Below are 72089 nucleotides of genomic sequence, written 5' to 3'. Positions count from 1 at the left end.
CATGGATTGCTCGGTGGATTAAGGCCATCGAGCAATTTCTTTTTAGCTACAGTCGTTGATGAAAGGCGAGTGCTTGGCTTTCCACAGCACACCAAAACGTCTATTACAACGTACGCGGCATCCCTTAAGCGCTGTAGCAGACGCTCACAGAACTGAAACTTAGATGCGACAAATCATTGGCTACCATTGTATACTCTCGATGCTAGACGCTTTGCGTGGTACCTTGATATTATCGGCACCCACTTCTTTTTAGATGCGGAAGCATCTTATACTCGCGCCTTGTAGTGCGCCGTCCGCTCGTCCGCACCGCTTCTCGAACATTCGACAGCTGACGCGCGCGCATGCGCCGTCGCGCCGTCGCCCACTCTTCCACAATCTGTGCATCCCTTCCTCCTCTACACACCGCGCGCGCTTCACTCCTCCACCATCTGTGCACCCTTCCTCCTCTACACACCGCGTTCGACATCTACAATTCTCCTGATTCTCCAGTGGACGCGCATGTGGCGTCGCGCTTCGAGAACATTCAACAGCTGACAGTGCATGCGCCGTCGTGCTGTATATATACTCAAGGTCGGCGCTCGCTCGCTCAGTTGCCGCTCGTCGGTTGGTTTGTATGGCACGTCGACGTCCAAGGTCGCGGTGAAATGAATTCCAATGAATCCACAAACACAATGATCGACGTCCCTTCGACCAGCGCCGCCCTTTCGCATAAGTGTGTACGTGTTCACTCATTTAACACCCCCTCCTACAACCACGTTAACCAATTTAGCCATCGACCCAAGTAAGTCGCAATTTAACACCCCATTTCACAACCATGTTAACCAATTTAGCCATCGACCCAAGTAAGTCGCACTTTAACACCCCGTTAACCAATTATATGCTCCGCATCCTCCTCAGTGTTCCCCCGAGGGAAGCTGCGGGCAATTTTTTTTCCCTTGTCTGTGTATCGACTATCGTGTGTCCTCCTCGCCCTCTTAAGTGCCGACTAAGTTAAATTCATAACCGCGCTATAGTAATCCCTCCAAATAAAAGAATTCTTGGCTAAGAAAATGCGTATCCAAGAGAAAGCTTTGTGAATCCGGCCCCAGATTCTTATGTAATGTGTGATGCAAGAGATCATAAGCTGAGAAAGCAATTGAGTTATATATCTTTTTGAAAAGAGATAGCAGGAAAAAAGTGGGATTGTACGCCAAGATATCTTTTGGTAGGTACACCCTTGCTCTATTGGAGCGAGCATCAGTATATATAACGATGTTAATCTCAGTATACTTGACAACGATTTCCCGTGGCATCACAGCCAAGGCTATATACGAAACCTAAGCACGCCCTTTTTTACTACGCTTCTGCATATAGTCTACGAGTGCTAAATTTGGTATACTGCGCTGCATGAATAGAAATAATAAAAAGGTGTAAATATTGCGTTCAAGGTCGTTGGCATTATTATTAGAAAGCTTGGCCCATGCAGGTTTTTCGTTTTTTACTGTTTTTGGTTTTCTGGTTTTCTGGCGCCTTTCACCTTTCTGCTGCCACAGTAAACTAGGATAGCACCGCTCGGTTGCAGCAAGTTGACGTCGAAGCTCGGGGGCGAGCATGAGTGCATGTTCGGTCGGTGATCTCTGTTTATCGAGCAGTGAGAAAGTAGCAAAGTGATGCGTCAGAAAATGTTTTGTTTCCCGCACATGCAAACACCGAGAAATTCTGTGCGAGCTATACCGCCAGCGAAAGCGAGATTTAAAGTGACACCGGCGACATCCCAGTCTTCAGCAACAGCAGGTGCTTGGAGCAAAAAGTTCGATTACAAACTGTATTTGAAAGAAATACCTTTTTTTAATTGCGTTGCATGCGTCTCCGAAATTTCGGCTGCGTAATGTTCACGCTGAAGATCGCGTACTGTAACATTTTTCCAGCCAGTGTCAACGAAGGGAGTGGTTGTTTGCGCTTTGCAAAGACGCTATTTACGAGAATAAAACTACCAGTGCTGCCATTCGCCATGGCAACAGAAGCGTTCATGTATTGCCCTGTTGCGCAAAAAGAGCGTTTTTCGCCGAGCAAAAACGGTGTTGCATACACTCAGAATAACGAACGTCAGACATCCGTTCATGGCCAATTGATGCGAAGATTTTTGCTTGCCATCGTTTCCTTCACGTCCCCTAAAAAATAGCGGGAGCATCAAAATAAAGTCTTTCCATCTGTAAAAGAAGGAAAACAACGATGCCGACCAAGTATGCACTGATGTTTATGAAATCGTTTCTTGCATTTGCGTTGTTTTTTTCAATCGGCCAGTTCCTCTTAGATCGTGCTTTTTAAATGCGAAGCATTTCTTAGCGCTTTCGGCGACTTTGCGCGTATCTATCTATCTATCTATCTATCTATCTATCTATCTATCTATCTATCTATCTATCTATCTATCTACCTATCTATCTATCTATCTATCTATCTTAATCTATCTATCTAGCTATGTATCTATCTATCTATCTATCTATCTATCTATTTATCTATCTATCTATCTATCTATCTATCTATCTATCTATCTATCTAGCCGCTTACGACGTTTAGTTTTCCTGGCCGTTTTGATAATGATATCAATACCAAACTTTGTATTACATAACACGACTGTAGTAACAACATATTTGACTTGTCATAACATGAAAATCATGGCATGAATGTCATGAATGTCATGCTCCACATTTCATTGTACTGAAAGTCTTGTGGTGGTTTCGTTCACATGGCATATTGCAACACTGGTATGGTATGACATGACTGTATTGCGAACCCAAGTGACAGACCTTAACATGAAAATCATAACATGCGAGACATGTAACAACTTGACTATATGCCAAGCTGATGATGCACTCGCAGGCGTTTCGCTGGCGTCCCGTATAACAATTTTGGTAATATGGTTCGTGAACGGATGACGAAGGTATGATACTGGTTGCAAACATGATAAACATGGCATTCGTGTCATGTAACAACATGACTACATGCTACGCTCATGATGCGCTCGCGGCCATTTTGATGCCTTCACATGTACCAAACTTGGCATTACGTGACGCGAACGAATGACATAGGTAAATGATACATACATGATAATCACGACATGCGCGTCATGTAATAACAGGGCTTCATGCCTCACTCAAGCTGCGCTCGCGGCCATTTTGCTAGCTTTACAAACGCCAAATTAGGTAATATGTGATGTCAATGAATGACGAAGGTATGTGACAGGTGCAAACATGATAATCATGAGATGCGTGTCATGTGAGAACATGACCACATGCCGCAGTCAAAGGCACCAATACATTTCGACGTGACGTGGTGCGTGTGGGGTGGAAAAAACTTTGTTTGACCAAAGTGCTCACCGGCGTTCGTTTCGTCTGGTCACGCCGGCTTTGCCATTCAAGGCAACGCGTCTGCCATATACTACCAGGCACATGCCACGCTGCGTTGCTTTGACGCATGCGCGTTTCAGCGCGTCCAGCGTCCCCCCGTCACGAAAAGAGGGAGACGCAGTGTTGTCTGGGCAATGCGTCAGCGTGAAATGCAGCGAGTGAGTGAAACAACTTTATTTGGTCCACAATAGACGCGAGTAAACTCAGCGTCACCTGGCTAGGCCCACTCGGGGACCATCAGGTTAAACCTGACGGCCCTCGCGCGGGCCCTCTGGACGGCCAGGATTTGAGAGGTCTGGTCCTGGGCCTTGATGAGTCGCTTCATTTCCTCTTGGGTGAAAGGGGGACCGGCAGAGGCGCAGCCCCACAGTACATGTTCGAAGTCCGCATAACCACCACACAGGGGGCAGTCCGGGCTTGGAAACCGTTCAGGGTACATTGTGTGCAGTGCCGCAGGGCTCGGGTAAGTGTTAGTTTGTAGCAGTCGGAGAGTAACAGCTTGGGCCCTGCATAGCGAGGAGTGTGGTAGAGGCAGCAGTCTTCTTGACAGATAGTCGTACCTAAAATATTAGCTAAGTTATAGTAGAAGCAAAGCGCGCTGTGCACTGCAGAAGACAATGAAAGTCGTTGGCCATCAGTAACCTGTTCACCGGCGGAAAACGTCTTCTTTAACTCACCGGTGACCACTCTTCTCAGATTCATCAGTACTCGCAAAAGCTCACGAATTAACTTTAGTTCTCTGTGTATTTTAAAGGGCCACTCACCAGGTTCCATAACAAATTTTAGTTAGACCGTGGAAGTTGTGTGTTCGATGATGGTCACAGTGCCACGAAATTGTTTTGAACTGTTGCATTACGAGCTGAGAAAACTTCTTTTTCCAAGCAGCGTGAAACGAGGATGAGAGGAGGCGCGCTCGAAAGCCATGCCGCTCTCCGTGTAGATACCACAACCGAAATTTCTTCCCTACCCTCTGCGGCATTCGACCAAGAGGTCACGTGCGCATGACGTGCCCGAAACACGGTGTAAGAATCAGTTACACCATGGCCCGAACAAGTCCGACCCCCGAGCCCGTGAGTACCGTTGTTTAGTAGTCGAGTGCCGGTTTCTGTGCGATGGCTTGGAAATGCGGGCTTAGACGTGGTAGAATTGATGACCATATTGAGTGCTCGAACGCGCAGGACCATTTTTTTCAGGAAAGGCGTCTGCTCGATGCTCTGACCGCGGCGACACGAGCGCATGTAAAACGCAGGCACCTTCGTCCCACATCTCGTGGCAATACATTGGGGGAAATGTAAAAGACGCGCACATTCTCTTATGGCGTCTTATTATTCATCTTAAGTTTCATTCATCTATTCAAGTGACAACTTGCAATAACTGCGTATGTCCAGGTAAAGAATTTATCGCCAAGTCAGGTGCTACTTTTGCCATTGTCAGAGCACACTCCTCCGCGTAGAGGATCAACGTCATAGCTGTGGCGAGTACGTAGGGCAATTCATAAGTGTACGTCATGCCCTCACTTTCTGGGCGCGCGCCAGCGAAACGAAGGAAGAGCAGCGTTCATCTTGAAATATGACCCTTTTTCGCGGTGCTTAGCGTTGCGAATTTCTGCAGAAGTGATCGTGAACGTGAATATATTGGGAAGCCTTATTCAGCACCGGAAAGTGTAGCAATGATTGTTGTGATGAATGCAGGAAGCATGGTGCAAATTGCTACAAAAATTGGCCTCGTATCTGCATTTAATCTGAAAATGTCGTCGAAATACGATAGTCTTGCGTGTGGAGAGAGTGTACAAAACATTTATTTGATGTTCTGCTCAAGAAAATTGGTGAATGGTATTTTGGAGGCGCTGCGTTAGAGTGCCTTGAGCGTGAAGCGGAGTTGAACGAATGCATCAAGGCACGTCACACGTGAAACATGAGCGCCATCTGGCTGTTTCTTTAAAAAACAAAGCGCGTGACTCTAAGACGGGTGTGTGCGAACGCCTCAGAGGTGATAAGGTGTTGAACGCAAGACGACGGGTAGGTGCCACCACCATCTCGTTTTAGCAAAGCGTTGGAAACACTCGCCTTTCCGTGCAAGTGTTGGATGGTCAGCGCAGAGTGAAAAGCGTTACGGTCCTTAAAATTACTTTTGTATGCGTTTTCCAGTAAAAGGCGCACGCGAAGAATATATACGTGTTGTTATGGTGTCACAGGCACGTGCAATAATTGCTTTTTAATGGACAATCGCACAAGTGTGAACGCTGAACCGTGAGCAACATAGGTGGGCGCTTCGGATGGGGTCGGCCGTTTAATATACCCAATGCTGTTAAGAGTGAACAAACAGACAAACAGATGGACAGACGGACAGGCCATGAAGTTTGCGTCGAAGGTCCCCAAGATATACTATTGCTATTGAAAGTGACGAGAGCTTATTTCGGCTACCCGTTGCAAAATATATGATGCAGTGAACAGACCAAAAATACAGTTCCGATTCTTATGTAATGTGTAAAGCGAGAGATGATGAACTGAGAAAGCAATTGAGTTAAATATCTCTTTGAAGAGAGATAGCAGGAAAAAAGTGGGATGGTACGCCAAGATATCTTCTGTCAAATACAGCCTTGCTCTATTGGAGCTGGCATCAGTATATACAACGGTGGTATTATAAGTATACTCGACAACGATTTCCCGTGGCATCACCGCCAAGGCTATATACGAAACCTAAGCACGCCCTTTTTTACTGCATATAGTCTACGCGCCCTAATTTTGGTATAGTGCATTGCATAATAAGAAATAAAAAAAAAGTGTAAATGTTGTGTTCAAGATCGTTGACATTATTATTAGGAAGCTTGGCCCGTGCAGGTTTTTGTGTTTTACTTTTTTTAGCTTTCTGGTTTTTCGGCGTGGTTTTACCTTTCTGCTGCCACAGTCAACTAGGATAGCATGGCTCGGTTGCAGCAAGTTGACGTCGAAGCTCGCGGGCGAGCATGAGTGCATGTTCGATTGGTGATCTCCGTTTATCGAGCAGGTAGCAAGTGACACAGTGATTCGTCAGAAAATGTTTTGTTTCCCGCACATGCAAACACCGATAAATTGTGTGCGAGCTATACAGTCAGCGAAAGCGAGACTTTAAAGTGACACTGGCGACATTCCAGTCTTCAGCAAAACCAGCTGCTTGGAGCAAAATTTGCGATTACAAACTGTACTTAAAAAAAATGGCCCTTTTTCTAAATGGCGTGTCATGCGTCTTCGGCATTTGGCTGCCTAAGGTTCACGCTGGAGATCGCTTACTGTAATACCGTTCCAGTCGGTGTCAACCAAGGGAGTGTTTTTTTGCGCTTTGCGAAGGCGGCTGTTTACGAGAATAAAACGACCAGTGCAGCATTCGCCATGGCAACAGATGCGTTCATGTATTGCCCTGTTGCGCAAAAAGAGCGTTTTTCGCCGAGCAAAAACGGCGTTGCATACACTCAGATTGCCGAACGTCAGACACCCGTTCATGATTGATGATTGATATGTGGGGTTTAACGTCCCAAAACCACTATGTGATTATGAGAGACGCCGTAGTGGAGGGCTCCGGAAATTTAGACCACCTGGGGTTCTTTAACGTGCACCCAAATCTGAGCACACGGGCCTACAACATTTCCGCCTCCATCGGAAATGCAGCCGCCACAGCCGGGATTTGAACCCGCGGCCTGCGGGTCAGCAGTCGAGTACCTTAGCCACTAGACCACCGCGGCGGCACCCGTTCATGGCCAATTGGTGCGAAGAATTTTGCTTGCCATCGTTTCCTTCGCGTCCCCTAAAAAATAGCGGGAGCGTCACGATAAAGTCTTTGCGTCTGTAAAAGAAGGAAAACAACGATGCCAACCAAGTATGCACTGATGTTTATGAAATCGTTTCTTGCCTTTGCGTAGTTCTTTTCAATCGGCCAGTTCATGCCAGGGCGTACTTTTTTAAACGGGAAGCATTTCTTAGCGCCTCCGGCGACTTTGCGCGTATCTATCTATCTATCTATCTATCTATCTATCTATCTATCTATCTATCTATCTATCTATCTATCTATCTATCTATCTATCTATCTATCTATCTATCTATCTATCTATCTATCTATCTATCTATCTATCTATCTAGCCGCTTACGACGTTTAGCTCTCCTGGCCGTTTCGATAATGATATCGATACCAAACTCAGTATTACATAAAATAACCGTAGTAAGAACATATTTGACTAGTCATAACATCAAAAACATGACAAGGATGTCATGTATGTCATGCTCCACATTTCATTGTACTGAAACTCTTGCGGTGGTTTCGTTCACATGGCATATTGCGAAACTGGTATGGTATGACATGACTGCATGGCGAAGCCAAGTGACAGACCTTAACATGAAAATCATAACATGCGAGACATGTAACAACTTGACTACATGGCAAGCTGATGATGCACTCGCAGGCGTTTCGCTGGCGTCCCGTATAACAATTTTGGTAATATGGTTCGTGAACGGATAGCGAAGGTATGATACTGATGCAAACATGATAAACATGGGATTTTTGTCATGTAACAACATGACTACATGCTACGCTCATGTGTCGCTCGCGGCCATTTTGATGCCTTCACATGTACCAACTTGGCATTACGTGACGCGAACGAATGACATAGGTAAATGATACATACATGATAATCACAACATGCGCGTCATGTAATAACAAGACTACATGCCACACTCGAGCTGCGCACGCGGCCCTTTTGCTAGCTTTACATATGCCAAATTAGGTATTATGTGATGTCAATGAATGACGAATGTATGTGACAGGTGCAAACATGGTAATCATGAGATGCGTGTCATGTGAGAACATGACCACATGCCACAGTCAAAGGCACCAATACATTTCGACGTGACGTGGTGCGTGTGGGGTTGTAAAAACTTTGTTTGACCAAAGTGCTCACCGGCGTCCTTTCGTCTGGTCATGCCGGCTTTGCCATTCAAGGCACCGCGTCGGCCATATAATACCAGGCACATGCCACACTGCGTTGCTTTGACGCATGCGCGTTTCAGCGCGTCCAGCGTCCCCCCGTCACGAAAAGAGGGAGACGCAGTGTTGTCTGGGCAATGCGTCAGCGTGAAATGCAGCATGTCGCATTTCGCCTCGGTTGCTGTCGGGCCGGTCGACGGACGCTGCTCGCGTCTTGCGTCAGACTGTAGTCTTCTTCCGTTTTGCTAACGTAGCGTCGCTGTGCCCAGCGTGCGCGCGCGTCGACTCTACGTTGCAGTATATTGGGTCCTTTATGACGTGCTCGCAGCCATTTTGCTAGCTTCACACATACGAAAATTGGTATTACGTGACGTCAATGAATAACAGAATATATGACTGGTGCAAACATTATAATCCCGACGCGGGTGTCATGTAAGAACATGACAACCTATCATGCTCATAGCGTGCTTGCGGCCATTCCGCTAGCTCCACGTATACTAAATTTGGTGTGACCTGACGTGAATAGATGACGTAGGTAAGCAACACATCCAATTATGATAATCATGACACGAAAGTCACGTGCGGCATAATTTACCTCCACCTGACTGATTGATTAAAACTTTATTTTTGTCCTGAGAAGACGCAGGGGAGACCCCGTGCCACCCGGCTAATGCCACGTTGGGACCGTCAAGCCGAGCTTGGCGGCCCGTTCACGGGCACTCTGGACGGCCAGGGTTTGATGCTTAAGTTCGGGACTGCGTAAAAGCGCAGCCCACCTGTCCTCGCTAAGGGCGGGGCCAATGGCTTCACATTCCCACAACACATGATTGAATGTGGCTAACAGTCCACAAGCGGGGCAATCCGCACTTGGATACCGTTCAGGGTAGAACCGCAGGGTTAGGATACGCAGGGTTAGGATGAAGAACCGCAGGATGAAGAACCGCAGGGTTAGGATACGCACTGGCTTGCAATAGTCTCAGGGTGACTGCCTGTGCCCTGCACAAGGCCGGGTGTGGGAGAGGGAATACCCTTCTTGATAGATAGAAGTGCTTTGTTATTTCGTTGAGCGTAAGTAAGGGTTCCCAGCGAGGCAGAGGGACTGTGGAGGCAGCGCGGCCAGTGAGTCCTCGAGCGGCCTCGTGTGCGCCCTCGTTCGGGTTAGAGGTAGGGCCCTCAATTGACGCCAGGTGAGCGGGAAACCAAGTGAGAGAATGGGGCGTTATACTCTTGACGCTTTGGAGAATGTGGAGGGCCTGAGGGCCTACCATCCCGGTTTCGTAGGCTTTGATAGCCGCCTTGGAGTCGCTGTATATTGACTCTCTGTGACTATCTAGCATAGCCAGCGCGATTGCAACCTGTTCGGCTATCACGGGCTTCGATGTGCGTACTGTGGCGGAGCAAGTTAGCGTGGAATTTGAGTCAACGATGGAAACAGCGAATGCCTCTTGTTGAACATATGGCGCAGCATCCACAAAGCTTGCATCAGTGGGGTTGCTACGAACGTGCTCGAGCAGAGCTCTACCCCTGGCCCTACGCCGACCGACGTTGTGCGCAGGGTGCATATTGCGGGGAATGGGTGCGATGCGCAGTTGAGACCTGAGGTTTCTGGGAATCTGCATGGAATCGGCGCACTGGTCAATAGAGTTGAGGCCCAAATCATCGAGTATCTTCTGGCCCGATTTGGTTCCGGAAAGCCTGAGCAGCTGTGAGCGCTCTTGTGCCTAGATTATCTCTTCGAGTGTATTGTGAACACCGAGCTTGAAAAGGTTTTCAGTGCGAGTGCTGACAGGCAAGCCGAGCGCGAGCTTGAAAACCTTTCTTATGAGGGAATTGAGCTTACTTCTTTCTGCAACATGTCAATTATACATGGCCGCAGAGTACGAAAGGTGGCAGAGCACAAACGCATGTATGTTGCGGATGAGATTGTCTTCCTTGATTCCGCGGTGTCTGTTGGTGATCCTCCGGATGAGGCCGAGAGCACTTTCCGTCTTGGTAGTGATCTGTCTCAGTGCAGCTCCGTTAGCGCGGTTGGACTCGATATACATCCCCAATATTCGGAGCGAATCCACTCTTGGCACTGGGGACCCGTCACTAATGAAAAGCCGTATTTCACTTTGAGACGCAGGTTTCCAGTCACGGTGGCCGCCGCCTCGGGGTCTTTTCTTGTAGAGCAGAAGTTCAGATTTCGATGGGGAGCACTTGAGACCGGTGGGACGGAGGAAACGTTCGGTCAGTCGATTGCGTGCTGCATGGCTTCCTCTACTTGACCGTCGCTCCCGCCGGTGCACCAGATGGTTATATCATCTGCGTAGATAGTATGATTGATTCCTTGAATATTCGCGAGTTCCTTGGAGAGCCTGATCATCACGATGTTGAATAGTGTTGGTGAAATAACTGAGCCCTGAGGCGTGCCGCGTGAACCGAGGTTGATCTCTCGTGAAAAGTACCCTTCGATCTTGAGCTTGGTAGTTCTCTGGTAAAGAAAGGATCTCACGAAGTCGTAGACCCTCTTCCCTAGCCCTAGGCTGGCAATAGATTGGCGAATGAATTCGTGAGAATTCATTCGCCAATCTCTTGTATCTCGTGTGCTCCGGTCGATGATCTGATGCTTTATCAGTTTCATGGCATCCTGTGTCGAGAGACCAGCTCTGAAACCAATCATATTGTGGGTGTACATGTCATTGGTCTCGAGGTGCACCTTGAGTCGGTTCTGAAGGGCGTGCTCTGCGACCTTACCGACGCAGAAGGTTAAGTAAATCGGTCTTAGATTATCTATTCCTGGTGCTTTACCAGGTTTCGGGATTAGAACTGTGTAGGCCGTCTTCCATTGTGCGGGAACCTCCCCACTGCGCCAGACCTCATTAATCTTTTTCGTAAGGAATTCGATGGAGTCATCATCAAGGTTCTTGACATCTTATTGGTTATGCCATCAGGGCCAGGGGCGGATTTGGCGTTTAGGGAAAAGAGAGCCTCCGTATCTCGGCCACAGTATAGTCCTGGTTCAACTTCGGCACGTCGGACCCCGCGTAGTCCGGAAACTGTGTGGGTGCAGAGCTATCCGCGACTCGCAGATACCTGTCTATAAGCTTGTTGGCAACCAATTCGTCCGGGGTAGAGTCAGTAGCAAGATGGATGGCTCACGCGAGGAATCACCTCTGACTGGACCTGGTGCTGCCCTGATTTTGAGAAGACCCCAGCTCTTCCCAGATCTGAGCTGACCCTCAATGCTCTCACAGAGCTCATGCCATTGTTGTTTACACAAGGTTTTGCAGTGCTCCTCGATCGCCCTGTTAACCTCGGGAACCTTCTTGCGGAGCCTCCTGTTATGCTTTTGTCCCTTCCACCTCGTGAGTAGGGCTTGCTTGGCTTCTAGTAGGTGTGCAAACCTGCTGTCCATGTTTTCAACATCGAGGTCAGTGACGACCTCCTTGGTCGCTGCCATGGCGTCATCTCTGATTCCTTTGTACCATCCTTCAAAGTCTGTCCCAGCCGTCGGTGCTCTTTCAGCTCTGACTTCGCGAAAAACGTCCCAGTTGACCACCTTGATTTTTTTCGTCCTAAAGCGGGCAATCGCGAAGGATACCTCGATGATGTAGTGGTCACTTCCGAGGTCTAGAGCCGTGTTTTCTTATTTGACCCCATCTATATTCTTCACAAAAGTCAGGTCCGGGGTGGTATTCCTACATATGAAGTTACCTCTCCTAGTGGGGAATCCTTGTCAGTTATAAGCGTCAAGTCAGCTTCTGTCACAGTCTGCCATAGCTCGCGTCCTTTTGCGGTATCATACATGTATCCCCACACACTGTGTGGGGCGTTGAAGTCTCCTACAATTACAAGGGGGTAACTACTGGCCATGCTCACAGCCTTTTTGAGGAGAAAGTTTGATCTCGCCCTGCGATAACTGGAACTGCAGTATACGTTGAGAATAAAAAGGCTATTTCTTCGAAGACCCTTCTTGGGTGAGTTCAATATAATTTCAGTCATTACGTACTCAATGCCATCGGCCACTGCACCGAGGTCACGCGATAGGTAATTGTACCTTTTACTGATAAGTGTGGCAACTCCCCTACCTCCTGAATGTGATGACGCTACTAGGTAACCTGGGATTTTGATGGGGGTGCCAGACGCAACTTCCTGAACAGCAATGATTTGGGGCTTAACATCGAGAGTTCTTAAATATTGCTGTAGAACGGGCTTTTTGTAAGTAAACCCGCCACAGTTCCATTGCCAGATTCTGAAGTTTTCGTCCACACTATCCATGTTTAGGCTGAGGGGATGGTTGAGCAGCTATAGCAGCAGAGAGGATCGCGCCCTCAGTCGGTGGCGCTAGTAAACTGCGTTGTGCTGGGACCTGCAAAGGAGTCGGACCGGGGTCTCTCCTCGCATCGGCCTCTTCTAACTTGCTTATGCGTTCACTCAGTGCTCCTAATCCCATCTTGGGGTGCGCCACGGCTTCTTGAATTTTCGCTAAGGTAGCCTGCATGTTCGCAAAGGAAACCTTGACTTTCGACAGTAAGTTTACCGCCGCTTCTTCTTGTGTGTTTTCAACCGCTCGGCGCTTAGTTCCGCTAGGCCTATGAAGTGCCTCAGACGTATCCATGGCGACCGGGGTTGGGGCGGGCTGCGCCGAAGGGGGCGAGGACGCGAGCTTTCTAATCTCCGCCATCTCCGCTGCTAGCTTGCTCATTTCTTGCTTAAGCTGCGCGTTTTCCTTCCTCAGCTGCTCGTTAGCTCGTCGCATCTCGTCAAGCTCACTCGCGTGGGGAGAACCGCGCTTCGATTCGTCACCTCTAGGAGACTCGCGTCTTCCTCGGGCTTTGTCGGCCCAGGAGAGCGTCGGCTTCTTGCTGTTAGAGGTGGTGGGTGTGCGGGAGCGGGACCTGGTCGGCCCCGACAAAACGTGCCCCGGCTTTGAGATGGAGCGAGGCTGAGAAGTGGAACTTCCCCGGGCACGCTCTGTCGACCTGGATCGCGAGCCGGAACATCCCTTGGAGGCACCACGGCGCCTGGATCCGGAGCGGCCTCCCGAGCGTCCCCTGCAACGGTGGCGTCCTCTGCGCTGAGCATCCGTTGTAGGTGACGAAGACTGGAACTCGTCCGCAGTGTCGAGGTGACGTTGCGGGGACGGTGACGCAGCACCAGCCATTCTGGCACGCTCACTGCGACGACGGCGCACAATGTACGGGAACTTGAACCTTTGAGCACAGTCTTTGCTAGCCGTGAGATGCTGGCCACCACAGAATTTGCACTTGGGAGTACACACATGTTGCTTGTCAGGGCTTGCGGCACCACAGCCTCGGCGAATCGTGTCACCAGGAGTGGGGCACACGTCAGCGCGATGACCAAGACGGCCGCACGCATAACACACGTCGATTTGCTCGCGGTAGAGTGAGCACTGCATCAGCACTGGTCCATACCTGACAAAGTTCGGTACATGATAGCCGTCGAAAGCGATGATGACCATGCCAGTTTGGGCTATTCTCTTGGCTGCTAAGGCGAGCTGATTATTTGTGTTGACAATCTTCGCATCGATTGCGTCAGGGCCATCTTGAAGTGGGACGTTGCGAATCACCCCTTTGCAATTGGAGTGTGGGGCAGTCTCATAGGCACTTAGCTCGTGCACCTTCCCTGAAATTAGTATTTGCTTCATCCGAACATATCGGTCTGCGTTTTCGCGCTTGGGAGTACTGGCAACCATAATATTTGCTGCAGATTCGGGCATAGAGTATCCTGGCACAAATCTTTCTGGCTTATGCCAGCGGCAACTAGTATTGCGACAGCCACCGTAGCTGCGCCAATTTTCGAGATATTGAGTCCAACTCTCGGCCAGATCAAAATATTGATGTCATCTTGAGGAAGGGAGGGCATCTTTTCCGCGCGTATTTCTTTGGACTTCAGCGCAGCGCCTCTCGATTTGCCGCGGCGTGCGCCCGGCTGCGGCGCGTTAGAGTCAGCAGTGCGTGTTTTGGCGCCAGTTCTTCTGGCCCCAGCGGACTGCCAACCTTTATCTTGAGTAAACTCTTCTTCTGAAATATCCTCTCCGTGCACTTCACACTTCATCGTGAGCAAATAATTCCGCGCACCGAGCCTCCGAAGGGCCGGCCGCTGGCGAGAACAAGCCCAGCAAAAGCGCTGTCTCCTGAGCCACTCGTTAGGGTTAAAGAGGGCACCGCTCCAAAGAAAAAGAAATTGTTCCTAACTTGACAAAAACTCACTCACTGTGGTCAAATATGGTATCGGTAGGATCCTGATGACGTCTCGGAACCGATGCGAGCAACAGTTCATGAACACTTGAAGAAAAAACTCTAGAAACACAAATTTAGTTGCGCGTCGACAGGAGCCGTACGAACGCAGCCTCCCATTCCGCGTCCCGCCGCCATTTTCTTCCACGTCCCGCCGCCATTTTCACCTCCACCTTATTACGTTGTGCTGATTTTTAAGTGGCAGATCGACGTTTCTCATTCGTGTTTGAAAATTTTCGATTCCCACTGTTCGTGGGATGTGACAATTTTGTTCTGATGTAAATGACAATTTTGTTCTGAGACGGACTCAGTGAACCTTCATAATCTTCTCCATAATGTTAACGTTTTATTGAATTTTCCCCAATTAATGTAACACTAGTTCTATGGTGGTCGTGCGAAAACGTACATCCTAAAAGCGCTTGCGAAACCGAAATCTCATAAAAAGAAACTGCTTGGCGTAGTAACACATTTGCACCTTTTGCGCTGACGTAGCTTTGGCTCTGCCACCACAGAAAGGTGTTGCCAAGTATAAAATATTGTTGCTATAGCAATTATATCGACACTCTCAGCTGATTTTTGCCACCGGCGAGAACGTCGATATATATATATATACAAAAGACAAAAGTGATGCTGGGCCCGGGTAAGATTACACGTATAGGGAAGAACACGCACGTACGAAGTGATTTTATTGACGTTTCGGCCGTGGGTCCGGCCTTCAGCAGAGTGAGAGGGAGACGCAGATTGTGATGAAGGCCGGACCCACGGCCGAAACGTCAATAAAATCACTTCGTACGTGCGTCTTCTTCCCTATACTGATATATATATATATATATATATATATATATATGTATGTATATATATATAAGGTAAAGAAGTGTATACATAAGGGCTCGTTCTTCCGCGTTTTGACACAACATTAATGAGATCTAACACACAGTAATGCCAAGGAATGTACAGGGTAAGTTATTAGAACCAATGTAATGTAAATAAAAAGAAAGAAAAGTGGGTGAACAAATAACCAGCCTTGAGCAGGAATCGAACCTACGACCTTCGAATTACGCGTTCGATGCTCTAACCACTGGGCTATCATAGCGGCCTTCCTTCCATCCAGTTTTTTGGTTTCTATGTATATTTAGAAGTAGGAGTGTCAGTCAGCGCCATTTATAAGCCAAAAGACAAGTGTGAAACAGCCTTTTATGTGCATGTATGGCGTCAAGTAGCACGTGAACTTATAACGAGCGGGCAGCTAATTAAGTGTCCCTCGTATGCAACCTAAAGGCACCAAGTCTGCCAGTACGAGACCCTCTTCAATAATTAATAATGGAAACAAGTGTATACTTAAGGGCTCGTTTTTTCGTGTATAGACACAATTATAATGAGACCTACCAGACAATAATGCCAAGTAAAATATAAGGGGAACTATTAGGCCAATTGTATTTTAAGTGCGAAGAAAGAAGATTGGGTGAAAAGATAACTAGCGGGATTATATGCGAAGGTGATGTAAGGCAATATTTCATATCCGAATTCATGCTCGATATATATATACATTGAAAGCATGTCAGTCAGAGTTCTGTTGAGGGTTCCATTAGGCCATTTGTTTATTGATGGTACGATGTAATTTTTTCTATGATCGGTGTGTGTCCATTTGAGACATTGCGTTTGGTCTGCAGTAAAGGCTTTTTCATGCTCTCTAATAACAAATAATAAGAAATATATATGAAAAAACTCAATAAATATGTCAAAAAATTCAGCATATTCAACGTACCTCGTAATCAAAGTTGTGCCGAAGCATGTGGAAGGAAGGATACCGTCTTGCATTTTTTTACTAAGCGACACTCATGAATGACTCAAAGTATACGAACAAATGTTACACGCATAGACACATGTTGAAGACTTGCAGATGTTTATATAACCAGTTGGCGCTTGCGCAACGATGCCAACTAGAACATACGTATTAGCAACACGAGAAACTGATAGAAAGCGCTGATGCTCGCGAGGATGCTAGCCCTCGACACTGCTACATAAGTCAACTTCAGCTCATGGCAACTAACCACAATGGACGTAAACCCGACATGACGGCTATAATAAAGGAGTACGTAAGTGGTGTCAATAAAATTACGTGGGCAGCACTGCAACCACCATTGATGTTTCACGAATATTATAGCGTCTTTTTAAAAAGTAGTTGCGAGACCTGGCGTAGCTCTATGGTAAAAGCATCATTGCTCGCAGATTGCTTGGGTTCGATTCCAGCTGGGACCCTGACATTTATTCTTGGCATTCGACGGTACCCCTCTCGGGTACTTCCTAACGCTCGCACGTTAAATTTGCCCATGTGTGATCTCATCCCTTCTCGGTAGATACTAAGTGTCAATCACCTTTGGCACATACCCGCACACCAGCGGCACATATGCACTTGTGGGTATGTGCGACTGTTTCACGGGAAGTGTTTGACGACGTACGTGACAGGAGTGTGATATTATTTATGTCATAGCCAGCGCATCGTCTTCGTCCAACCATATTACCCTCCCATAAGAATTTTTGTTTTCGCCAAGGTAAAAGGGTGACCACTAGAGTGTCAAAACCTAAGCGGATAGATAGATAGATAGATAGATAGTTAGATAGATAGATAAATAGATAGATAGATAGATAGATAGACAAATAGATAGATAGATAGATAGATATATAGATAGATAGATAGATAGATAGATAGATATATAGATAGATAGATAGATAGATAGATAGATAGATAGATAGATAGATAGATAGATAGATAGATAGATAGATAGATAGATAGATAGATAGATAGATAGATAGATAGATAGATAGATAGATAGATAGACGCTAAAGGTGTCTAAACAACGCAAAGAAATGCTTCGGCACTGAAAATACGGCAAATCCCACGCACCTGAAAATTGAGGAGGTTACTGTGTTCCAGTTTTTTTTTATTGAGCGATCCGTCATGAAACCACACTAAATATATCTAAAATATTTCACGCACACACATAAGTTGGCGAGTTGCGGATGTTGATATAATTAGCTCTTTGTACATGCACAACATTGCCAACTGGAACCTGCGTATTAGCAGCGCCAGTAGCTGATATGAAGCGCTGGTACTCGCGTAGATGCCCTGTGCACTCCTACATAAGTAGACTTCAGCGCATGGCGCCTAAGTACATTTAATGTTAGCCGACGTGACGGCTGTATCAAAGGAGTAAATAAGTAATGTTCATAAAATTGGGTAGGCAGCACTGTGGCCACTATTGGCGTTTCACGAAGATTAGCGTCAATTTGAAAAGTAGTTCCGAGAACATACGTCGCTCTATGATTGAATGCTTCCTTGCCACGCAGAATGCTTTAGTTCGATTTAAGATGAAACCCTGACATTTATTCAATGTTTTCGTCGGGTATACGATACCGATGTCGCGTATTGCTTAACGCTCACGCGTTGAAATTGCCCTTCTGTGTTCTCGTGGTTCTTTGTTAGATACTAAGTGTCAATGACATGTAGTACGTACCCGCATCCTAGCTGTACATACCCGCTCGTGGTATGTGAAACTGTCAGGCAGTAAGCGTTTGACGACGTATGTGACGGGGTTGTGACATTATTCATGTCTTGACCAGCCCGTCACATTCTTCAAGTAATCATACACTCCCACACTAATTTCCGTTCACGCTAAGTTAAGAGGGTGACAACGAGAGCACCCAAACTTAAGCGGCTAGAGATAGATAGATAGATAGATTGATAGATATATCGATCGATCGATAGATAGATAGATAGATAGATAGTTGGATAGACAGATAGATAGATAGATGGATAGATAGAAAGATAGATAGTTAGATGGATAGATAGATAGATAGATAGATAGATAGATAGATAGATAGATAGATAGATAGATAGATAGATAGATTCAATTGAAGTCGCCGGAATTCGCTAAGAAATGCTTCGCATTTCAAAGCACAAAAGCAATGCCTAAGCCTCTGCCGTGGTGGTTAGTGGCGTCAATTTTCACTGTAGAGCGTAAAAAAATGTTTACTGGGTCCTGAATTAACTCTATATGACTAACTCATGCACAACTCAGGCAAACAGACTTATTTTTAATCAATGAACTTAAGTGAATCTTCCTGTGCTGACATTGGTAAATTATTTATCATTATTAAAAGTGTTAGCTTTATTCATTTATGTTAAGATTACTTTTATCGCCCTTCTATCTCGACCATTTCATATTGTGCCGTCATCGTTGACGCATCCGTCTCGAAAAACGTTTTTTTTTTTCAGAACCGTTCGATTCTTGTAGATAGGTAACCAGGATGAGGTGACGGGTGACGTGCTGCAATATGATTGTAATTTGTTTCTGCGCGTTGTCTCCGAAAGTGACTTAAGCAGTAGACATACTCTGAACTTTAAATGTAGTTAGGCTCATGCGCATACGGTGTAGAGTTGTATCTTTTTTATAATAATGATTTTTACAAAGTTTTTTTCTCTTATAATATAGGTCATGGTATCCATCATCAAGTAATCTATTATTCACTTGGTGACACGACTTACATACCATAGTTCTTCCAAGCTGTAATTGATTAGGACTGATATGCCTGGCAGAGTAAGTAAATGACAAAACAGCCGAAATTATCACCACATGATAATTCAGACGCTGTGCAGGTGAATTTGCGAATGCTGAATAAAATGCAGAATAAATCGCTATGAAACAACTGGTGGCGAATGCCAATTACTGATTACTTATATTTTGATAGCATTACGTCTGGCACAACTTTATACGTCAGTGGGAGCATAAATACCGGCATAAATATCGACAGCACAGATAAATACTCTCGTAAATGCACAATGGTGCTTGTTGCAGGTATATCACAGACTAACCAATGAACTCTCGTCACTGTGAGAGCCTAAGCAACTGAATTGCCGATTGCGCCTATCGCGAACGCATTGCAGCGCGTAATTCGAAATAACAAGTTCCGAAGTGCCATCTGTGCGTTTCGCCGTCCAGTGTGGTGCGACTTCAGTTCATTTTAGCAACCGGCCGTGAATACGAACTAGGCTTCATTGAAACACTCGCACACTCCCATTTCATTTTGAATAAACGTTTTTTTGTTGTATACCACGTTGTACATGGAAGCAACAAAAAGAGAAGTGTAAGTTCAAAGGCTCGTTGTTTTTGTTAGACAATATACTACAAAGAACCGAAATGAAATAATACCAAGGGCAGTATATAGCATCTTATTAGAAGTAACTGTAGTGCAAATGGGATAAGGTGAAGCGGACGAAACATAACTTGCAACTGGCTGGAACCTGCTGCATTCAAATAACGGGCCCAATGCTCTACCAGAGAGCTGCGGTGGTGGTTGTACCCCGACCCCCTTTACAGGGTATATGCATGCATCTAAACCTGGATGGATGGATATGGCTGTACCCTTCAGATCGGGCGGTGGCTACCGCCACCTAGCCGTAATACCTAATGAACAAAAACTATATTTATTTTTTTTCTTAAAAAGTGAGTTTGAGGATTCGTACTTTGCAGTGAAGAGTTTAATTTTCACTCGTGCCTTGACTTTAGCCACCAATCAGATAACCTCCTTCTAGTTAAGTCTACCCGCTTAAAGTTTATTTTGCCCTCCCGGTCCCTAAACCCCAGTGCTTTGAAAAACTCTGGGCCATCATCCTGAACTATAGGGTAAAGCCCTTTACAGAATATTATCAAGTGTTCGGCAGTTTCTTCTTCCTGTTCACACGCACTGCATACTGTGTCTACCCCTTCGTATTTGGCCTGATATGTCTTAGTTCGCAGTACTCCCGTCCTGGCCTCAAACAGTAGAGAACTACCCCGAGTATTATCATAGATCCTTTCCTTGGCAATTTCCTGCTTAAAAGTTCGATAGATCTCTAGTGCGGACTTCTTAATCATGCCCATTCTCCACATGTCAGTCTCCGTTTCCTTCAGTTTCTTCTTAAGCGATAGTTCTTTTTGGTTTGGCCACCTGCTGTTTTCTAAGTATTTACCAGTCAACTCCCTGGTTCGCTTTTTCCATTTTGTATCGACATTCTTCATGTTCAAGTAGCTGAAAACCTTCCTAGCACAACGCTCTCCCCCCATTTCTCTCAATCGCTTCTCAAATTTTATCTTGCTGCTAGCTTCCCTGCCCTCAAATGATGTCCATCCCATATCACCTTGTACTCCCTGATTTGGTGTATTCCCTTGAGCTCCTAAAGCAAGCCTACCTATTCCACGTTGCTTAACTTCTCATCTTGCTTGAACTTCTTATCTCATGCACAAGACCGCATTGCCGAACGTCAGCCCAGGAACCATGACCCCTTTCCATATTCCTCTCACAACATCATACCTATTGTAATTTTACAGTGCCCCATTTTTCATGACTGCTGCATTCCTGTTACCTTTAGTCGTCACGTATATTTCGTGTTCCCTCAGATACTCGGTCCCATTGCTTATCCATACGCCCAGATATTTGTATTTATCTGTTATTTCTAGCGTGACCTCCTGTATTGTAAGCTCACTACCTTCGTTGTCATTGAAAGTCATGACTGCTGATTTTTCCTTACTGAATCTAAAATCTAACCTATCTTCCTCATTACCGCAGATGCCCATCAATCTCTGCAAATCTTCCTTGTTGTTGGCCATTAGCACTATATCATCTGCGTACATTAATGCTGGTAGTGCCTGATCAATATGTTTTCCTTGTTTGACAAAAGATAGGTTGAAGCCCAGTCCACTTCCCTCTAATTTTGCCTCTAATCCTTGTAGGTACATCATGAATAATAAGGGTGACAGGGGGCACCCCTGCCTAAGCCCCCGTTTTACCTCTGCAGGCTTGAATACCTGTTTTCCCCACTTTATAACTGCCTTGTTACCTTTATAGATACCTTTAAAAGATTAGTGACTACATGTTCCACGCCTAGTGTGTCCAGTATTCCCCACAATTCTTCCTGAACCACGCTATTGTACGCTCCCTTGATATCCCAAAAATGCTAGCCACAGGGGCCTGTGTTCCTTTTCTGCTATTTCGATGCACTGCGTCAGTGAGAACAGATTGTCTTCCAACCTCCTGTGTTCCCGAAGCCCATTTTGCAGTTCCCCCAGCACGCCCTCATCCTCTATCCACGCCTGCAGTCTTTCCTTTATAATCTGCATCGCCAGCCTGTAGACCACTGATGTCACTGTTATAGGATGGTAGTTGTTTATGTCAGCTTTGTCCCCCTTTCCTTTATAGATCATGATCATCCTGCCAAGTTTCCATCCATCGGGAACTTCACCATCGATTATTATTGTGCTCACTGCCTCTCTCAAAGCCTGCTTAGACTTCGGACCTAATGTCTTTATCAGCCTAATTGGAATGCCATCTGGGCCTGTTGATGTATTACTAGGAACCCTTTTCTCAGCCCTTTCCCACTCTTGTTGTGAAAATGGAGCCATTGCGCCACTTGATTCGTCCTTGTATATTGTGGTGCATAAAGTACTTCTTTTTTGAAATTTTTCTGTCACCCTTGAAGCGCCTGCCAGCGGCACCTATTGCCGTTAAGGCGAGTGTGAAACACTTCTTTTTTTCTTTTTTTGCTCATTTTCCCGCACGTAATACGTGACCTCTTTGCGCGATCAATGCTGATGAATAAAATCTCTCCACTAATTCACTAGCACTTAGTACAAAGAATGAACCTAAAAGTGGAATGGTGCAGTTTATTGGTATCAATAACAGGTTGGTTATACAGCGCAGTATCGTAGATAATGCAGCTCATGGCGTTAGGAAGATGTTCTGGAGCTGCGCGCTTCAAACTTTGTTTCTGAGGAGGTTTCGTGCAGCGCAATCCAAGGGTAACGAATGAACAGGTGAGTAATGTATAAGAATATTTAATTGAGCGGAAAACTCTGCGAGTATTCTGAAAATGTTTTTACGAAGTTGCGTCCTCATATGCTGAACAGTAGCGTTTAACAACGGTGACACACGTCTTCCTTTGCGACTCCACCGCCTCGCTGTACGAGTCTGCGTTATACGTTGCGGCGTTTGCTTTGTTATATAAAGACGCCTAATCAATATATAGGCATGCATCTATTCCCAGCAATGGTATATCTGGCCAAGTTAAAGATATTGGTTGCTAATTATGGTGTCAAAAGCAGGGATGACACATATGGTAGTTAAAAGGCGAACATTGTTTTGGCGTATATTAGGCTAGCTAAAAGGCCGCGAGTGCAACATGAGCGCATAGCCTGTAATTATGACGTACATGACATATATGTCATAAGTTCTATGTTAGGGCCTGTCACTTATGTTCACAATGCAGTCATGTCATACCATGCCAGTTTTGCAATATTTCATCTGAACGTTAACCACCGCCAAAGCGGCAAGACAATGAATTTAAAATAATTACGATAATGATATACTTGTGATGCTTTTATGTTATGACTACTCACTTATATTTCCGTTAAAATCATGTTACGCCACGCTAATTGTGGTATTGGTACCAGTATTGAAACGGCTAGAAGCGCCAAAAGTCGTTGGCGGCTAGATAGGTAGATACATAAATGAATAGATAGATATACAGATAGATAGATAGATAGATAGAAAGATATATATATATATATATATATATATATATATATATATATATATATATATATATATATATCTTTCTATCTATCTATCTATCTATCTGTATCTCTATCTATTCATTTATGTATCTACCTATCTAGCCGCCAACGACTTTTGGCGCTAGAAGCGCCAAAAGTCGTTATATATATATATATATATAGTTCAATGTCATCCAAGTTCGCGAAGAAATGCTTCGCGTTCAATACTTATCTGACATTTTGAGATTGCTATTTTCTGTGGAACCTTGCCTAGACACTGCTCGCGTTTGGTGACCTGGGATTCCTCACGTTGAAGGGCATCGTTTGACACCAGACTCATCACAGTGAGCGTACTTTTTTTACTGGATATTGAACTCCAAGCATATTGAACATCGCCAAGCAATTCAGAGGATGCGCTGCACGCAAACGCCGCTGTGGCACGAGGACGGGATGCGAAACGTGCTGGACGCAAGCGTCTCATAGGTGCACGAGCACTCTGCTCGCGCCACACAGAGACGCAGCGTCTGAGGTAAAGAGCTAACGCTCTCATGGAAACGCAGACGTCTAACCCATGTCAAGAAAACCCGAGTACGATGCTAGTGGACAACACGGAGGGTAACTCAAGAACGGCATCACAATGGACGTTTGATGAAAATAGTGGCAAACGACAGGCAAAGCCCACTATATGTGGCTTCAAGCTGGCCGTAAAGGCAGGTCAGCCAAAGAAGAAAAGTCAGCCGAAGAACGAGCTACTCAACCTGTGAAGCCAGACGCCGAATCTCAACCGCAACGTCAACTCAGCACTTGGATGCGGCCATTCCTTACTGATGACTTCAAAATTGTGTTCCACCCGCAACCAGGACTAAATCTTTCAAAACGAACACTCATCGAGGTTACACATGCCGTCGGAAGATCCAGTGGCTTGGTCCAGCAGGATTTCTATGACCATATGCCAGTGCAGGCGAAGAAAGTAGAGATTGTCATCATCGCAAGCACAGCAAGTACTGAACGAGCTTCCAAACTGCAAAGTATAAATGCTATACAGCTTGGTGGAGTAATATATCAAGTGAATTCGCACATTTGATACCCTGATGATGTGTGCCGCGGAGTGATCTACGGCCTTGAACCAGGAACAAGCCCCACGGAGATTGTTGCAGGACTTCGCGAAGACCCAAGATACCACGTCCTTGGCGCATGCATGCTGAGATTTTCCACAGCGGCAGTTATCACTTTCGACGGGCAGCACGTTCTTTTTTACGTAATCTACCTCAGTGGAGACTACCGATGCAAGCCATACCGGAAGTCATCCAATATTGTCGAACCTGTGGCGGCGTAGGTTATCGACAAGTCATCTGCCATCAGCTGAAAGCGAACTTCTGCTACAACTGCGGCCACGACAAGGACACAGAACCACATGACTGCCAACCGATGTGCAAGATCTGCGGAGAAGACCATGAGACTGCTGGAATGCATGCAAGAGGAGACTCCGCAGACCCCCCTCCTTATCAAGTGAGACGCCAGCAGCTCGATAACGCCTGCGCCCGTGAGAATCATTGGAGTGCTTGCACCAATGATTTACCCAAATCAGGTTTCACACCAGAAATTTCACGGGCCCCTTCTTTTCGCCCAACAATGTTGAGATTAAGGGCATTCCGCTGAAGGTGAACCAGTTGCTAAAATCAAACAAATTGGTGTAGTCATACAGGAGGAAGTGACGGAAGCTGACATTGATGTTTGTCACCATGTGCCTACTGCTCGGCACGACAAATCAAACATAATAGTCCGGTTCATCCGTAGAACAAAAAGAAATGCTTACCTCAGCAATGCGAAGAAATCAAAGTTAGATTCCAATCCCCTTCCAGAGTTTACGTGAATGAACATTTAACCCGTTATGGCAAGCAACTTCTCGGTGCCACAGTAAAGAAAGAACTGCGATGGAAATTCGTGTGGATTGCAGGAGGCAAAGTGTTTCTAAGGAAAGATGAAAACTCACCAGTGTTGAGGATCGCATGCATTGGCGACACTCGAAAGATGAACGAAGGAACGTAGTACGCGGTCTTCCGGGTGTACTTGTTGAGTGCCGCATATGTAATGGACAGTCCTGAAGCATGTAGCTATTACAATGTTGCCACTTTTAACGAAACTTTCTCATGTGATTCTAAACCGTTTGAAATCCTACACCTAAACACGCGTAGTATTAGAAATAAAGAGCAACATCTTAGTGACTCGTATGCCTCGATCACCCACAGCTTCGAAATTCTGATGTACATGGAAACCTAGCTCACAGAAACTCAAAAACCGCCACATTTCAACGGTTACTCATATATTGGTTTCGTGCGGTCAAGCGGTAGAGGTGGTGGCATAGCAATATATGTTAAAACGTCATTAAGGCATGCAAATATTTCTGAGTGTTCAGTAATAAATAGCAGCGTTGAATGTATGTCGGTTCGTTTACAGAATTTAATAGTTGTAGTAATATATCGACTACCAATGGGCAACAAAATAGACTTTTTCGAGTATTTAGAGCGTATGCTTTCTTTTCTATGTCAATTTTTGATGCCTTTTGTAATAATGGGGGACGTCAACATATATATATTATCGAGTAACACAGCAGCTAAAAAGCTTATTGAAATCATACACTTCTTTGCACGCACCAATCTTATCACGGAAGCCACAAGATTAACAGAAAAAAGTGCAAATTCACTCGACATATGTGTAACAAACATTAAATCACGAGAACGTTTTTCTGGACTGCTAACGGCTGACGTAAGCGACCATTTACCAACTTTTTGTTTACTGCCAAATATGCAAGCCAAACCCGAAACCACAGTGGAAGCCTTATCTCGCAGCATTAGTGCTGCAGGCTTTGAAGAGTTTCGCTCACATATTCAATCAGTCGATTGGACATGCGTGTATGACAAAAGAAATCCAAATGCAGCATACGAGGCAATTTTCGAAAAACTTAAACTATGTTATAATCAAGCATTTCCAATGACCATGAAAAAACCAAAACCCAAACGTGCATGGAAGCCGTGGATTGATGAAGAGCTATTGAAAATGATTAAAACAAATAATAAAATGTACCACACATTTGTTCGGTCACGGATTTTGGAGGCGTTGTCAGAGTTTCAAAAATACCGAAAAAGGTTGAACATCGGCTAAAAGCGTGCGAGGGAAACATTTTATGAAAAGTTATTTACGAAAATAAAAAATGACTCTCGGAAGGTGTAGGACGAGGTTAAGAATCTAATGTCAGAGAAAAAAGAGCCACCCCGCTATGTTTTCATACTAATGCAGGTACCTTATCTGATAGTGACGCAGCGAATAAGATGAATGATTACTTTGTCACCAGTGCAGAGTATAAAAACAATAGCAATATAGCTCCCTGTGTTACATTAAAAGAGTGTGGGCGTATAAACTCCATGTGACTATCCCCGGTGACATCAGAGGAAGTAACACAATTGATAAACTAGATTAAAAATAACGTAGCCACTGGCTTTGATGAGATCAAGGCAAGTCCGTTAAAATACGTAGCTGATATTATAGCTGCATTTATTGTTTATATAATAATTAGAATGTTCAAAATTGGTCCTTTACCAGACAGCCTAAAAATAGCGAGAGTGTGCTTAGTCCTTCAAGGGTGGTTATAAACGGCTATTCACAAACTACAGGCCAATATCCGTTCTTCCTGTTTTATCTAAGGTATTTGAGAATGCAATAAACGTACGCTTGTACAAATTTTTTGACAAGTACAATGTGATCAGCGAGGCTCAGTATGGTTTCCAAAAAAATAAATCTTGTGAAGCAGCTTTGCTTAAAATTAAACATGAACACATCACAAACATCGAACATAGATTGTACTCACCAGGTTTGTTCATAGACTTTAGAAAGGTGTTTTATTCGGTATGTCATAAAGTACTAACGGCTAAACTTAGCAAGTATGGTGTACGTGGTGTGGTTCTTGAGGTAATGAAAAACTATATATCAAACCGCCATCAATATGTTTGCATAAACAAAAGTGCGTCCACTTACTTAAACATAACAAGAGGAGTAGCACAAGGGTCAACCTGTGTGATATCCTATGTTCTCCCAAGTTAATAATGTATGCAAATGACACTAACTTATTCTTTAGCGGCACATCCAATCTACAGCTTGAACACCAGGTTAATAACTACCTACGAAAGTTTTGCGCGTATCTTAGTTTGAATAAACTGGAACTAAATGTTAGTTAAACGAAATACATTGTCTTTGCCCCACCTAATAAGCCGCGTAACTATAGTTCAACTGTTTTATTTGAGGGCAAAGAGAGCGAGCAAGTCACCAGACAGAAGTTTCTAGGTGTATGGTTTTTTAAGGGATTGAAATGGAACACATATAAAGAAAAACTAACAGTAGAACTCAGTAAAACCGTTGGATGTTTATATAGGCTCAGCACAGTCTTACCAAAATGGTTACAAATAGAATTCTATTACGCCCTTTTCTTCTCTAAAATGACATACGATATCTTGGTATGAGGTTCTACTACGCAAACCATCAAAAATGAATAGTTCTGCTGAAAAAAAAGTTTTGCGAGCATTCGAGCAATACCATGGTATTATCAGGGACTTGAAAACAAAACCACTTTTTTAAAAATGCGCATTACTAACAATAACAAAATTGTATCAATTCAAACTTCTGCAGTGGATTAAACAAAACAAGCCACAGTGTCTTGAGAACCCGCCTGAACACACTCATTATACTATGCGTCAGCAACGCCGGAAAATCCCAGCAATAAGGTCAAGTTAGGGCAAGCAACACGTTCAGTATCAAATATCCACAGTGTTAAATCGTTTACACGGTCTCATAGATTTCAATTCCGTACCTTCGAACACCATCATCAAGTCCATTCTAATGAACCATGATGTTGAGTATGCTTATTAAAGTTTCTGTACTTGATTTGTGACATCCTATCTATCAATTGGAGTTATGTGTTGTAGTTGCTTTTCTTACGCTTTATTTTACCATCGTATTGAAGTTTCTTTTCAGATGACGCTTTTGTGATAAAGTGATTTTTGTAATGTTTTCCCTGAAATAGTGTGACAAGACCATGCTAAATTTTGTTGTGTTAGGGTTTACTTATTGTGTTATTTATTTATTTCTGTGTGTTATTTGTTGTTGTATATATTTATTTCTGAAAACGTATGCGACAGATTGAGCGGCCTGCGTGCCAAACTGTATTTAGGAGCAGAGGCCCCATTTCAGGCTATATAGCCTTAAGCCTCTGCTCCCGATCCTGTAAGAATTTCAGGACAAATAGACTTTAATTCAATTCAATTGAATATAGTTCAAGTGCCTCGACAATCTCGCCTGCTCAGACAGCGACCATCCGGACTCTAGAAAATAAAGTCCAAGATCTACAACGGAGGATGCAACAACGCCCACCAGCCGAGTGCAGCACACTAGAACTTGACGACAGCATACTAAAACAGACGGTAGCCAGAATAATGAAGTGGGTAGAAGAAAGGCTGCAAGCACATGAAGCAAAGATGCTCGACCTCGTCGAACGACGCTTTGAATCTTTCGAGGAAGCCCTCACTGCAAAACTCCTCGCATCCTAAGACATAACCATAGAGAAAGTGGTAACTAAAACTATGGAAAAGGTAGACCCGCTGACCCGTACTGTAAGCACGCTCGACGCCAAGCTTTATGGCTTCATGGCACAACAGCATAACTTCATAACATATGCATACAAAAATTTCGTTACCTATAAGCAGATGGTGGGACCAAGCGGAAAGAGCGAAAGACTTTAGAGGATGAAACTGCAGCGGAAATTCGATCAACAGCACCAAACGACCGGCACCAGGCGGGAATCAACTGCAAAAATGGCAGCTCCCACACATAGACAGTCTGAGCCACTCTCCACTCTTCGAATTTGGCACTAGAATTGCAGATTCTACAGACCTCGATCTGCAAACTAGCAAGAATATGTTAAAACAAATAATTCACTAATCATCGCGTTGCAGGAAACCCACACAGAAAAAATCAAGCTCCTTCGCTACAGCACTCTCATATGCTCACCCCGCACCGCAATTCTAGTCAAGAAGATTCTACCCGCACAGGCTCATGAAATCGAAGACATTGGCATCGAACACACCATCGTGGAGATAATCCCCCCTCGGAAGACTCAACAAAGCTTATACCTGGCCAACCTTTACAGCCCTCGACGGGAGCAGTTACACCAAAACGACCACTTCATACACGAGCTCCGTCAAATGTTTAACGGGAACCGACTCGTCATAGTTGGGGACTTCAATGCTCCACATGTGGCCTGGGGCTATCACAGCACCACCAAGAAGGGGACGCGTGTTCACGACGCTTCACAGCAGCACGGTATGACGCTGTGGAATGACTTGCTCCATCCAACCCGAGAGGGCAACAGCGTGTCGAGGGATACTAATCCTGATCTAAGGTTCACTAGAGACGTGCACAACGCAACGTTGACAAGGCTACCAGACACTCTATGGAGTGACCATCACACAATTCAAATAGAGGTCGAACAGGCTCACCGCTCGCTCAAGACAGGAAAAGCTCGGCTCAGAAACTGGACCGCCTACAGTAATGAACTTGATGATGATTCGACTATCGAAGACATTGAAGCCTGGTTAAACAGTATTGTAAGTGTTGCTGACGGACATACCAAAACGATACACTTGTACGAAGACAATCCGGCAGTCGATAATCATCTCTTTCACCTAAGGAAAGCTAAAAGATTGCTTATTAAACGATGGCAACGGCAAAAGGTCAAGCGCAAGCTGATGCGCCGCATCGCCGTATTCACTAGACAGTCACAGGAGTACGCCAAAAACATTGCGAGCCAGATCTGGCGGTCCTTCTGCTACAAACTTCAAGGAACACTGAACAGAAAGAAGACTTGGTGCATTCTTCGAGCCCTGTTTGACGACACCCACACCAAAAGTAATCAAAGAAATACAATTCAGTGGCTCATACACAACTATGAGGGCACAGAGCACCAGTTACTTCCAGAACTTCAAGCAAAACTGCGTGGCTCGGTTAACCAGCAAGCTACCTCCATCAACACTTCGACACCCAGAGAGTACCGAGAAGCACCGAACGAAGCACTAGGCCAACCTTTCACGCTGGGAGAGCTACACGCAGCCCCCGCAAAGGTTAGCGCAACACGAGCCCAGGAAAAGATGGAGTAACCAATAAGCACCTACGACAGCTACTGCCCCGGGCGTTGACGGCGCTCCTTCAGCACTATACTGACTGCTGGAGGAAGGGCGAGCTACCACAATCCTGGAAGCACTCAGAGGTGACCATGGTATCCAAGCCAAACAAGCCAATCTCGATTGCGAATCTTCAGCCTATTTCCCTTACATCTCTCGCTGGGAAATTCTTTGAGCACATGGGAAACGAGCGGCTCACCACACATCTCGAAGACAATGGTCACTATCCGAACACCATGTTCGGCTTCCGCCAAACGCTCAGCACACAAGACGTCCTCTTGCAGATAAAGGAAGATATTCTTCTCCACTTTAGCAAGCGCAGTAAGTTATCTGTTCTAGTTTTGGACGTAAAGGGCGCATTTGACAATGTGAGCCACGAAGCTATTCTGCGTAGCCTGGAAGATGTCGGCTGCGGTGCCAAGACATACGCCTATATGCTGGCTTTCCTCCCCAACCGCATTGCCACTGTAAAGATTGCCAATATCAGGAGCGAGCTTTTTTCAACTTCCTTACAAAGGCACGCCCCAGCGCTCACCAATTTCACCAGTGCTTTTTAACATGGTCCTCCTTAAGCTCCCACGTCTCTTGGACGCTGTCCCTGGGATACATCACGCGTTATACGCCGATGATATCACTATGTGGACAAGAGGTTCAAGCACAGGTGAACCGGAGGACCGACTTCAAGAGGCGGTTAACATAACTAAGGAATATCTAAAGACCTGTGGCCTACAATGTACTCCGGAAAAGTCGGAACTGTTAGTATTGCGGCACGCACCCGGGGTAGACTACCAAGCTACGACACTCCTGTCCCACAAGTATTTCTACAGGGAGTCCAAATACCACATGTTGACGTGCTTCGAGTCCTTGGACTACACATACATAAAGATGAATTTGGCTCCGCTGCCCTACCCCGGTTGCAGAACACTGTGACACAGCTCACCCACCTAATCCGAAGGGTGGCTAATCGCCGCAGTGGCTTCAAAGAGCACGACACCCTAAATATGATACAAGCTCTCCTTTACAGCCGCATAACGTACTGAACTTCCTACCTCAACCTGAAGATAGCGGAGAAAAAAAACTTAATCTTGTGATGCGAAAAGCTACGAAGCTTGCCCTACGACTGCCGCCAGCCACCTCCACTGGCCGACTGCTTCGCATGGGAGTTCATAACACGTGGGAAGAACTCAGCGAACCACACCTTATACACTAGGTCGAGAGGCTCAAGCTGTCACTCACAGGGCAAGCCGTCCTTCGACGCACAGGATACCAGACCACCCTATAACCCAACGAAGAATGCAAAGGCAAAATACCATCACAGTGGCGAGAAAGCCTAGAAATTCAGCAACTTCCTGGGAACATGCATCCTCAACATCACCCAGAAAGGCGGCTAGCCAGGGTTAACATGATCCGGAAAAAGCATGGCAATGACCCGCAGGCACGATATGTGGACGCAGCCGAATATCCGGGATGTAATGCCTTCGCGATTACCGTCGCAGATTACAAGGGCGCGGTACTGGCATCGGCGGCTATCCTCGCCAAACGCTGAAGAAACAGCTGAAGAGGCTGCTATAGCACTCGCCACCCAGACGAGTGAGGATCCCATCGTGGTTTTTACCGACTCACAAACAGTGGCACGGAACTACCTAAAAGGCAGTCTTCACGGTGGCAAATAGGCTACTAAAGCACATGGACAATCCTCCTCCTTTTACATGCATCGTGTGGATTCCGGGTCATGAAGGTCTCAAGAGAAATGAAGCGGCACACACCACAGCCTGAGAATGCGTCAACCGGGTATTCTCATACAAGATCCGAGGCACCTCCCAATCAACAACAAAATCAGAGGCAAGAGAAGTCATACCACTAACGTACCATGCATTGCTGTAAAATTATCTGCTTGAACGCAGGTTATACCCTCCGCTACACCCAAAACTCAAAAGAGACGAAGGGACTGACTATAGGCGTCTTCAAAGCAACCCGTTCACCCACGGCGTACTATTGCACCATATGAGGCCAACGTTGCACAGCTACATCTGCCCTCACTGCAATGTGGCAGACACTCTGGCGCACCTCCTACAGCAGGGCAAAGTAAGCGTCTCAAGACTACGAGCAGCACCACCAAATGCGGACGAAGACCTCCTCAGTGAAGCATGGGAGGCTGCGATCTCCCAACCAGACCTGGTCGAGCAGCTTCAACTCGTCGCTCGAGCAGTCCAAGCCAGAGGGTTCCTGCAATGAGGGACCCTCCCACGTTCACTCACAAGCTTCTTTCAATAAGTGTTTTCTCTCTCTCTCTCTCTCCACATTTCGATGCCTTATACGAGAGCCTTAAGTATGCCTAAACGTCTAGGAAACCTTCTATACTTTTTTGGGTGGTGTATCCGTGCGCATTTACACTGTTCATTTGTAGACAACCATCTCTGAAGCATTGTACTCTTTGATAAAAATACGTTCTTTTGTTCAGAAAGAGGTTATTAAAGTTTGTTCTAGCTAAATAACTGAAGTGGTATTTTTACTCTTTGCTCACAGCGAATTCTGCTTGTGATCTTCGGAATTGAGATACGTCGCTTATCCTTTTGGAAAAGCTATCGGGTTGGCATATAAGCCCAATAGCTTCATTTAAAAACCTTCCAACAAAAACGTAAGTATATGTGTGCTCTTTTACCTTGTCCATCAAAGAGCATTTAGGTAACACAGAGTCTCCGGTGTCTAGTAGCAACAACGCTGTTAACAATATTTTTGATGAATTGTGTACACAAAGGGCACATAAACTTGCAATAACTTTTCACATCACTCTTCTCCTGACATAGAGCGCCCTTGATTCATGCATCATTATTATTCGCTCAATTGTTTTTTGAATGACAGAACCTGTGCGCCACAGAAACTCCTCTAAGCTATTGTGATGTCGTTGAAAGTATGTAGAAAGAGGCGTTTTCGTAATGAGACAATATTTATTGGGCTACCTTGTGCCGAAATATATAGCTAAGTGATAGCAGAAGCAAAGCGCGCTGTGCACTGCAGCAGACAATGAAGGTCGTTGGCCAGCGCTAATCTGTTCATCGGCGGAAAACTTCATCTTTAACTCATTGGTGCCCACTCTTTTCAGATTCATCAGTACTCGCAGAGGCTCACGAATTATTCACTTTAGTACTGTGTGTAATTTTAAAGGGCCACTCACCAGGTTTCATAACAAATTTTAGTTAGACCGCGAAAGATGTGTGTTCGGTGACGGGCACAGTGCCACAAAAATATTTTTAATCGGTTCATTACGAGCTGAGAAATCTTCTTTTTCCAAGCAGCGTGAAACGAGGATGAGAGGAGGCGCGCTTGAAAGCCATGCCGCTCTCCGTGTAGATACCACAACTGAAATTTCTTCCCTACTTTCTCCGGCATTCGACCAAGAGGTCACGTGCGCATGACGTGCCCGAAACATGGTGTAAAAATCAGTTACACCATGCCCCGAACAAGTCCAACCCCCGAGCCCGTGAGTACCGTTGTTTAGTAGTCTAGTGCCGGTTTCTGTGCGATGCCTTGGAAATATGGGCTTAGACGTGGTAGAATTGATGACCATAATGAGTGCTCGAATGCGCAGGACCATTTTTTTTTCAGGAAAGGCGTCTGCTCGATGCTCTGACCGCGGCGTCACGAGCGCATGTAAAACGCTGGCACCCTCGCTCCGCATCTCGTGGCATTACATTGGTGGAAATGTATAAGACGTGCACACTCTCCTATTCCGTCTTATTATTCATCTTAGGTTTTATTCATCTATATAAGTGACAACTTGCAATAACTGCGTATGTCCGGGTGAAGAATTTATCGCCAAGTCAGGTACTACTTTTGCCAATGTCAGAGCACAGTCTTCAGCGTAGAGGATCAACGTCACAGCTGTGCCGAGTACGTAAGGCAATTCATAAGTGTACGTCATGCCCTCACTTTCTGGGCGCGCGCCAGCGAAACGAAGGAAGAGCAGCATTCATCTTGAAATATGACCCCTTTTCGCGGTGCTTAGCGTTGCGAATTTCTGCAGAACTGATTGTGAACGTGAATATATTGGGAAGCCTTATTTAGCACCGGAAAGTGTAGCAATGATTGTTGTGATGAATGCAGGAAGCATGGTGCAAATTGCTACAAAAATTGGCCCCGTATCTGCATTTAATCTGAAAATGTCGTCGAAATACGATAGTCTTGCGTGTAGAGAGAGTGTACAGAACATTTATTTGATGTTATGCTCAAGAAAATTGGTGAATGGTATTCTGGAGGCGCTGCGTTAGAGTGCCTTGAGCGTGAAGTGGAGGGTAACGAATGCATCAAGTCACGTCACACGTGAAACATGAGTGCCATCTGGCAGTTTCTTTCAGAAACAAAGCGCGTGACTCTAAGACGGGTGTGTGCGAACGCCTCAGAGGTGATAAGGGGTAGAACGCAAGACGACGGGTAGGTGCCACCACCGTCTCGTTTTAGCAAAGCGTTGGAAACACTCGCTTTTCCGTGCAAGTGTTGGATGGTCAGCGCAGCGTGATAAGCGTTACGGTCCTTAAAATTACTTTTGTATGCCTTTTCCAGTAAAAGGCGCACTCGAAGAATGTATACGTGTTGTTATGGTGCCACAGGCACGTGCAATAATTGCTTTTTAATGGACAGTCGCACAAGTGTGAACGCTGAACCGTGAGCAACATAGGTGGGCGCTGCGGATGGGGTCGGCCGTTTATTATACCCAATGCTGTTAAGAGTGAACAAACAGACAAACATATGGACAGACGGACAGACCATGAAGTTTGCGTCGAAGGTCCCCAAGAAATACTATTGTTCTTGGAAGTGACGAGAGCTTATTTCGGCTACACGTTGCAAACTATATATTGCAGTGAACAGACCAAAAATACAGTTCCGATTCTTATGTAATGTGTAAAGCGAGAGATGATGAACTGAGAAAGCAATTGAGTTAAATATCTCTTTGAAGAGAGATAGCAGGAAAAAAGTGGGATGGTACGCCAAGATATCTTCTGTCAAATACAGCCTTGCTCTATTGGAGCTGGCATCAGTATATACAACGGTGGTATTATAAGTATACTCGACAACGATTTCCCGTGGCATCACCACCAAGGCTATATACGAAACCTAAGCACGCCCTTTTTTACTGCATATAGTCTACGCGCCCTAACTTTGGTATAGTGCATTGCATAATAAGAAATAAAAAAAAGTGTAAATGTTGTGTTCAAGATCGTTGACATTATTATTAGGAAGCTTGGGCCGTGCAGGTTTTTTGTGTTTTACTGTTTGTAGCTTTATAGTTTTTCGGCGTGGTTTCACCTTTCTGCTGTCACAGTAAACTAGGATAGCATCGCTCGGTTGCAGCCAGTTGACGTCGAAGCTCGGAGGCGAGCATGAGTGCATGTTCGATTGGTGATCTCCGTTTATCGAGCAGGGAGAAAGTGACACAGGGATGCGTCAAAAAATGTTTTGTTTCCCGCACATGCAAACACCGATAAATTGTGTGCGAGCTATACAGTCAGCGAAAGCGAGACTTTAAAGTGACACCGGCGACATTCCAGTCTTCAGCAACACCAGCTGCTTGGAGCAAAAATTGCGATTGGAAACTGTACCTAAAAGAAATGACCTTTTTTTTAAATGGCGTGTCATGCGTCTTCGGCATTTCGGCTGCCTAAGGTTCACGCTGGAGATCGCTTACTGTAATACCGTTCCAGTCGGTGTCAACCAAGGGAGTGGTTTTTTGCGCTTTGCGAAGACGGCTGTTTACGAGGATAAAACTACTAGTGCAGCACTTCGCCTTGGCAGCCGTTGCGTTCATGTATTGCCCTGTTGAGAAAAAACAGCGTTTTTTGCGGAGCAAAAACTGCGTTGCACACACTCAGATTTACGAACGTCAGACACCCGTTCATGGCCAAATGGTGCGAAGATTTCTGCTTGCCATTGTTTTTTTTGCGTCCCCTAAAAGATTGCGGGAGTGTCACAATGAAGTCTTTGCGTCTATGAAAGAAGGAAAACTACAATGCCGACCAAGTATGCACTGATGTTTATGAAATTGTTTCTTGCCTTTGCGTTGTTTTTTTCAATCGGCCAGTTCATGCCAGGGCGTTCTTTCTTAAACGCGAAGCATTTCTTAGCGCCTCCGGCGACTTTGCGCGTATCTATCTATCTATCTATCTATCTATCTATCTATCTATCTATCTATCTATCTATCTATCTAGCCGACTATGACTTTTAGCTCTCCTGGCCGTTTCAATAATGATATCGATACCAAACTCAGTATTACATAACATAACCGTAGTAAGAACATATTTGTCCAGTCATAACATGAAAAACATGACAAGGATGTCATGAATGTCGTAATTTACATTTCATTGTCCTGCAACTCTTGCGGTGTTTTTTTTTCACATGACATGTAGCAAATCTGGTATGGTATGACATGACATGTGCATGGCGAACACAAGTGACAGACCTTAACGTGAAAATCAGATTATTCGAGTTTGTAACAACATGGCTACATGACAGGCTGATGATGCACTCGCTGGCGTTTCGCTGGCGTCTCATATACCAAATTTGGTAATAAGGTACGTGAATAGATGACGAGAGTGTACCAGTGGTGCGAACTTGATAATCATGAGATGCGTGTCATGTAACATGAGTGTACATGCGACGCTCATGATGCGCTGGCGGCCATTTCACTAGCTTCACTCATACCAAGTTTGGTATTACGGGACGTTAATGGATGACGAAGGTATGATACTGGTGCAAAGATGATAAACATGAGACTCGTGTCATGTAACAACAAGACTATATGCTACGCTCATGATGCGCTCGCGGCTGTTTCGATACCTTCACATGAACCAAACTTCGTATTACGTGACCCGAATAAACTACATAGGTAAATGATACATACATGATAATCACGACATGCATGTCATGAAATGACATGACTACATGCCACACTCATGCTGCGCTCACGGCCGTTTTGCTAGCTTTAATATGTCAAATTTGGTATTACGTTATGTCAATGGATGACAAAGGTATGTGACAGGTGCAAACATGATAATCATGAAATGCGTGTCATATAAGAACATGACTGCATGCCACAGTCAAGGCGCCAATACAATTCGACGTGACGTGATGTGCGTGTGGTGGTAAAAACTTGTTTGACCAAGGTGCTCACCGGCGTTCATTTCATCTGGTCACGCCGGCTTTGCCACGCCAGGCACCGGTTCTGCCATATACTCCCAGACACACGCCATGCTGCGTTGCTGTGACGCATGCGCGTTTCGGCGTGTCCGGTGTCCCTCCGTGACGAAAAGAGGAAGACGCAGTGTTTCTAGGCAATGCGTCGGCGTGAAATGCAGCATGTCGCATTGCGCCACGGTTGCTGTCGGGCTGCGTCGACGGACGCTGCTCGCGTCTGGCGCCAGACTGTAGTCTTCTTCTGTTTTGCTAACGTAATGTCGCTGTGCCGAGCGTGTGCGCGCGTCAGCTCTACGTTGCAGTATATTGGGTCCTTTATTATGCGCTTGCGGCCATTTCGCCAGGTCCACATATACAAAATTTGGTGTTACGTGACACGAATTGATAGCGAAAGTATATGACTGGGGCAAACATGACTATCCTGACACGCGTGTCATGTAAGAACATGACAACATACCACCCTCATTACGTGCTCGCGGTCGTTTGGCTAGCTTCATATATGCTAAATTTGGTATCACGTGACGTGAATAAATGACGGAGGTAAACGATAATCTAAACTTGATGATAATAACAATATTGTATCGATAATGATCATCATCAGCCTGACTACGTCCACTGCAGGACAAAGTCCCCTCCAATTTTCCGCCAGTTAACTCAGTCCTGTGCTTGCTGCTGCCAATTTATACCCGCAAACTTCTTAATCTCATCTGCCCACCTAATCTTCTGTCTCCCCCTAACCCGCTTGCCTTCTCTAGGAATCCAGTTAGTTACCCTTAATGACCAGTGGTTATCCTGTCTACGCGCTACATGCCCAGCCCATGACCATTTCCTCTTCTTGATTTCAACTGTGATATCCTTCAACCCCGTTTGTTCCCTAATCCACTCTGCTCTCTTCTTGTCTCTTAAGGTCACACCTATCATTTTTCTTTCCATTGCTCATTGCGTCGTCCTCAATTTAAGCTGAACCCTCTTTCTAAGTCTCCGGGTTTCTGCTCCGTAGCTAAGTACTGGCAAGATACAACTGTTATATACCTTCCTCCTAAGTGATAGTGACAATCTACCTGTCATAATTTGAGAGTGACTTCCAAATGTGCTCCACCCCATTCTTATTCTTTTAGTTACTTCAATATCACGGTTCGGCTCCACGGTTATTACGTGCCCTAAACAGACATAGTCTTTTAGAACTTGAAGTGCACTACTGCCTATCTCGAAGCGCTGCTTTCTTCCGAGGTTGTTGCACATTACTTTCGTTTTCTGCAGAATATTTTTTAACCCCAACTTTCTGCTCTCATTGTCCAACTCCGTAATCATGAGTTGCAATGCGTACCCTGAATTACTCAGCAATGCAATGTCATCGGCGAAGTGCAGGTTACTAAGGTACTCTCCATAATTCTTATTCCTGACTGTTCCCATTCTAGGCTTCTGAAAACCTCTTGTAAGCATGCGGTATATAGCATTGGGGAGATTGGGTCCCTTTGCCTTACACCTTTCTTGATTGGTATTGTATTGCTTTCTTTATGAAGCACTATGGTAGCCGCTGAGCCCCTGTAGAGTTCTTTCAGGATGCTTATATACACTTCAGCGACGCCCTGATTCCGCAGTGTATGCATGACGGCTGATATTTCTACTGAATCAAACACCTTCTCGTTAACTATGAAGGCTACGTATAGTGGTTGGTTATATTCTGGGCATTTCTCTACTACCCGATTTATAGTATGAATGTGGTCGATTGTTGAGTTTTTTATATACTAAAATTGGTGTTACGTGACGTGAATGAATGGCGAGAATATATGACTGGTGCAAACATGATAATCCTTACACGCGTGTCATGTAAGAACATGACAAAATACTACCTCATTACGTGCTCGTGGTCGTTTCGCTAGCTCCATATATACTAAATTCGGTATCAAGCGACGTGAATAAATGACGGCGTTAACGACAATCTAACTTTGATGATAATGATAACGATAATGTTTCGATAATGATATCGATACCAATCTTTGTATAACATAACATAACTATAGAAAGAACATATTTGACTAGTCATAACATGAAATCATGACATGGATGTCATGAATGTCATGTTTTACATCTCATTGTCCTGCAACTCTTGCGGTGGTTTCGTTCACATGGCATGTTGCAAAACTGGTATAGTATTACTTGATTGCATAGCGAACACAAGCGTCAGACCCTGACATGAAAATCATGACATGCGTGTCATGTAACAACATTACTACAAGCCACGTTAATGATCTGCTCGCGGCCGTTTCGCTGGCGTCACATATACCAAATTTGGTAATACTGTACATGAATGGATAACCAAGGTATGTGACTGCTACAAACATGATAATCATAAGATGAGTGTCATGTCACAACATGACTACATGAAACGCTCATGATGCGCTGGCAGCCGTTTCGCTAGCTTCACGTATACCACATTTGTTATTACGGGACGTGAATGGATGACGAAGGTATTGTTGCGAAGCACGCCTCCGACTATGTTACGAAGGGCGCCACGAATCTGACCACTGCAACCACTGTTTACAGAAGACGGTGACGCCAACACGGTCCCAAAGGCGCCACTGCTCCGATCTCCGCCGACACGGTCACCAGCCGTTTGGTAGCGTAGGTTTCTCAGCTCGCGACTGCTTCTGCGCAGAGCTTATAGAGGAGCGGACGAGACAACGGTAAGTTAAACAAGGTTTATGTACAGCATATATTGTCACGGGCTAAGTAGATGCCTGTGGATGACGACGACGAAGTGCTGAACGAGAACGTGCTCGGACTGCAGCAGCGTCGTACGCATTAGCTCGCCAGTATATTCGCCAGTACGAATTTGCTCACCAGTGTATACTTATTCCCCGTAACATCCTTAGTGGAAGTTGCGGGGTACCACTCGCTATACAGCCCAACGAGCTGGATCTTCGCAGCGGGCGGCGCATTGCAGCTACCACGATGATTGACCAGGCTACTCAATGTCAACAAGATCCGTCAGCCCCGCAGCCGATCGTTGTGGTGCAACCTCGTGACCCAGGTCCACTCAACGGCACAAGTGGCATAGACGTCGATGACTGGCTGGTTCAATATGAGCGCGTCAGCAGCAGCAACCATTGGGGTCCGACGCTTATGTTGGCGAACATCATCTTCTACTTGCATGGCATGGCAAAACTCTGGTACGAGACACATCAAGAAGAGTTCACTAGCTGGGACGTCTGTAAGCAGAGTTTGCGCTATCTATTTGGGAAACCCATTGGACGTCAAGTGGCCGCAAAGAAAGAGCTGGCAACTCGTGCCCAGACATCCACAGAGCCGTACAACGCGTACATCCAGGACGTGTTGGCTTTGTGCCGCAAGGTCGACAAGGACATGCTCGACGAGGACAAAGTTGGACACATCCTGAAAGGAATTGCGGATGACGCCTTCAATTTTCTCCTGTGCAAGGACTGCTCGACGGTGGAGTCGGTCATCGAAGCATGTCGTCGCTTCGAACAGGCAAAAAAGTAGGCGCATAGTTCACCGATTTGACCGCCTTCCCAACACGGCGGCTACGTCCTCTTGCGAAGATTTGCCCACACTACACCAACCACCAGCGCCAGAAAACGTCACCAGAATAGTCCGTCTAGAACTCGAGGCTATGGCTCCCGCTATGTCTAGCGTCAGCGTGCCAGGACACAACCTCGATGCTGTTTCAATCATACAGGCCGTGGTTCGCCAAGAGATCGCGAATATGGGCATTTCGCCACCTCATCAAAATGCCCCTGCTACTTCCAGCTCGGCTCCAGTCGTTGCGGCTGCCACTCCGAACCGCACGTTCACGCCACGACGAAACCCAGCTGAATGGCGCACTCATGATGATCGGCCCATATGTTTCACGTGCCATCGGATAGGACACATCGCTCGCCATTGCCGCAGTCGTTGGACCTCGTCACCTCGACCGAGCTTCTATGACTGGTGGCCTCGCTCTCAACGTGCACTTTACGCCCCGTCCTACCGTGCTGAGACAGGTGCAGAGCATAATCCAGAACGTCAGACCAACCGCTCGCCATCGCCCGTGCGTCGTCAGTCACGCTCGCCCCAACCCCGCCATTCTCGGTCTCCCTACGACCGTCGCTCGGAAAACTAGCCGGTGCAGCCCCCGGAGGTCACGCTGCATACACGACTCGGACTGCAAATCCTCTGATTACTCCCGACCAGCGGTGCAACCTCCTTACAATTCTCGTTGATGGATTACCTATAACTGGTCTTATTGATACCGGTGCACAAATATCTGTGATGAGCTCAGACCTCTGCCGCCGCCTCCAAAAAGTTCTGACGCCTGCGATTGCACCTACCGTTCGTACAGCGAATGGGAGTACTCCTGCTGTGCTTGCAATGTGCACTGCGCGATTAACAATTTCTGAGCATCAAACTTCAGTTCTATTCGCTGTACTGGAAAATTGCCCTCATGACCTCATCCTTGGACTCGACTTTCTGACTTCACACGCTGCGCTCATTGACTGTTCCAAAGGTCTTCTTCGGCTCGAACTACCATCCTTTTCGGAGACCGTCTCTACCAGCCCACCTCGTCTACGCTCTGTCGATTTCCTCAGACTTCCGCCGCAAGCCGCAGTCCAAGTCCAACTCTCGCCATATCCTGCAGTACCCGATGGTGATTATGTTGCTGCCCCAATTTCTGACGTCGCCATGACACGCAACGTTGCACTCCCCAACACGGTGGTTACCGTTAAGGACAACTGAACTTCGTTTCCCGTCCTAAATTTCGGCCTCTCAGCGCAAGTTATTCCTCGCGGCATGTCACTTGCGCATCTTACACCGCTGGTCGACCACACAGTTTCGGCTCTAACCACCGATTCGCCACCCGATTTTTCATCAACGTCGTTCTCGTCCCGTTCCTGTTCCGACCTTTTCAAGCCAATGCTATCTGACACGCTCACCTCTGAACAAGTCTCTGCTTTCTGCCGTGTGCTTGCTTCTTATCAGGACATCTTTGACTTCGGCGACCGTAATTTGGGCCAGACATCTGTGGTAACCCATCGCATCGACACCGGTGACGCTCGACCCATTCGCCGACGACCCTACCGTGTGTCAGCCCCGGAGCGTGCTATTATACAGCGAGAAGTGGATAAAATGCTTGATAAGGGCATAATCGAAACCTCATCTAGTCCCTGGTCCTCACCCGTTGTACTTGTTAAAAAGAAGGACAATAGCTGGAGATTCTGTGTTGATTACCGCCATCTCAACCATATTACCAAGAAAGATGTCTATCCCCTACCGCGCATAGATGATGCACTCGATTGCTTGCACGGTGCCAAATATTTCTCTTCAATAGACCTTCGCTCAGGCTACTGGCAGATCGCTGTGGACGACAAAGACAGAGAGAAAACGGCCTTCGTGACTCCTGATGGACTTTATCAGTTCAACATGATGCCTTTTGGATTATGCAATGCCCCCGCGACATTTGAGCGCATGATGGACTCTCTCCTTCGAGGCATGAAGTGGACCATCTGCCTCTGCTATCTTGACGACGTTATTGTTTTTTCGACTACTTTCGACGACCATCTCACCCGTCTGTCCGCAGTGCTTGATGTTTTTCGACGTGCCAACTTGCAACTTAACTCGTCCAAATGCCGCTTTGGGCAACGCCAAATCTACGTACTCGGCCATCTTGTTAACGCTGCGGGCGTTCAACCAGACCCTGCGAAAGTCCGAGCAGTTCGCGACTTCCCCACACCCCGCTCAGCCAAGGACGTCCGAAGTTTTCTGGGACTGTGCTCCTATTTCCGTCGTTTTGTCGAGAAGTTTGCTGAAGTAGCCCGTCTTCTAACCTGCCTCCTCAAAACCGATGTCGCATTCACCTGGGGCCAACAGCAAGCAAACGCCTTCTCGTCGCTCGTTGACATTCTCACCATTCCACCAGTCCTAGCACACTTCGACCCATCTGCCGCCACGGAGCTTCGTACTGACGCCAGTGGCCACGGCACAGGCGCAGTGCTCGCGCAGCGGCAACAAGGCATGCCACGCGTCGTCACGTATGCAAGCCGACTGTTGTCGCGCTCGGAACAAAATTATTCCATCACAGAAAGCGAGTGCTTAGCTCTCGTCTGGGCCATTGCGAAATTCCGACCGTACCTGTATGGCCGACCATTCTCAGTTATTACCGACCACCATGCGCTTTGCTGGCTCTCCTCACTCAAGGACCCTACGGGACGCCTTGGTCACTGGGCGCTGCGCTTACAAGAGTACACTTTTTCCGTATTCTATAAATCCGGAAAACTTCACAAGGATGCCGACTGCTTGTCCCGTTACCCAGTCGATCCTCCTGACACGAGGAAAGATGAGCAAGAGGCCCTCGTTCTTTCAATTACCGACTTCACCGACATAGCTGCTGAACAACGCCGCGACCCCTCTTTGCGTGCTATTATCAATGGTCTGCACTCTCCCCACCCTGACCACTCCTTACAACTGTTCGTTCTTCACAACGACATCTTGCACCGCTACAACACCCGCCCTGATGGTGCTGAGCTTTTACTCGTTGTTCCTGTGCATCTTCGCTCAGACGTTTTGGCCCAGCTGCATGATGCCCTCTCCGCTGGACACCTAGGGGTGTCACGCACGTATGACCGCATTCGCCGCCGATTCTTTTGGCCTGGCCTCTACCGTTCTGTGCGACAGTACGTTGCGGCAGGCGACCTCTGCCAGCGCCGCAAGACACCTGCTCTGAGACCTGCTGGTACCCTCCAGCCCATTGAAGTACCAGAAGAGCCATTTTCCCGAGTTGGCCTCGATCTTCTAGGACCCTTTCCCGTGTCGGCCACCGGTAATAAGTGGATTGCTATTGCTACCGACTACGCAACGCGGTATGCCGTTACACGCGCCCTCCCCACCAGCTGCGCTACTGATGTAGCCGATTTCCTTCTTCATGACATCATTCTGCGTCATGGTGCTCCTCGTCAGTTGATCACCGATCGTGGCAGCTGTTTTCTATCTAAAGTAGTCGACGAGCTCCTGCGATCCTGCTCTACCTACCACAAGTTCACTACAGCGTACCATCCACAAACCAACGGCCTCACGGAACGCCTCAACCGTACCTTGACGAATATGTTAGCGATGTACGTCTCCAAGGATCTCTAAGATTGGGGCATCCACTTATCTTTCGTTACCTTCGCATACAATAGTTCACGTCATGATACAGCTGGATTTTCCCCTTTTTACCCACTGTTCGGTTATGACCCGCATTTGCCCATGGACACCATGCTCCAATCTGACGCCCCCTCATCGACTGCTTATGCTCGTGATGCCCTGGCCCTAGCTGACATCGCCCGCCAAGTCGCTCGGGATCGTTTATGTGCCTCGCAGCTTAACCAAAAGAGTGCTTACGATCGCCGGCACCGCGACGTACAGTACTCTCCGGGATCACCCGTCTTGCTGTGATTACCATCACGTCGTGTTGGTCTGAGCGAAAAACTCATGTCCCGTTACGTTGGCCCCTACCGCGTCATACGCAAGGTCACCAGCGTGACCTATGAGATAGCTCCACTCCATACCACGTCAGTACCAGCTTCAGTCCCGACCGATATAGTGCACGTCTCACGGCTTAAGCCATACTTTTCACGCCACGAGAATCGATCGCACCGGGATGGTGCTTCTGCCGCCGGCGGGTAATGTCACGGGCTAAGTAGCTGCCTGAGGATGACGACGACGAAGTGCTGAACGGGAACGTGCTCGGACTGCAGCAGCGTCGTACGCATTAGCTCGCCAGTATATTCGCCAGTACGAATTTGCTCACCAGTGTATACTTATTCCCCGTAACAATATACAGAGGCGTTACAAATTCAGCACTGGGGCCGACCGCTTAAGAGACTCGGACAGCCGAGCTCTATCCTCTTACACATACGTCTGCTCTGACACACATGTCTACTGCTCGTGACACGCCGCAGGGCTTCTTTTATATGCACCGAGTGGATTCTTTGAGTAACCAAATGTCCAACCAGAAGCGCCGCTGGTCGTGAGGTCAGAATCCTTTAATGGGGTCGCCGCTGCGCTGCACGTGGCTGCACCCAAGGACGAGGGAGGTCGCCACGCATCGCGTCAGAGTGGCCAGACAGGAAGGCGTCGGCTCGCTGGCTGGCGTGACTCACTGCACGTGCGCGGCTGAAAGGCACCACCGCGTGATGACGCCGTTGAGTTGTTCGCGTCAGGCGGGATCGTGTGGTGGCCTTGACAAAGATTGCCTTTTTCAAAGGCATGGACGTTCGCTGTGGACCCGCAGGCATAACAGCACCCCCGCCGCCAGACAATGCGCCAAAAAGACGAGCTGCTTTCACGTGGCTCGGATGTCAGGCGCGCTCGTTCACCAGGTCCCTCCAGGTTCGCCTCCAGGGCCATGGGGAGAACGCAGCTCCAGACTCTGTTCCGGAAACACATCCCATTCTTGAGGATGGATCCCCGGTCCACTAGCTTGTCGCCACAACTTGTCGACCAGCTTCACTCGTCTCACGATCCTTGGTTTCAGCACTTGTCGATGGTTCTGCAACTTCTCAAGAACGGTTCGATAACAGACAACACACGACACAAGCATGTGCCCTCGGTCACCTGACAGAACACCAGACAAAGTATAGTATAGTATAGACAGCATATACCTTGCTACGTGTCTATCGGAATTTCGTTCCCTCTGCATCAAGAGGCACATGTGGGACACAAGACTCCTAAAATGACAACTCAAATTGTTACACGTACAATAACTTAACGAACTAGAATAGAACATAAACTTGGCTCCTTGAGCTCACTCTGAACGAGAGCGCTCAGCTAAGGGCGTGATGAGGACAACATTTTGCCCCAATTTGCCAGCGAGAAACCGAAAGGTGGAGAAGGTACTAACTAGACGCACGGCTCAATGCGTCTGTATTAGCATTTCGCTTTCCTTTTTTTGTAGCGAACGTCAAAGTTGTGCTGTTGGAGTATCATGCTCCACCTCAGTAACCGGCCACTTTTAGGCGACACGTTATTTAACCAGGTTAGAGGACAGTGGTCCGTTTCGACCACAAACCTTGAACCGGAGACATAACTAGCTAGCTTTTGAATGGCCCACACGAGGCAAGCGCATTCCTTTTCAGAGGTACTGTATGCCTCTTCCCTGCCGCTGAGTTTTCGACTTAAATACAAAACTGGCCTTTCGTTACCAGCACTGTCTTCCTGGCACAATACAGCTTCCATGCCGCGATCACACGCGTCGCATTGAATCACAAATCTCTTAGAGAAATCGGGTGCCATGAGAACGGGCTTTTCAATTAGGGCCTGTTTTAGCTGGCAAAACCAATTCTCCTTTTCTGAGTTCCATACCACTTTAACCGGCTCGGATTTTCGAAGTGCTTCAGTTAGAGGGCTGGCAATGCTAGAGTAATTTTGCACGTATTGCTGATAGTATCCAGCCAGGCCCAAGAATGCTCTTATCTCAGATTTAGTGGTAGGTCGTGGATAGTTCACGACGGCGGCTACCTTAATTTCTGAAGGTCTACGCCGGCCAGGCCCACAACTTGCTCCAGGTAAGACACCTCGCCGCACCCTAGGTGACATTTAGTAGGTTTCACGGTAAGACCAGCCTGTTTCAACCTATTCAGCACGACGCGTACATGCTCGACATGTTCTTCCCAGCTGTTTGAGAAGATGGCGACATTGTTAAGATATGGCAGAGCGAACTCAGAGAGGCCTTCAAGAACGCGGTCCATTAAGCCTGAAAAACAAAAGGGCCCATTTTTCAATTCAAAGCTCAGCTTAAGTGGACGATACATTCCAAATGGAGAAACAAATTTGGCATAGCGGCTAGCACGCTCTGTAAGGGAGACTTGTCAATACCCTCGCACGAGGTCGAACGTGGAAATATAGCTGGACTGTGACACAGTATTCACCCTCTCCTCTAGGTTTGGTATTGGGTAAGTTTGGTCTCGTGTTATGGCGTTAAGACGCCGATAATCGATGCATGGCCTCGGATCTTTTCCTGGCACCTGAACCAATAATAGAGGGGGTGTATAGTCACCCTCGCCCGGTACTATGACTCCCAAGTCCAGCATTTTATCGATCTCCTCTTTCGTGACCTGCTTTTGCACAGGGGAACAACGATACGGCTTGCTATGGCTTGGCTCCTCACAAGTTAGCTCGATATCGTGTTCGATCACCGTCGTGTTTCGAGGACGGTCCGAAAACACGCCTTCAAACTCGAAAACAATCCTTCTCAGGTCCTCCTTTTGGACTTTACTTAACCTAGGCTCTAGGTTTAACTGCTCCAAGATTACCCCCCATCCCCTTTCGGGTACATCACTAGAACTAAAAAATTTCTGCTCCCTCTTCCTCTGAAGCATTCAACAGCAGATTTACGACCGCTTGACGTTGAACGTATGGTTTCATCAAGTTACTGCGGTAAATTTTGTTCGGCCGTCTTCCTAATTTCGCTTCATAAATGGTATCAGAAAGCTTCGATATTACTTTGGCGGGCCCTTCCCAATGAACCTCAAGCTTGTTCTTTTTGGACGGCCGCAGCAGCATTACCTGACTACCAACTTCAAAAGCACGCTTCTTCACCGATTTGTCGTAGTACTCCTTCGACAACACATGTGCAGCCTTCATGTGGCTTTCCACTAGATCTTTTGTTTTTCCAAGCCTCTGAAGGAGGTCTAGAACATACGCAACTACATTAGGGTCCTCATCAAAACCCTCCCAGGACTCGCACAGCATCCACAATGGTGTTCTCAAACTCCTGCCATATAGAAGCTCTGCAGGGCTAAAACCAGTGCTCTCATTAGGAGCTGATCTCAAAGCGAACATAGCGGGAGGAATACACGCTTCCCAGTCGCATTTGTGCTCGTAGCAAAGAGCTCTTAGTATCCGTTTCAGAACGGAATGCATATGTTCTACCGGATTAGATTGTGGGTGATGGATCGAGCTGCGCCCTACTTTTATTCCGCATTTATCCATAAAGGTAGAGGCAAGGCAGCTGGTGAATACGCCATCATTGTCGCATTGAATTTCAGAAGTAATCCGACGCGGGCAAATATAGATAGCAGTGCATCCACGACCTGAAGGGAATTGAGCTCCTTAAGTTGTATCTCTTCCGGAAATTTTGTGGCTACACAGAGAGCCGTCAGGATGTACCGACAACTTTGCCTTGACTCTGGTAGTGGCCCGACGATATCAATTACTAGGCGTCGAAAAGGTTCTGTGATAATTGGCACAAGCTTCTTGGGTGCCTTCCACTTGTCCGTGGGTTTCTGCGCTCTCTGACAGGTGTCGCATGAGCGTACAAAATCTTCGATATCCTTTCAGTATTTCGGCCAATATAACTCAAGGGAAACTCTAGCCTTGGTCTTTTCTATGCCGAGATGCCCTGCCCATGCGTTTTCATGCGTCAGTTTCAATAGTTGGCGCCGATACTTTTGTGGCACCAAGAGCTGCTCATATTTGCAACCTTGTGCGTTTGTGTAGCTCCGATACAAAAGCCCTGCTTTCACAAAAAAAAACATTCTTTTTCTTTTTTTCTAAGTTTACGCTTTCAATTAGCGCTTTTATCGAGAGGTCTTCACGTTGCTCTCGAATGAGCGTTTCTCGATCAACCCTCGACAGCTTACTCCTACTTTTCGCTACAGGCGAGAGCGCTGCACCCCTTCGCTCTGACTGAATGGCGCGATGTCGTCTCCCCCTGCTATGGAAACCGCGCCGGTCGCTTCGGCGATGGGCCGCTCGAGTGACTGACTGCTCACATGATTCACACGGAGAATTTCTTCTCTGAGGTTCCGTCGACTCGCCGCCAAGGTCACTTGAAGGTTCACAGCATTGAACAAGATCGAGCTCCTGCGAAAGCTTCCGCTCTTGCGATCGCTTGAGGGCCAAGTACGCTAAGTTGGGGAAGAACGATTTACCCTGCTCTTTGAGAAGCTGCTCTGAGTTGTTAGAGAAAAGATAAGGAAAACTATCGGGAAGCGCGACAGACACAGCCGCTTCGGTGCGAAGCTTACCGAACGGGCCTTCAATAACAACCGTAGCGATTGGTAAGCAAGCGCTCTGCTCCTCGGCGACTTGCCTAATCCACGCGCATTCTCCTGTAAAGTCATCCGGAGACACCAATGAAGGATGGACAACGTCTGTGGTTGCCGCTGAGTCACGAAGTGCTCTACACGTTTTCTCATTCACATTAATTTCTTGGATATACGGCTATAACAACCGCATGTTCTTTTCCGATTCTCGGATTGTTGCAAAAGCAAACATTTGTTTACAGTTTATCGCGATGTGCCCTTCCTTTTTGTAGTTGTAGCAGATTAGCGGCTACCGTGATTCAAACGCCCGTGTGGTATCAGTGCGTTGTTAAGGAACCTCACTCGATTTCTCCGCTTCCTTTTGCCGTTACCCTACAGTGTCCTTCGAGGGAAACGGGTCCTTCTAGAAATTACGGTGCGGAGCGGGTTTCCATTGATCAGGATTCTTTGAAAAGCCCTCTTTCCTTTCATCTTTTTCAACGCGCACTGCCCTGCTATGCAACTTTCGGCGAGTATAATACTCCTCAGCTAACTCTGCTGCCTTGTTTAGCTGTACTTCACCAAGTTTGTCCTGCAGCCAAAGCTTGACATCCTCCTCGATGCAGCGGTAGAATTGCTCCAATGCAACGCATTCCACCACTTTATCGCGGTCGTCATAAACACCTTCGCCCTTGAGCCATTCAATCAAATCGGCTTTAAGACGAAACGCGAAGTCAACGTGTGACTCATTCCCCTTTCTAGCATACCGGAACCTTTGCCTGAAAGCCTCGGGTGACAACTTATAACGTCTCAAGAGCACTTCCTTAACCTCGTCATAGCTCTCAAACGCTTCCCTCGACAAGCAAGTTATCGCGTCGGACACTTCGCCGGGAAGAAGAGCTAGCAGGTTCCGCGCCCAAAGAGGCCGCTCCAAAGCGTTTCGCTCACAGACGTGTTCAAACTTGACGAGATACTTCGCCATGTCCTCGCCTACTACGAACGGTGGCAGTTGGTCCCGAATTCTAAAACCGCTGACCTGAATCGTCGGAGAAGCTACGCTAGGCGCCTGCGAACACTGTAAGATTGCCAATTCTATTCGTTTCAAATCAAGGCTCTCCTGCCTCTCAGCCTCCTCACGGCGCTCTCGCCTTTCAGCTTCTTCACGTTCGCGAACTTCTCACTTTTCAGCTTCTTCACGTTCGCGAGCTTCTACTACCCGCCTTTAGCCTCCTCGCGGCGTGCTTTGATATCCTCCCAGGCCTCATCGACTTCCTCAGCCGACACTCCTCCCTTCTTCATGATCTCAAGGATCGCTTGCTTTCATTTCGCACGGCCCTAAGTAATGCCGAGTTCCTCACAAATTTCGATGAGTTCCGTCACTTTAAGGTTCTCCATCGTTCACACTAGTCTCTTACTGTTTGCCTCTGTTAAGAATTTACTTGCTGTACCCACTATAGGTCTACTAGCAAAACGCGCAAGCAATTTTTAACACTACCGTGTTTACCCCCTCCGCATTAACTTTGGTTTCAAAGTACTCTGACTTTGCTTGAAACGATCAAAGCTCACTCTAACACTTCACAGAGCCCTTCTCTAAACTACTACAACCTGAGCTAGAGTAGTCTGGTCAACTGAGGGGAAACATCAGGCACTCATCGCATCGATGTCGCTGACGCCGGACGATCCCGCAGCTGCTAACCACTGTTGCGAAGCACGCCTCTGACGACGTTACAAAGGGCGCCACGAATTCCACCGCTGCCACCATTGTTGCGAAGCGCGCCTCCGACGACGTTATGAAGCGTGCCACGAATCTCACCGCTGCAATTACTGTTTACGGAAGACGGCGACGCCAACACGGCCCCGAAGGTGCCACTGCTCCCATCTCCGCCGACACGGTCACCAGCCGTTTGGTAGCGTAGGTTTCTCAGCTCGCGACTGCTTCTGCGCAGAGCTGATAGACGAGCGGACGAGACGACGGTGAGTTAACCAAAGTTTATGTACAGCCTATATACAGAGGCGTTACAAATTCGGCGACTGGGGCCGACAGCTTAAGAGACTCGGACAGCCGAGCTCTATCCTCTTACACATACGTCTGCTCTGACACACATGTCTACTGCTCGCGACGCGCCGCAGGGCTTCTTTTATATGCACCGGGTGGATTCTTTGAGTAACCAAATGTCCAACCAGAAATGCCGCTGGTCGTGAGGTCAGAATCCTCCAATGGGGTCGCCGCTGCGCTGCACGTGGCTGCACCCAAGGACGAGTGAGGTCGCCACGCATTGCGTCAGACTCGCCAGACAGGAAGGCGTCAGCTCACTGGCTGACGTGACTCGCTGCACGTGCGCGGCAGAAAGGCACCACCACGTGATGACGCCGTTGAGTTGTTCATGTCAGGTGGGCTCACGCGCTGGCCTTGACACAGATTGCCATTTTCATAGGCATAGACGTTCGCTGTGGACTCGCAGGCATAACAGTATGCGGCTGGCGCAAACAAGATAAACATGAGATGCGTGTCATTTAACAACATGACTACAAGTTGTGCTTATGATGCGCTCACGGCCGTTTCGCTATCTTTGCGTGTACCAAGGAGGAAGAAAGTTTAAGTGGAAAACAGGGAGGTTAGACAGTTCTTAGACCTGCTGGCTACCCTGTGCTGCGGTAAGGGTTGAGGGGAGTAAAGGATGTTATAAAGAAATGTTGCGAAGAGACAGAGAAATTACTGAAAAATTGCGACAAAGAAAAGGCAACATCAAAGAGTATAAGACACTAAATTCTGTCTCTGAGGCCAGTTGTCCACAAAAAGTGCAGCAAAGCTTTCAAAGCCTTCTGGGCTGAAGATGGGCTCGACCAGTGACACAGAATCCTTTGTTCCGACAAAGGCCGATCGTCCAGTCTATCCAAGGCTGCAGTGAGTTCTTGTCTTTGTGCGTTGAAATGGGTGCACTCACACAGAACGTGCGCGATGGCTTCTTCGCAGCTGCAGTAAATGCATGTAGATGAGCTGGCCGTTCCCATGAGATAAGAGTATGCGTTCGTGAAGGCCACTCCAAGCCACAGGTGGCATAGAAGAGTCTCCTCAGCTCAAGATATCCTTGGGGGAAGACGAAGCTGCAGATTGGGATCCAAGTTATGTAGGCGCGCGTTTGTGAAGTTTGTTGAGTTCCACTGTACCAGTGTGAGGTCACGTGCAAGCGAACGAAGTCTTGTAGCTGCGACGGTTCTTGAGAACGGGATGGCTGTGTATTGGGTACCGCCGTGTGCAGATCTAGCGGCCTCATCTGCGCAGTCATTGCCATATATACCGCAATGACCTGATATCCACTGATGCACTATGCTCTGCTGTTCCTCGATTGCTTGGTGTTGAAGAAGCTTGATTTCAGCTGCTGAGTGTTCATTAGGTTCATGGCGAATGGGCGACATAAGTCATTGTAGAGCTGCCTTCGAGTCCGAGAAGATAGACCAAAATCCCGAAGGCTCTTAAACTATAAACTCCAGAGCTGCACCTAAGGCGGCAAGTTCTGCAGCTCTAGACGACGTCAAATGCGATGTTATGAATTTAATTGAGGTGCCTCGCGGAACAACCGCCCCTGAAGAGATTACTGAAGACACCGAGCCATTAATGTAAATGTGAAGGCATCCGTTGTGCATCTCTTGCAGGAACAGTATAGTGGCCTGTTTCAGGGATAGATGCTACGTTTTCTTATTTTGGATGCCAGGAATTGTAAGGAGGGCTTTGAGTGGGTGTAGGCACCATAATGGTATCGGCGTCCGTGCTGCATGCGTGAAGTGCAATGGAAGCACTTCACGCATGATTGAAGCAACAGAAACCAAGGCATATTCTCAGTGCTTAGGCTTCCATCGACTGGAGGATGCGCAAGTTTGTTCTTCGGATCCCGCAAAGCACGGGTAAGCTGTATCGCATATAACTGGGGAACAGAACAGTGTAGAGTTGAAGCATCGCTCTTACCGATGCACTTCACGTTTTTTCAGCAACAAACCTCAGCACTTGGGTGGTCATTGTGAGTTTAGTTTTCGTGTGGGTGATGTGATGGCTCCAGGAGAGATCGCGATCAACTATGGCTCCGAGGAATCGGTGGGTCTTCACGTAGTTGATCGTGTGTTCGTTGATTTTAATAACATATGGGCTCATTTCCCTATGCATGAATGCTACAAGCGAGCACTTCTCTGATGGCAACTCTTGTCCCCATTCTTCCGTGTACATTGTCGCTAGAGTAGCCGCTCTCTGAAGCCGGGCACACAAATGAAGGTGTGTTACGCCTGACGCCCACATGCAGATGTCATCTGCATATATTGTCAGATCGACAGATTCTGGAAGTGCGTGAACCAGGCCAAGGAGAGCTAGATTGAAAAGGGTGGGGCTAAGAACATAGCCTTGTGGCACACGATGATGGATGCAATAATGCGTTGTTGTGCCATTTTCTGTCTGTACAAAGAAAGTTCTGCCTTTCAAGTAGCTGTGAAAGTATTGGTAAACCCGACCTCATAATCCATCATTTTCCATGACATCCAGAATGTTTTCTTGTGATACGTTATCGTATGCACCTTTCACGTCCAAGAACAACGTCACAGATAAACGTTTTAGTCTTTTTTGGTGCTGAACAGATGAACCAGGTCTATAACGTTATCAATTGAAGACTGCGCACGCCGGAAGCCCGTCATAACATCAGGGTACCTCGTGGTGCTCCAGGTACCACTTTAGGCGAGTCAAAATCATTCTTTCCATCACTTTCCCGAAACAGCTGTAAGCGCGATGGGGTGATGAGAGGTCAAGTCCACAGGAGATTTACCTGGTTTAGGCACATGGACGAGGCGGCTGGATTTCCACGAATGAGGGACGAATTCGCTGCTCCACGAGTCGTTGTACACAGATAGAAGGGCCCGTCGAGCTGCTTTACCGAGGTTGCAAATAGCCATGTACGTGATCCCACCCGGGCTAGGCGATGAAGATCGTTTGCATGCCGTCAAGGCCACTTGTAGTTCTTCTAGAGAGAAAAAAGGTGTCCATTCTTGAATCTCTGGAGCATTTTCTAGATGAGGCGTGGTGCACGCGGATGCCTGACCGGCAACTTTTATGCAGAAATCTTCTGCTACTTCAATTTCGGTGTGGCCTTGGTGGAGAGACAGACACTTCAAGGGGCGATGTTGATGTGGCAATGTTCGTAGGCCACGAACAATCCTCCATGTCTTCGTTAAAGGCTTGTGTGGATCCAACGATTCGCACGGAGATTTCCACCGAAAGGACGGCAGTGAATTGATTCACCGCTGATTTTTTTTTCTTTAGGCGCCTTGCCTACCTCAAGTCGTGAATGGAATTAGTGCGCCTATAACTTCGTTCAGCACGACGACGGATTGCTCTGAGCCGTACAAATTCCGCTTCATGTTTGCGATATTCTGAAGTATGTTGAATATGATAAGTCGCTTCTTGAGCAGCACCTCTAATCATATTCTCGAGGGTGTCAAGAGGAGGCGCTTCATTTTTTTATACCTCTTTTCCGTCAGTGACCTGAACTTAGCATAGTCGATGCGAGTAGAAGTGTCGTAGTTTGGTGATTTTTCCAGGCCTTTTATCTTTAAATAAGTTAGTATGTGATCTTACTGAACGGTTGTAGATAGGACGCCCTTCCTGTGTGTGTTTTAGTTTTCACATTAGTGCGCATGTTTGTTTGTTTTTCTCTATCTACCCCCTCTTTCTTGCCCCTATTTCCCCGCCCCCAGCGCTGGGTAGTAAACCAGATAACAATATCTGGTTAACCTCCCGGCCTTTCTTTCTCTCTCTCTCTCTCTCTCTCTAGTATGTGGTCACTTCCATGAATTTCATGGTATGCAAACTACTTAACCTTTCCTTTTAGGCTTCGTGACACAAATGTCAAGTCAAGGCAGCTGCTGTATGTCGTTCCCCGTAGAAACGTTAGGCTTCCATCGTTTACACAAAGAAGCTGCTGCTCCCGAGCAAAGGAGAATACTTGCCTTCCACGACGGTCTGTTTTCTGACCTCCTAATTGTGACTGGTGAGCCTTGAAATCTCCGACGATGATCCATGGCGCATGTGTGGCTTTTAACAGTGCACGTAGTCTTTCAGGTTCAAAACGACATGAGGGTGATATATATGATCCTAACAGCGTGGAACTGAGGTATCTACCTTTTACTGTCACGCAGACATACTGGTTGTCATCGTGAGCTGCTACACGGTTCTCGATACAGGTAAAGTCACATCAGATATATACAATAACTTTACTCTGTTCGTTTCAGGTAGCGGACTTGAAGGCTTCGTGTCTGGATAGTCGTAATGCATTGTGTAGTCGTGGCTCATAGATAACAATAATTGGAAACTGGTTTTTAAACACAAATTGTCGGATATCAGAAATACGGGACTTGAGGCCTCGGGCATTCCACTGAAATATCGAAGCTCCTTTGAAGTCTTTACGAAAGGCTTGCAAAGGTGGAGCCATGGCGCCTTTCCAGACTTGATAGCACCGGCTTCAGCGCATTTACTAACTGAAGTGCACTCTTAGCAGCCGGACCGTCATTGCTAATGAGGAGCATACGAATGGTATTCATAAAGGCCTATACCATGGCTACAATTTCTTTATCGCGACTATCGTCGGATTCTTGATCCGAAGTGATTGTAGACGAGCGATGCGGCAGCTCAAACGGCGGGTCTATCGTTGGCAGCGCTGGCCATGCTTCAAGCGAACCGGCGATGCTCTTGTCTTGCTTGGAGGATTTGCTGTCGGCGTGTCTAGACGCTTGAGGTGGTATGCAGGTGATCATATGTGAGGTGCAGTGCTTGCTTTGACACTGGGTCTCCTCAGTAGCCTCCGGTGACGAGACCGCCGGCGTCGTACTTGGGCAGCGGCCTCCCTGTTAGTTGAGCCGACCCGGACCATTTGCCTCTACACTTGCCTTTCCTTTTTCATGATTGGGCAATCTTTTGACGATGCTTCGTGAGGGCCATGACAGTTTCGACATTTTCGAAGTTCTGCCTGGCAAGCGTCTTCGCTATGTGATTCTGAGCATAGCGAGCCCACAGCCAGGTTTGTACAAACAGCACTGACATGTCCCAATCTATAACGATTCCGGAATTGAAGGGGCTTCAGTACGAACGGTCGCACTGCGTGTCCAAAATGGCCGACCTTGACTTGCAATAAAAGGCTGTCTCCCTTGAACACGAGCTTCACGCAGTGTGATTTGCCAAGGGTACGAGCTTGCAGTATGGTAAGTTAGGCAGACACCGGTTTGATGAGAGCAGCCAATTCACTTTCGCTGAAGAAAATGTCGACATCGTAAATGACGCATGCAGTATAATCGTGGCCATCAGGTATGTATGAGCGAACGTTGAAGTTATCCAACATTTTGACGCTGCTCAGTACTTCAAATGTGCTTCGTTAGGTTACCTCTACGGCGAGGATATTCTTGCGGCCATTCATCCGCACGTCCGCGATCTGTCCCTGGGCGAGTTCCTCAAGAGACATAGATGTGGCATGACGATTGAGCCAGTTGAGACTATGAGCCGCATCGACCGGCGCAAACAGAATTGTGTATATCGTGGGCTGTCGCATCTTCGTTGCATTCTTACCTGTGGATGGAGACGGCATCACTAGTCTTCTTTTTCGCTGCCGCCTTGTCACAGGCACGAAGTCCCCTTCATCGGAGCTTTCGTCGTTGGCCGTAAGGCAAATCAGCGTGTCCTCGCTGTCGGCATCACTCGGGTGGCGTATACGCTTTCTTGTGGTAGCTGTAGGTGACGTTGATGGTTGCCGTGGAATCTCAGACGAATCCACGTGCATCGTCGCAGTCACTGGAACGGTGTCTTCCAGAGAACCACATAAAAACTTTAAAAATTGCAGATACTGGCAGCAGTGTTCTACGCCAGTATCACTTCGTCGCCCACACGTATACCAAACTTGGTATTACGCAACGCGACTGGACCACATAGGTAAATGGCACATCCAAACATATTAATAACGACACGCGTGTCATGTAACAACATAAATTCATGCGACATTCATAATATGCTCATGGACATTTCGCTAGCTTCACATATGCCAAATTTTGTATTAAGTCATGCCATTGAATGACGAGGCTATGCGACTGGTGCAAAAAAGATAATCATGAGATGCACGTTAATTGAGAACATGACTACATGCCACAGTCAAGGCACCAATATATTTCGATGTGACGCGGCGTGCGTGTTCGCACGTTCGTTTCGTCGCGTCACGCCAGCGTTGCCACGCCAGGCACCGGTCCTACCATAAACTCGCAGGCACGCGAGTAATGGTAGGACTGGTGCGGCGTTGTTTTCAGGCATGCGCGTTTCAGCGCGTGCGGCGTCCCACCATCACGAAGAGATGGAGACGCAGTGTTGTCTGGGTAACGCATCAGCGCGAAACGCAGCATGTCGCATTTCGCGCCGTTTGCCACCGGGCCGCGCCGACGAACCCTGGTCGCGCCTGGCGTCAGACGATAGAGTGCTTGCGTTTTGCGAACGTTGCATCGCTGTGCCCACCGTGCGCGCGTGTCGGTGCTACATTGGAGTAAAACAGGCCCTTCCTGATCCGGTCGCGGCCGTTTCACTAGCTCTACATATACCAAAGCTGGTGTTGCGCGACGTCAATGGAAGATGAAATCTATGACTGCTGCAAACATGCTAATCCTAGCACGTGTGTCATGTAACAGCATGACAACATACCACCCTCATAGCGTGGTCGCGGACGTTTCACTAGATCCACATATACTAAATTTGGTATCACGTGACGTGAATAGAGGACGAATGTACACAACACATCCAAACACAATAATGAGGACACGGAAGTCGCTTGTGGCATCATTTACCTCCACCTCATAACGTTGCATGTGTTGATTTTAAAGCGACATTTCAACACCCCTCATTCGTGCTTCGCATATCATCGATTCCCACTGTGTACGTGGGATCTGCCAATTTTAGGGGCGAAGGTCTCTGTAGCGGCACCCGTTCGTTCCTCGTAGTCGTATTAGTAGTCGTAGTGTGTAACCAGTGTTACATTTTGACCTCCAAGGTAGTGCCGGTGGGAGCTTTCTTCTGTACGTTGTAGAACAATAAAAAATTCGCAGCGTGCGCGTTAACTAAAAGGCGAATTCTCCTGTCCCTCATTCCCCCTTAGCAGTCATTGGCATGTACATTGGGCACTATCTGACAATAAAGGGTTGCTACGTTATACATCCTGGCATAACCTCTTTGGTTTTAGAAATATTTAGCGAGCGTTGGGCCGCAGTGCTAAGAATACAGTGAACTAGTATATACCATGAACTCGAAGTGGTTAAAGGTGGGAAGTAGACACGAAGCGCAAGCCGCAAGAAAGTGTGCGTGTGCCTCCTCTCGTTCAAGCCTTGGAATGTCCGCTGGATGGTGGTGCTTCTATATGAGGACTATATGATGAATAGATGCGAGATGGTAGTACTTGGAGTGTTGAATAGGTGGATGAACGGACACACAGACAGAAGCATGGACGGACGCACGGATGGCTGCATGGACAGATGGACGCATGGACGGACGCAGGAGCGGATGCATGGAAGAACGCAGGGACGCACGCACAGAGGGACGTGCGGACACACGAACAGACGCACGCACCGACGGGCGGATGGACGCATGGACGGCCACGCGCATGGACGGACAGAAGCAAGAAAAAATGGACGGACGGATGCGTCGCCCCACTCTCCATCATTCACTCCGTGGATATGCTGCCATTTTTTTGTTTACGCCTATATCAATTGCATGTAACTGCGACTCATATGGACAAAATCTATCGAATCACTGCAGTGTAAAAGCGCAAGGTTCAAAGAAACCCTGTGCTTTAGGTTCCGTAACGGAGAATCATGCAGGAGAGCGTGATCAGAATTTGCACAATCATGGCCGCCCGCGTTCTGGTACACGCGGCTGGTGAGTGGCTATTGGTAAGTGTCCTGGCACTGACACAAATAAATGGAGATGATTGGATAAAAAAATTTTATTTTTTTTATGAAGAAAATGGAGAAAATCAGGAAAATATAAAGCATGTGCCAGGTACACGTACGCCTAAGCTAGCACGCTTGTTTCTGTCGACACTGCGCGAGCGCTGTCATGTTGCTTTGTTCCACCAATAGGGACGCGAACACCTTATCGCCTGCCGTGAATAGTGGACTCTGGCGGGAAGGCAAATTGTAATTGTCCTTGGTTTCATTCACACCGTTTAGACGCCCGCGCCCCCATGAGCAGCTTGCGAATTAGATTTCAGCTGGCGATCATTAATTTGCACGGTTGTGTTGTAACAGAAGTATTTTGTATTTCAAGACACGCGATACATTATTCAATATATTGGTAATATAGATAGAGATGTTCCCCTTGCGAGGCGTATCGCAATACTGATACAAGCTAAGCAAAGCTACTAATGTGTAAAATACATGTATCTTCAATACTGCCGTGCGCTGCATGAAATTCGCGACGCCATCGGGGACAACCTCGTTGTGGAATGCCAGCAGATGCTGAAGTACTGTTGACGGCCCGAAGTAATGCCGCTGAAGATCATTGCAATGTTCTAGTCAGCGTAATGGCATTCGCACTGAAACTATGTCCCTGGAATAGTATTGCACATGGCTTCTTCGAAGATTGCAGCGATGGCTGTCGTTCTTTTTCAAGTTGTTGATGCAAAAGCGGGCCAGTAGTCCGGCTTCCGCTGCACGCGGAGGGTAGGTAGTAAGGTCGACATTTATATAAACCGCGATGTTCGTTTTGCTCGTCCATTGCGAGGCAAAGCGTCGACATCGTTGCTATGTTACTTTAGTACACCAATGTGTACGGCGTCATCTGCATCGTTTCTTGCGTGACCGTGTTGACTGCAAATATCACGCATGGAAAGCTTCCATAGCAAGTCTGAGGCTTGTAGGAGACGTATATGGTCAGCATGCCACTTATGGTTTAGTTTAGACGCTCGGTGAGGCCATCAGTGTTTGTGGTAGGCAGTGGTCCAATGGTGGCTTGCCTGGCTGCACCTCATGATTGCCTGAGTAAACTTCGATGTAAAGGTTATACTTGTGTCGGTGATAGAACTTCTTGGGCACCTCGACGCAGGACGGTATCTTGGACGAACTGCTCAACATCCGTGGCACAGCGTTTGGGCAGGACTTTTGTTTCAACGTGGCTGGTGGTAGTCCGTCGTTACGACAATCGACTTACAAGCGAAAGTCCTTTCGTCTGTTCCACCATCCCTCCATCTATCCAGCCATCTGTCTGCGCACCAACCCACGTCTCGGTGTTATCTATGTGATACCCTACCTGATGTTTTTCTCTGTCATCATGTGTTTGGACCATGTTCCACTTTTCAGCATACGTTCGCCATGAGCGCATAAGGAAAAATTACCGCAAATCAAGGGCCGTATTCAGAAAACTCACAGAAAAACTTTTGTGCGAGAGAAATTTTGTTGCGTAAGTCTATTCGCAGTACGAAAAAAAAACGTCGTAAAAGGCCATCGTTGTCTATTCAGCCGCTGCAATAAAGCGCACTGCGACTGCCCGAAGACATGTCAATGATTGTGATGCAGTTGCTATATTTGCTTACGTCACCGAAAAAAATGCTCGTGAGTGGATTTGCGTAGCAAAAGCTTGCGTAAAAACAGTATAACTAGGCAAAAATCCTAAGAGTGGTCCACTCTTAGAAACATTGTGGTTATTTAGAATTTGCGGCCTCGGCGGTATACTTGGGTGCCCTGGCTGGTTTGTTTGCGTTTATAGTTACTTGTGCTCGTGCGTTTATATTTATTTCGGCAGTTTCAATTTGGTGTGTTGTTTCTCTTGTACGCAGGGGATGGTATTGACAACCACCGTCGTTCAATAAGTTCAGAGTTGCACTAATTGGAGAATCCTATTGGGCGTCAATGGCGTAAATTTATGCATGTAAGAATTTGTGGTTGTGTGAAAACCAATGTGCAACGTGAATGGTCGGTGCATTCTAGCGTGGTACGGCATTGATCAACCCTATGTTATGTTGTTGAGTTGCGCCCCACCGCCTCCAAATAAGAAGTACAACTCAAGATCATTGGCTAATTGGTGCTAACTGCCACCAAAGAACTTAATGGGAGCACGTTCGTTGCACGCTATTGGTAATGAACACGAGTGGAACTTTTCAGTTCGCGGTTCATACAGCATATTATCTGGTTGTGCTCTAGCGTACTTCGATTCAGTCTGTCAAATGGGCACGATCTCTAAAATACGGCTGTCGATACACTTTAGGATGAACTGGAACGGGCGCGTAGTTTGCAAACCGAAGCACATTAGGTGTTTGCATGATCACGTATGAAACTACAAAAACATTCAAGCGTTTCCGCCTTCACTGTTCAGAAACCGATGTGGGCCATGAAAATATGGCAAACAGTCGGAACAAAATGACCCTAGTAATTTTGAATGACACTGAAAATCTACTAGCCGTCACGATTTTGGAGCGAACCTAGGTGAATTAGTTCCTGCGACCGGTGATATAGGCAATCGCAGGGAATTGAGGGGTACGACAGCTTCCAGTTCGACGCACCACGCGGGATAGCAGGAGCATGCGAGCATTTTTGTAGCGCTCCGTCGAAAAAGACACCTCTCCATGCAATGTCAATGCTTTAGAAGTTGTTTTTTTTTCTGACCGTGACTGCGGTCATGACAAGCTACGAAAGCCGTGCCCTGCCGCGGTGGTCTAGTGGCTAAGGTACTCGGCTGCTGACCCGCAGGTCGCGGGTTCGGATCCCGGCTGCAGCGACTGCATTTCCGATGGAGTCGGAAACGTTGTAGGCCTGTGTGCTCAGATTTGGGTGCACGTTAAAGAAAGCCAGGTGGTCGAAATTACCGGAGCTCTCCACTACGGCTTCTCTCATAATCATATGGTGGTTTTGAGACGTTAAACCCCACATATCAATCGAGCTACGAAAGCCGTGAACAATAAGAAAACGTTTTTATCGCACTAAATTGATTTACAATGCCTTCATGCTGCTCAGGGGTACTGTCAGTTTGGCTAGCTGATCAGTCAATACAGAAGACAGTTTTCATTGTATGATACAATACTGCAGATAAAAAATCGCAATTTTACAGATCTCAGTTGATTGGGATGACTGTAACAGTGTACTAAAAGTTCATTTCGGGATCTCTGCGTCGGCGGACATTGTCGGTCGATCGGCATGAAGGAAAGCGTAACGTTTATTGAGCGCATTGAGATATATTTTACTTTCTAGCCTTCAGCGCGCTTTAAGATGCATTGCTCAGTTGAAGCCAGATGCTTATTGAAACGCTGATCTTGGTCAAGATGCGCGGTACAGTGGCACATAAACAATACAGTCGGACATAGACAGCCCCGATTAAACAAAACCCACCCTTCTTGAACGCGCTTCTTTCATTCTGAGTCATCCTGGCGCACAGTTTTGCCAAGATAAGCGCAAATGAACTCGTCCAGTGCTTTGTGTAAACTTGCTCTTGCACGAAGCTTTCACATTTCATACATGTGGGTGCAACGGCCTATGTTCATCTCATAAGGCCAGTAGACTTCGCCCGCGCGTTCCCACTATATATTTGCTAGGCACGCCTGCGGGACAATTTATTTCTGGTATAATATTCGCACCAAAGTCATGCGTAAGCTTTTTATTAATACGGAATACACACGCACCTGCGATAAAATGGTGTGCGAACAGTCTGGCTTCAACATTCGGTACCCAAAGTCTACCTGTCGCTGTGGCTTTCTTCACAGCCCTGGCTCACCTCATTTTTCTTTCTTCATTTCATGGGAATCGATACATGCGTTAGCCTTTCACGCTCGAGGTGGAGCATCCAACGGCTCAACAACCGACCATGGTTTATCAGGACGAAGATAAACAGGTGACTGCGTTAGCAAACCCCGAATAGTCTGAAGCTTGCGGCAGAGCGGTTTGCCGTCATCTATACTTCTCGAACCGGAACCCAGCAGCAGACGGTGCATCCCATAATCTCTCGCTCTATTACTAGTCACTTATACCAGCCATTTAACCTTGCGCACGATGCAATTCGAAGGTAGAGAGATCCATTTAGGTGTATTTTGTGCGACGCAGAAAGACCACTTGACCTGGGAATAATTGCGTTGAGAAGCAGGAACCCCCGTCGCATGCTCATATCTATAGAGTTTCATACAATAACACCTATAGAGTGGAATACCCGCTAGTGTCTACGCGGCTTCCTTCAAAGCGCTTGTACACGCATGGAAATGATGGAAAGTAGAAGCTTTGGATCTGCTTCGAATGGATCACATTCTTGAGATTCGGGACGCTTCTTTTCCGCGTGTAAAACAAAGTAATTTGAAGTTATCATAAATTGAAAGTAGATTCATTTTTTGTACGTAAACATTCTAACAAACAGTTCTTGCAAATAGGCGGTAGAAGTGAAACCTAGACAAATTTGACCACCAGGGTACGGATTGTTCTGTCATAGCGTTCTAGATTTAGAATTAGGGTTAATGAAGCAGTCTTTCAAACAATTCAAAGCATACATTCTCGGTTTGCCCTCGAATGTATGCAATATCCATTTATGAAATGATATGCACAGTGTTAAGTGAGGAACACTTAACGTTCTGTCTGCTGCGATGCCAGGTGCATCTGTTCGCGTGGTCTGCCCCTAACGCACCTCTCGTTTTGTTGTGAAGTCGAGTGACAGAAGCGTGACGATGCGTCTACTTCACGTCGCCGTCGTTTTACAGCTGATTTCAACAAACTCTGGCAAGACGCACTAACAACAAACGTGAACTCGATGATGGGATGCTACATCTATGCGCAGTGGTGAGTGAAGGACGCTTCGCTTAAACTGTCAAACACGACTTGTACAGCTCCAGCGTTGCAGTAAATTGAGAGGCCTAGCGGCTTTCAGCTTCTTTGAACAACAAAGGCGCAGCTTCAGTCCTTTGAAAGCTCCGCACTACACACTCTACGCCAAGAACGAAACTTAAACTGCAAAAAGAAATTCATAGACAGTTCACTGGCTAACGCGATCTAATTTGAAGCCTGCACTTCCCATAATTCCCTTGAGGCTAGATGATCACAGCGCCAGATTCCTCTCTAGGTACTATTGTATGAAATTATATGCTCTGATCGAAGCAGACGAATAACGTGAGCAGATGACGGCTTGGCCGACAGGTGAAGCTTGTGATTGGTTCTGAAGTGATACTCTAGACATCAGCTCACTTCGTGACGTTACCAAAACACTTCTTTTAACTTGCACGCTTTGTTGTTCGTCTAATTATCCCCCTCGCACACGAGAGCATATTTCTTCATGCCGTGAAAAATGCACAAGTACTTCCTAAGAGCTCTCTTACGCACTGCGCAGTTAACTAAAACAACGGGCCGTCGTAAACAGCGTACCAGTTGGTGCGATTTTTAACTAGCACCTCTCGCTTGAGTTCCTTCAGCGTTGAGCTGGATGTGTTGTGATTACCGTTTCTATTTTGGTGCTATTAAGTGGTGGGAAAACCAGCGGCAGTGTATCGATATATGGTGACCCGTAGTGAAGCTTGTGCCTCGTGTTTTTATCCAGCGAGATCGGCGCCTGTTCATCAAAGACAAGTAGCAAACGACAAGGCTGCAATGTGTCTTCGTGTGCTAGCAACAGTTCGTTCGCTTCACATTCCAGTATCTAAGATTGGTGCTGTGCGACATTTCGGATTGACAGTGTTTTGGCACGTTACTTATGTGACTCCAAGTACGTACGGAAACGTATGAACTACGCGCTGTGTTCGGTTCTTGCTTCGCCACTGGTTAACCCTTACGCTTCTACTTTCTTGTGAGCAGGCTAGTGTTCGGGAGTGAAACGATCTTTGTTGTGAACAGTGGTGCTGTGTTGACGTTTCCAAGACTTGTGAAGAGGCTGTGCTCGTGTGACCGAAAATTGAAAGACAGCGTTAATTATTATTTCTCCCTGCGAAGTTGTGGCGGTGGGGCTTGCGTTTTCGTTAGTTAACTCATCACTTATCCTTTTTCTGATAACAATGGTCCGAGCGCCGTGATGTGATGAACCGAAGCTGCGAGATGCTACATTCTGTTGAGGATTGTAATATTTTGGCAGCACGCCTAGACTGTCCTCCGGTAGGAACTTAAAAGTTCTATGTTCCAACGAGAGCCCGTGAACGTCAAGCTTTCCTCTGGCCCTCAGAAAGAGAAAATATTTCACCGGTGCATCTCTTTGGATAAAGTTTTACGCCCGTACCGGCTAACTAGCAGTTTTCGAATTCGTCTGGCCATGGTTTTGCACGGCAATAGAGCCTTTACAACAGCCGGTCATGGTCAGTTCTTACGCTATATTGATGGACGTGCACGCCTGGCCAGCCTTTCATTGCTATGTCATCGGCAGCTTCCAGTCTGCAGATGTTCTTTGCCTGTTGGCTCGGAGCACACTTGGTCTCAGATGACAATGACGGCTACTAAATGCAGCCATAGGTGAGTGGACCTTGCGGAACTAAATTTGTTGCTCTACACGTAGTAATATAACTCGTGCAAGTTTTTAGGCCAATCAGATGTATTTTTTTCCTATGTTAAGTTCGAGCATGAAAAATTTACTACTAGTGTTATATGCATATATGTTATATAGAGAGGCGGGCAAATAGATCAGAAGTTTTTTTGGGGATTTGATATATGTGAGCTCTTGTTTGATTAATGGGATGGGCCTGCCGATTTACCACGTTTGATAGCTGGAAAGGTAATGTGATTTTTTTTCCAGGAGGCAAGCTACACTTGAGTACTTCATGCTATTTTGAAATTAGTTCTACAGACAATTACCTCTGTGGTACACTATACTTCACTAGGACACAGATATTGAGGTTCGTGAATCTTACGCTGAGCTCCAGTCTGTTTCAAAGTAAATATGGCAAATTTGATAACTTTCACGAAGTGATAGGTTCGGCAAATAAGTATTAGAAGCGAGTGCTTTCAATGAATGTTGTTAACTATGTCATTTTTGGCCCTTCACAAATAGCAGAGTTTCTTAAGGTCCTGTGATGCATCTGTTGCATGGTGTGGCCCCTCAAGCCTCCTCATGACTTGGAGCACCTATACAAAAACAGGAAGGACACGTGCTTCCTAAATGTGGAAGTCTATGTCACTGCTGGGGCTGTTATGATTCAGTGGACCTCGAAGTGGCTTGCAAGCATGCATGGCAGATTCATCTGGAAGCATTGTGATCTGCCTGGGAGCTTCGAGGGCGGAAACTGCCTAATGGCAGGCTGCAATGTTAGTTTTTTTTAATAGATACGATTAAGCAAACACCCCTTACTGCGCACAAATTGAAAACCCAAGCATGGTTTCTTTTAGTAGATACCTGTATTATTCTCACACATATTTATTATTAAACAATAATAAAAGTAAATTGCGAGATAATTAAGCATGCTGAAAGTGGAAAGCCTGCAGCTTATTAATAAAACTCCAATAATCTGAGGCTGCAAAGCTCGTGCTTTCGAAGGAGCGCAAATACTTTGATTCCTTATTGAGCTCTCGAGCTTGTGACTCACTGTGTGGATTAAGTGCTCTGAAAGGAAAGAGCAAGTGGGTGAAAATTGCCTTGCTGTTCACTACTTGCGAGGAGAAAGACCTATCGTACAAGCCTCAGACGACATAGGTTCGGTAACTGAATCTTTTACTTCATGAAGATTTTTCTTTCTCAGTGCTTTAGCACGTTGTGTTTCAGCTGAACGTGTTCACCACGAGTGCATAGTGATATATTCTTTGCTACAAATTGTACTTGGTCTAACTTGCATTGTTGATCTCTAAAAGTGAGGCTTGGTGTGCCTCAAAGCCATGGCTTATCATCTCCTTGTCTTTGGCTAGCCTACTTGAGCAGCTGTGCGATGCAGCTAACGCCCATGCAAACCAAGTCGTAGAGCGCTCCTTTGGTGTTTTGTGCAGGGATACGGCATATACATCTGGCAAGACACTGACATTAGTAATAAAGTGCTAGTGGCACCTGTAGGAGCCCGTTGTGTTTGTTGTGTATGATTATATCCCCTATTTCAGTGCATTTTTGAAAGTTTTTTTCATGCGGAATAGTAGATGTGAGCAACAAGCACACTCATATTACACAAGTGCTTTGTGTCTTCTAGACTGCCCATTTGCTCTCCTATACGCTGTATGGTGAACTGGCTATGTTAGATAGCGTTAAAGTTATGAACATTGGCTGTTTTCTTGTAACGCAGTCTAACTTGTGTTCCATAGTGAACTAATGTGTGGTCGACTTCTCGCACCTAGTGTAAAGTCGAAATAGAAGCTACTTTATTGGCTTGTTATGCTTTGCAGAAGTTTAATGCCATTATTTATAACATTGTAGTTTTGCACTTGTATCATATTAAAATATGTTTTCAGTACTCACTGTTTGCGTGTGTGTTTTGAGACTTCTTTTTTAAATTTTTCTGTGTACTTGTCATCAGCTTCTGGAAATAGGACATCTGTAACTATGACCATATGCGTAATAACTGTAAACTTTTGCATTTAGCATGGTTTTTAGAATGATATGTATTTTTCTAAGTTCTAGCAATAACAAGAGATCTGGTGCTCCATGGTCATGTACAGTCTATTGCGAACAGAGCACAGAAGACCAACAAGTAGAAAGGCACTGCCAATGACTGTGTTCTCCTGCTCTAAGTTCACGACAGCATAGCGAGAACATTGTGATATCTGGAGCAGTTTCAATTGTATACGTATTAACATTCTGTGCAGCTGCATTTAGCTTCTTAGTACTGCATTATTCAGCATTTTCTTTGTGCTTCAGCATACCAAATTCATTAAATTTTGCATGAAATATACAAAACTATGACACTAATTTAAAGGCTGCTGTAGTGCTAGTGGGCAAATAAATTGGAGCTGAAGTTGTTAAAATGCATGTTAATCAACGCGCCTGCGTATATCTGCATTTAACTGCCAGGAATCAAAACATCTATGGTCAGCAATAGTAACTGTGTTTGCATTCTTTGTAGTACAAGAAGGAAAGCCATGGATGCTATAATTTTGTACAGTGTCGATATGATCCTTCAGTATACACTCATTTTTATAGCACCAATGATGTCATGTGTGTATAGTCTCTGGAAAGTGCTTCTATGAGAATGACTTTACTTTGATGGAAGAGGGCCATCACTAATCCTTGTATATCTAACACTAGGTTGTAGTACTTGTGCAATGTTATCCCACTGCCTGTTCGTTCTTCAGCAGTCTACTTATCTGTTTCAAGTGTATAAGTGTAACTTGTAGTGTTCGGTCGGATAGGTTACTTCATAATTTAATTGTGTACTATGCAAATCACTTACCACCTGTGCAGCTTTCCTCACATTAGATACAAAAGTATTTACTATAGCATGCATTTACGCATCTTTTTCTAGGTGCCTCCACCATTGTTTAGCCCTACACGGGTACTGGTATAGGCGAATTTCGGAGCTAGCATCTTAAAGCTATTTCGTTATTGGAAGTAACAATGCATTTATGACCATTAGTACTAGGGTCAGTTGAGCTGTGAAAACTCTAAGTAAATGTATTTACATTCTTCAAACTGTGTGAAGGTAAATGATCTTACATTCTTTTATTATAGTCCCTGTTTCATGCAAATGACACATAATTACTTCGGTAGTGACATAGTATTAGTTCTGATATTACACATATGTGCTGAGCAACATTGCAGTTGAGGCCAGCAGCAAGACATACATGCAGTGCACTGAAGCATCCCCTCATATACTTAGTTCACAGTCTTTGCCCACCAGTGCACTGAATCTTTTTCAAGCAGACTAACAGACAGGTAAATGGGAACTGTTCTGATATGCAAACTTCGAAGCATTTTTGAGGGGTGTTTAAGGAAATGAGTTGGAGTCTATAGCTGCCAGTATAAACACTGTTTGCCCCAAAGAGCTTAGTAGCTTAGAATTGTATTATAAAATAGTAAATTTCTGTGCGCTGTTCCGACTTTTCAGCCCAAGTGTATTAACATGCTTTGTTACTGTGTTGGGAATCATCCCAGTTATCTAAATAAACAGAGTAATATTGCAGATATGATTTTGTGATACACAGCCCTTTTCTTTAGCATGACATTGCCAAGGGCTTTCTTGTTGTGTTTCGCATAAGAACTGCTTGTCACTGGGCCGCAGCAGATTTACGCATCGAGCTTTTCCAAGATGGTTTTAAAAACACCAAGTTCAGGTATAACGGTGCTGGGGGATTTCTTTCGCAAGGTATTCTCTGTATATTCAAAATTACTGTATTAGAATTCTTGGTTTACAGCCGTTTATCTTAATATTTACACCTCTGTGTATATATGTATGTATGTATGTATGTATGTATGTATGTATGTATGTATGTATGTATGTATGTATGTATGTATGTATGTATGTATGTATGTATGTATCAATAAGTTTCATATAACAATACCTAGAGCGGAATCTGGTGCTGGTGTCTACGCGGGCCCCTTCAGCAGTGCTTGTACCCCCTTAAGAATTATGGAAAGAACAGGCTTCGGATGTGCTTCGGATGGATCACGTTCTTGATATTCTTGACGCTTGTTTGCTGATTGTAAAACAAATTGATATGAAGGTATGTGTAATTGAAACTTGCTTCGTTTTTTTACGCAAATTTTATTGCAAAATGTTTTTGTGACTAGGCGGTAGAAGTGAAACATGGAAAAATTTACCCAGCAGAGTATGCATTGCTCTGCCATAGCGTTTCAGATTTGGCATCAAAATTTAATGAAGTATCCTTCAAAACCTTTCAAAACAAACATTCTTGTTTTCCCCTCAAAAGTACGCAATATATATTAATGGTAGTAACAACACTGTATATTGTGAGAAGCACTTACCCTTTTGTGTGCTGCGATGCCAGGTGCATCTGTTCACGTGGTCTGCCGCCAACGCACCTCTCGTTTTGTTGTGAAGTCGAGTCAGAAGAGCGTGGCGGTAAGTCTACCTCTCGTCACTGTCAATTTGTTGTTGATTTCACATAGTTTTCGCAGGATACACAACAAACGTGAACTCGATGTAATGTCCTGCACTGGCATGGGACGCTACATCTATACGCAGCCATGAGTTGACGACGCTTCGCTTAAACTGTCAAACACGACTTGTACAGCTCCAGCGTTGCAGTAAATTGAGAGGCGATGATGATTATGATGACGATTCCACATCCAAGGCTTTTTTAATTTGTTACCGTACAGTCATGATCCAGAAATATGGTAAAGTGGAGTCAATTGTTAAAGATTAGTTTAGAGCACAGCTCCTCTACATGGCATATTTTGTACACATTGCGTTGGTCGAATAAGCCGAATTCAACATATCAATTTCAAGCAGAATAAACAAGCTATCACCCGTGGTTGTATATGAGTGGGATATATATACATATTGTAAAGTCTGTTGGGAATTACTAGTAAGGGCGCAAACTTAGTCGACCTGAATACAGCGATTTGTCCATGCAGCTTTCATGTTTACTAGAACTGTTGTTAATAAAAAAATGAACTTTGGTTTAAAAGTTTAAGGTAGTAACCAAAGACAGAGTATCTCTCCAGGACGCAAATCAATTTGCCATTGTTCTGTACCGCTCTGGACAATCGGAGACCCTTTCAGTTGAACTCAGTTAGCTGCTACAATTCGTTTTAACTATTGACAGTGGCATTACACTGAAGCGCGCTACATGACAGGTAGTGAGAGAGCAGACACAAATGAATAACTCTATTTGTGTCTTCTCTATCTGTCCGTGCTCCCTCGCCTCTGCATGTAATGACTCTTATTTAATTAGCAGAAAAACGTGTTCGGAGAAAGGCAGTCAACTTGGCTGCAAGCAGTTAGCTGGCAGCATGTCTAGGATTTCGTCATAACATCGAGATGACTGACCGCTAGTTGAATATACAAACATGTGAAAAGTGATATACCAGGAATGATATTGGTATTTCGGCACTGGGCACTCTTGCGATAACAAAAGATGGAGGAGGAACGTACGAACCCAAGATTATATAATTTATGAAGGAGTACGGAACAGCGCTTTTGGGTGAAAAAGGGAGTGAAAGAAGAGAGCGCGAAGGCCCATTTCTCAAGAATTGAGTACCCGCCAACACGCATAATCTGCAGCCAAAAAAAAAGGTGCTCGGTGACACTGCGAATCCAACCCAGTACATCCAAGAATGTGGTTGAACGCTGTAACCGATCGTCCACTGCTGCAGTGCTTCAGATTAGAGCTTAACACTGCAGCAGTTCATCATCATCATAAGCCTCGCTACGTCCACTGCAGGACAAATGTTTGTGCCATGTTCCGCCAGTTAACCCGGTCCTGTGCTTGCTGCTGCCAATTTATACAATCTCATCTGCCCACCTACCCATCGGTCTCCCCCTAACTCACTTGCCTTCTCTGGAAATCCAGTTAGTTACCTTTATTGCGCTTCGCCGATGACATTGCAATGCTGAGTAACTCAGGCGACGAATTGCAGCTCATGATTACGGAGTTAGACAAGGAGAGCAGAAAGGTGGTTCTTAAA

Source organism: Rhipicephalus microplus, chromosome 6 (genome assembly GCF_043290135.1).
Source record: "Rhipicephalus microplus isolate Deutch F79 chromosome 6, USDA_Rmic, whole genome shotgun sequence".
NCBI classification, from domain to species: domain Eukaryota; kingdom Metazoa; phylum Arthropoda; class Arachnida; order Ixodida; family Ixodidae; genus Rhipicephalus; species Rhipicephalus microplus.
Note: the sequence above shows the minus strand (reverse complement) of the source record.